Source organism: Camellia sinensis, chromosome 11, assembly GCF_055761805.1.
Source record: "Camellia sinensis isolate YWXY chromosome 11, ASM5576180v1, whole genome shotgun sequence".
NCBI classification, from domain to species: Eukaryota; Viridiplantae; Streptophyta; class Magnoliopsida; order Ericales; family Theaceae; genus Camellia; species Camellia sinensis.
Window position 1 is genome coordinate 166,228,561 of NC_138971.1, and position 72,089 is coordinate 166,300,649.

Genomic DNA, 72,089 nt, shown 5'->3' on the forward strand with positions numbered 1-72,089 from the left:
AGGACAACCTATAGCTCGTATGGACACGTGTGTGTGGTATAGCTCATGCTTTGATACCACTCTGTCACGACCCAAACCCGCCCCTATAGGTTTAGCATTGTAACCGGCCAGTAATTCTTGGATTACCGAAGGCCTCTGAATAGATTAACAAGATTAAGGGGCTAGCGGAAGCAAATACATAAATATAGTTGTCTAATGAGCTGTGCTGACTTATATGAAACAGAATATTTAAAACTTTATATACATAACCGGTAGTCAACCATACATTATACCCACACACATTACAGTATTTTAAGTACAGCCAGCGACATCAAGTCAAGTCTTATATAAACAGAAACCACAAAACTTAAACATAGGACGCTTCGGGAATCTCCACGTGAGGCACAAAGGTTGGCTGACAACGGAACACAGATCCAGACAAAAACCTTCAGGCTCAGGCTCCAGAATGCTCACCTATACATATATATACACACAATGAGCTAAAGCCCAATGAATAACATTAACATAAAGGGGTTAGTGAATGAAATCCGAACATATTATAAGCGGAAAACAGATCATAACATAATCATCCTTATATCAGAACATAATAATGATACATCCCATAAAACACAACACAGAACGTCTTCCTACTAGAGTAATCGGCTCCGGATACCGATTAAATACATATCACCACAATGAAGTGGCAAACGAGATCTCGTAATTACTTGTATGTCATGGACCCACATTTTCATGCCGCCCCCCATGACTTGGGACTATCTATGGATGCCATAATAGATTTCAAACTTGGGATGTTTGTTCACGTAAAACAGATATCATATCAGAAATCATAGCTTATCACATTTCATTTGGAACATAATTCATATGAACGTATCTTTACGATAACGTTACTCACAGTGGTTCTCGCAAACGGTTAATCAATCTTCCGACGTTGACCTATAAACACAAAGGTACATAACACAACATATCTCATTATTACACATTCACATGGCCAACACAGCTTAACTTTCTTATTACATAGGTTTCTTACTTAACACATTGCTCAAAACACACTCTTGAATCTCATAACTTAATACATTCCTCACTTAGTGTGTTTCTAATCCATAACCTCATTATCAAAGCTTAATTAGGTCTTACGAATGCCTAAGATGCAATAAGGATGCCAAAACATGAATTGGAACATTTAGTCAAATTTTCTGAAAATGAGGTCCACGCTCGAGCGGACATACAGACAATAAAGGCTCCGCTCGAGCGTGGCTCTCCCCGCTCGAGCAGATTGTAAACTCGAAAAGTACTGGATGCAAGGTTTTCACGCTCGACGGGCGCTCAACCCACGCTTGAGTGTGGTGCATGCATTCAGGGTTCACGCTCGAGCGTGAAAGTCCCCGCTCGAGCGTGGGCCAAATTTCTGGAAAATCCAAATGGACCTTCCAAATTCAAAACTCGAATTCCACCATCCAAAACACATCTCTTGGGCCCCAAAACTTGAGATAACAAAGTAAACTTGTAAAACATGAAGAATTTAGGATCATTTCATAAAATCATGGCCCAAGGGTTTGCCAAAAGTTCCCAATTTCAACTTAAACTTCAAGAATGTTTATGAACAAAACATGCATGGATTTTTCTTGTATCAAACTTCTCAAAACATGATCTAACACCACAAAACAATTTGAAACTTGAAGATTTCCCATAATTAAGATGAATTTCAAACATGTATGAGAGAATTCTTGGAGTTCATGCTCAATTTGTGAGAAAATGCACATGCATGCATGAGTTGCAACTCAAATCTTTATTCTAAGCTCAATGTACACATTCAAACTCTTAATCTTGAAGAAATTTCATGTTAAATGACTTAGTTACACAATCTAGAAGTTGTAATCTCACCTAGAGTCTTCAATAGCTAGATATTTGCACAATCTTTGATCAATTCAAGCTATAGCCTTCAATTTCTCTTTAATCTCTGCCTTTCTCTCTCTAGAATTGCACTCTTTCTCTCTCTAAAACAAACTCTCAGATTTTTGCACTAAGGGAAAATGAAAGAAATGAGCTCAAATGAGCTAAATGTGATGCATATATAGTTATGAGGCTAAAATACATTAATTAAAACATAAGGCTTGCCAAACGTAACTTAATGAATCGTTCTGAATCAATTTTTAATAAAACTTGCCAAAAGGTTCTAAAAATTCTAAATAACACATTAACGTAACTAATTCCGAATTCAGATGCTGACAAGGCTTTCAATTTACATATTAAAGCGAAATTCCAAACAGATATTTCTACAAGTAACAGATAGAAAGCTAAATATCAAGAAAAATACATAATAAACACATAATTTATTTTAATCCTCTCATTAACATCCTTAATTATCGATTAGTGGCTAAATGTGGATCGGGGTTATTACAATTACATTGCTTTGCATCCCTTCCGCATTGTTATGCGTCACACTGGTTGCATTGTCATGCATCCCTCCACTTGAGTTGTTACGCACTTTTCACTTGCATTGCTATGCATGTTTCTAACGATATTGTACTTGTTGAGTTTCTTTCTTATGCAGGCATGATATTGTATGTACGGTTCATTTGAAGCTGGCATGACCAGACGAACCAGATAGTATTGTATGTACTCCGTCTGAGACGTAGTGAGAATTGTATAATTCTCTTATATCCTTTCTGCATGTAATGTAGTTTGTTTTATATTCACCTGCTTAAACCGTTGCATTTATTGTGTATATTTGCTTCGTTACAGCTTTCTTTGCATGATCATAAGTTATGTTTGGCTTTATGCATGTCATTTGCATTTTGCCCCTGCCTGCGAGCACATTTCTGTGTTATCTCGCCTGTTTGTCTAAGTCTTCGGCCTTGTCAAAAATGGGTCATCTCTGGGCTTTGATATTCACTCCCGTCACTTATGACTTTCGAGTTCTATCAAAGAGGGGCAACTGTAGACACCCAATTTTTGACCGATCTTAAGACTCAGACGTCATCGATTGAGCGCTCGGTGATGGGGCATGTTGTGCTCGTTTAGAGATTTCGGAGTTTTGGCTGAGAGCCTTGCCTCCGGGCCTCTGAACTCTTTTGTGCTTCAGCTTGGTCTGAGGACCGAACTCTCTTTCTCTTCCCGGAGGGAGGGAGAGGTCTTGTAGACCATTTCTTTGTGGTCATAGACCACTTTTCGTGGTTGTAGACCGCTTTTCCTGTTTGGAGACTAGTTTTCGATTTTTGGAGCCTTCGGCCGTGCGCCTTGTCTCGGGACCGCTTAACGTTCTCCATTTGGCTTGGTTTTTGAACCACGCCTTGCTTCCTCTCCCTAGAGGCACACTGTGGTCCGGGAGACCACTTTTGTGGTCATGTACCACTTTTTAGTGCTCGACAGCTAGTTTTCGAGGCTTCCAGCTGCGCGCTTTGCCTCCTGAACTCTCGTCTTGCATCCGTTTTGGTTTGTTTTTGGTACAAATCTTGTATTCCTTGTTTGGAAGGAGGTACGAGGGTGGGAGACCAATTTTTTCCCTTAGAGATCGAAAAACTGGTTTTCTTGGTCTTTGGGCCACCTTTTCTGGTCTCCCACCCCACCATTGGCTTGCTTTGAGTGTGAAGACCACCAATTCCTCCTGCCGACCACTTTTTTTCTAGGAGACCACTTGAAGTGGTCGACCGACCACTTCAAGTAGCAGGCCGACCACTTACCTCTCCCCCTATTTTGACAGACTGTGTAGATGCCAGCTGTGCTAGCTAGAGGGCACAGACTGTATCCTCCATTCACGTGTATGGAGGGATTGCATCCAAGTTTTAGATTCTCTAAGAAGCTTTAAATTTGGTTTTTCTATAAGAGAGGGGCTCCCTCTCCACTCCACAGGTTCTGATTTTTAGTGGAGAGCATAGGCTTACACTCTCTCTATATTTCTCTCTTTCTCTCTCCATATTGGTGCATTGCTTCACATTTGTGCACACAACCTCCTAGCCAAACACTCTTACCTTGTTGCTGAGTTGCTGGAGGGTCTTGAGGGAGCTCAAGAGTTGGTTTTGGTTCAGAAAATTTGCTGGTATTGCAGTGCTTCAAGGGTAACCTTCTTTTCCTCCCTTTTTAGCTCTATTTTGATCACTCTTTTATCCATATTTGCATGCTTCTCTTGGCTTAACTTTAAACTACAAAAAGCTTTATTTTTTAGTACTTAACATGTTTGTTTAGGCTCCTTGGGTGTTGGGGGTGTTCTACCCCCTTTTGTGCCTTGTTTGGCCTTATTTTGTGCCATGCCTTGAGGCCTTTGAATTAGTCTTTGCTTGGCCTTTTAACCACTGAAATCCAGTGAATTTTCAATGGTAGGCATGTGGTTTTGAGGCCTCAAATCAGAGGGGGGTGATCCCCTCTCTTCTTGTTTTGTTTGCTTGCATTATTGGCCTATCAAAGGAGCATGTGTTTCTACCATTTTGAGGCTTAGTTCAGGCACTTTTTTGTGACTTCTAGAGCCTGCCTTGACTTTGTCCATGGCTGGTTTGGTCACCTTTTGCATGCTTCTTGTATGTGTAGTGTAATCCCATTTGTGGCTCATCAAAGTAGCATGTCTTTCTAGCATGTATTGACTCCATTTCAGTGGGTTTTTAGCCATAATTTGACATGTCATAACTCTGTTTTGGGTTGGTTTGATGGCCCCATGCATGTTCCATGCACTTGTAGTGCATTTCCATGAAATAGCCTAACATGCATCATGCTTCGACATGTCATTTTAGCATGCTTTTGGCTTAGCTTTAAGAAGACTTTGTTCATGTTTTAGCATGCTTAAGGTCTGATTTATGTTGTTTTGGTCATGCATCCCATGTTTTGTATAGCCATAGTGCATTTTAGCTCACTTGCCTTGAGTTTTCAAGCCACTAGCATGCATTGCTTGGGCTATTTGCATGATATAGCATCATTTGGAATGATATTTCAGAGCTTATTTCTCTTCCATATTCTCGTGTTTATCACTCCTTCAATGTGTTTGAGAGTTGCACCTTTATGCCTTGTTTGTGAACCATTGCATGAGCCTCATTTTCTTGCCTTTCAAGCCATCATCTCAGTCCATTTTGGCTACTGTCTTGGCCTGCATAAGGCCAGTTTGGGGCTGGTTTGGCCATTTGAGCATTGTCTGGCATGCCTCTAGTGTAATACACTCCACTAGTTTCGATGCTTGAGCCTTTCAACATGCATTACATGGGTTGTTTGCATGATTCTAAGTCATTTTGCATGCCATTTCAGTGCTGGAACATATGCCATTGTACTCCATTTTTCATCCTTTCAATGCCTTTGGAGAGTTGTATTTTGTGCCTTGAACTTGGGCCAATATGCATGCATGTTTGTATAGCATTTTGAGTTTCTATCTTAGCATGTATGGCCACTGATTTGGGCATGACTGAGGTCAGTCCATTTCGATTTAAGTCCATCGAGCATTGTGTATGCCATGTGGTTCGTTACGTTGTGTATGCCACGTCCATTTGCATTGCGTATGCTAGTTGTTGTTTACATTGATTGCATGCCTGTGTCGTCTTGCATTGAGTATGTATGTATGTGCATTGAGCATGCCATTAGCCTTGTTAGGTTGTTCATGTTGCGTTGCATGTTTTCATGCTTGTCCCTTGCATCTTGTTCACATGCTAGTTTCATTGCATTGTTTGCTTGTATGTTTGAGCCGCATTGTATATGCCACGCCATGTTATTTGTTGCATTGTGTTTGGAATAGGAGTTAGTCCAAACACGGAAAATGAGGGACGTTTCATACTCAAAGTGATGAAACGTGCCTCAATTCTCGGTCGCCGACACTCTTGACTATACATGATGGAGTTTTAGGCTTTATGTGTTCGTGTGTGCATTCATTTCATATTGAGTTGTGCAACTTGGGCTCCTCGGCCATCATGCATCGAGATGCGTGATTGGTGGCCCGAGGGTCGAAAACCATACTCCCTTGAGCTTATGTAATGATAGGGAGGGTGGTTGTGCATACATGTGTTGCGAATACTTTGCCATGCCCCTTTCTTGCTCTCTGTTGCAGCAAACCAGAAACCAGCAGCAAAAACTGGTCGGCCGACCAGATAAAGTGGCTGGCCGACTACTTTTTCTGGTTTTCAGCATAAAAAGTGGTCGGCAGGTGGTCTCCAATGCCAACAACTGGTCGGCAGCATCCCTACAGGTTCCCATGGTGGAATTTCAGCCTTTTGAAGCTTTGTGCAGTGTTTTGGGACCAGTTGCAAACAGAGGCAAATCGGGGCATCGCGATGGATTTCCGAGCGAGGCAATTTGAGCATGCATGCATCCCTCGTCATGAGGCCATTTCAGTACTTTTGTTAGCTTAGAATGTGTATTTGTTTCAATTTGGTTATGTAATAATTAATTAGTTAGAATAGTTAGTTAATTAGTCGGTTCTGTATTATTTATTCGAACCCTCCGTCGAGAGGGCACAACTGTTGTAAATAAGTGTGCGTGTGTGTGATGCATGTCTTCCAACCCCTATTTCTTTCTCCTTTTTATTTACCAGCTTACGATGGTTAGTCTTAGGGCATGTTTCAATCAGCATCCTTATGCTCGCATGTTTGCATCCATTCATCTGTCTTGCATGCATCAAGCTCGGCTCATCATACTAACTGCGTTGTATTTCAATTCCTGTCTGAATACATGTATCAAATTGCATTTCACATAACATTTTAGAATAGTTGAGCCTATCTTAGTTGCACTTTGTATATGTTGCATTAGGCATTCTTGACGTAGCTAGGATCATGCATTGATTTCTAACATAACTTTTGTTTTGGCTCGGAGTACTTGGTAAGTGTTTATGCTTTAGCATCCTTGCATGTGTGTGAGTGACTGTCATAATAGCGTGATTGCCATGAGGCTAACTGCTTATGTGATATAACTGCCTGAATACCTGTGGGTGAAAGTTGGATTACTTGAATTGGAGCAATTCATTGATTGCGAGTTTTAAGCCCACATGAGAGTGGCAAACCACCATGTTTTCTAAGCCCACTTGAAGGTGGCAAAATCCGCATTTTAGCCTACTTGCGAGTAGCAAACCGCTTTCAAAAACAAACATGAGATGTTTTGTTCCAATTTAGGCGATCTAGTCTATACTTGTATGCTGTGCGCATCACATAGTAATTCTAGGTTAATAATCGGAATAAGAGTACATGTGTTTTCAAAAATAAGATATCATGTTAGTAAAGGCTGATCTTTGATCGGGTGAGCGGGGGTGCTCATTACATGACCTTCCCCTCTCGTACCCAAGTTCCCGAGCCGAGGCAACTTTGGTAATGACGGACACGTGGCCTTAGGCACGAGTCAGGGTTTCTTAAATTTTCCAAAAATAAAATATTTAGGTGGCGACTCTGTATCTGGCAAAGCAGTCCATGTTTGGCACTTCTTTCTAAACATCAGTTTTTCAAAACGATTTGCCGGATTTGGACTCTTTAGTGATTTATCAATCTCGCATTGCACTTTGCAAGATCAGATTAAGAACCGTGGCATTTGAGTCCGAACTGTAGTGAGCCCAATGAACAAAACGGGATTTTTCCGGGACATTCGGGCTCGTCTACAGGTCCACAGAACAGCCTCAGGCCCAACACATGATATAAAATGGCCTCGAGCCCAATCATATATCAAAATGTCCTCGGGCCAACATATGACAAAATGACCTCAGGGTTCAATATATCAAAACGGCCTCGGGCCTAATCATATATCAAAACTGCCTCAGGCCCAACATATAACAAAACGACATCGGGTCCAATCATATATCAAAACGACCTCGGGCCCAACATATAACAAAACAACTTCGAGTCCAATCATATATCAAAATGACATCGAGCCCAATCATATATCAAAACGGCCTCAGGTCCAACATATAACAAAACGACCTAGGGGTCCAATCATATATCAAAACGGCCTCGGGCCCAAGCACATCATAACATAAACGGAACGACCTTAGGTCCATATTGCACATGTCGTATAACATTCATAAAACTCATTCATTTCGATTCAAACACAATTTCATAATAAAGTCACCGTACTTAGATCAAAATGATTATTTAAGAACGTATCTTTACATTACTATTACTTACCATGATTTAGGCCTTAATTAACTTGCTAAATTACTATACAAGACAATCTTCAAAGATTGACATCATACAGAACATTTATAGCAAATCATTAGCTTATAGAAAACGTCCAAGACGGATCATAGACCAATAACAGTTACTAAGGGTTAAAGTGTATTTTCTCAATTTATCGTAATCGTTGCTAAAAAGGAAACTCATTCATTCTTATCCAAACATTCTTTCAGAAACTTGCAACAGCATAATTACTCCGAAAAAATCAAGCATATTTTATCATTTCGGAAACACTCGTTAAGGCGCATAATTTATACAAAGCATAAGTTTCACAATTCCAAAGTATTTCATATAAAAATGCCGTTACAAAGAAATTACTCACGATGCTTGGTCGGATGATACTCCTTAACAACTCAACCTGCAGAAACATAACTAAGCATAACATTTCAAAACACATTGCCTTCAATTCACTCAATCGATTTATTTGTTACATATCCATTTAATCGTTCCTCATTCTTTAATTTCTCTCAAGTGTTTAATGTTAATCTTCTCTACATGTGAAACACGTACAAAGCATGTGCCAAAGATGTACTTTAAACGATCCTAAATGTTCGTGACTTAGATTAATGTTTCCTACCACAATTTCATATGTTTTGATTGAAAGTATCATGTTTACATATTTAAGGTTTAAGGAAATAACAAGAAGTGAAATGAAGACTAAGTTAGGATAGGAAATGGCATGAAACGGTTAAAAGAAAATAAACAGTCTTCACTAATTTGAACATATCTATTTGTATACTTATAATTTGGATGTGAGACCACCACCATTGGAAACTAGACTTCCAAGGCTTGAACTTAGGCTCAAGAATCACTTAAAATGAAGTCTGAATAAGAGAGATATACTTATTTGAAATTACCAGGTATAAGCTGAAACAGGGTTGGTCGCACGTGCACCCACTTTGATCGCTTGTGTGGTGACTGGGCCGCTTGAATGGTGGTTTAAGCAGAATGCAATTCATTGTTTTTGTTCATATTCTGCTCGTGTGGTCTGGGCAAAATCCGACAGTCCAAAAATGGCACAAAAATGCAAACTTCCCAAACTCATTTCCAACCCCAAAACCATGCAAAACTAACTCAAAAACATGATATACTAGCATGATACAAGTGTAATTCACTTTAAACATAACAATCTTGCTTTAACATCAAATTCATTGACTCATCTTTTTCATACAATCATGAATGTCATACCCAAGCTCAAAATACATACAAATATTGTGAATTTTCTAATAAATCTTGGTTGTTTAAACCATCTAGAGTTTGTTTCATGGATCAATCACAAGAATGAACTCAAATTAAATGAAAAAATGAAGAGATTTCATGATTTTATTCAAACCCTTACACAACTCAAAACCGTAACTCAAAACTCCCAATTTCTTCTTGATTCCATGACAAGGATAAGTTAGAGACAAATATTATAAGTAAATTCTCATACCTTAGCTTCAATCTAGGATTTGCCCTTTGAAACTCTAGCAAAATCCTAGCTTCCTCTCTCTCTAACCCACTCTCTAGCAAGCAAGTCTCAACAAGAATGAAGAAAACAAGAGAACTAGAGATATATAATTTAGGCTAATTAAATATTACAAATCGTAATTTTTCAAAATTTCATCGTAAGCTTTATAAATCATGCTAATCATAGATATGAAGTCAGTTTTGGCTTATCGCACCTCTAAGAATTTTAGTTTTCAGTTCAAAGTTCTAATTGCAATAGATTTTCTTACATTCAACAGATATTTTTCGAAATTCACATAATTCATATACTTAAATTTATAAATTCATATCAAACACATAATTACATGCATCATTAAGCATAATACGGGTTAGGTTATCACATTAATAGTAGAAGAACAATAGTGAAATGAATGTTGTTTTAAGCTGATTTAAAAAATTAGTTTTAGATTGTATAAATTAGTTGTCTTATTTGAATGTTGTTTTTAAGCTAATTTTTAATTTTAGATTGTAGCTTATTTGTCTCATTTGGATACTTTTTTTGTTTATTTATTTATGTTCATGTCACTATTGTTTTTCTACTAGTTCTTATTATCCTAAAATTCATACAATTTTAAAAATGAATCTTAATTGAAAATTACTTATAAAAATTAAAAGTTGATGCCTTTAGAATTGTACTAGATTTAAGTTTTGTGTTATGACAAAAGAGTAAAAAACTCACCCCAAAAGGTTTTAAAAATATGTTAGATAAAAATAATAATTACAATATCACAATTCAACAAAACAAGAAAAATAAAATTATATATTGTAAAAAAAATATAAAAAAAAAAACTACAAATTTCAATGTGACTTTTTCTTTGGACAAAATCTAGGGTCTTTCCAAATTTATCAATTAAAATAAAAGGTGGTGCTATTTGGACTTCCCTTTTTTAGCATTTTATATTTCGTAATATTTTTTAATCAAAATTTACATATGGCACTATTTTTAATAGTTCTTAAGAGTTGTTTTGGAAAGTGCCAAATAAAAGGGTTTTTTTTTTTTTTTTTTTTGTATGTGTGTGTTTAGTATGAAAAAGATGTATAAAAAATCGAGAGATAATGTGATTTAAATAAGTCAAAAAATCAATAAGCTGACTTAAAATACTTTTACCCGATACTTCAAATATAATGTAGCATTCAACCATCATATTTTAGCATCAAGTATTAATGTTATCTAGTGCGTTAAAAGTTGATGTGACATTTGGCCCTTCATGCCAATTTTGTCAAGTTCATTTTTTTTTTTTTTTTTTTTGAGATAAAAGAACTTTTATATAAAATAAAGGAAAATGATTGGTGGCCCTAAAAAAGTTGGCCCTAATACCCCTAATTTCCATTTTTGGAAACTGTTTTTTTTTTCTTTCTTTTTTCCTTTTTTTTTTTTTTTTTTTTTACCTAAAATGGCATTTCGGGGCATTCGAGCCCCGAAGTCTCGGGCCCTCAATCAGCGCTGTAAAATAAAAGAGTTCAATTTTTAAAATTAATAGAATGATAAATCTGACATATCAAGTAAAGAGTTTTTATGTTAAATTAATTTAACATCCAAGTCTTAAAAAAATTTACATATCAAATTTTAAACATTAAAAATTATAAACCACTCCCCCTCCAAAAAAAAAAAAAAAAAAAAAAAAAAAAAAAAAAAAAACTCAATAAATTATTTGTTTATAAAAATATCTCAATGGTACTGTCAATGACAACTTGACTTTATTTTTATATACTTCACGATTTCTAAAGTATGACAGGTGGCAGATTAGATTTTTTTGAACCATCCTTAAATTGATATGTTTTAAAAAATAATCCCATCCACTATTGTGCTGGAAAATGAGGTCATGGCAATGACTGTTATGCCCTAATTTAATGTGTATTATAAATTTATTTTTATAATTTAAACTATTTATTTTATAAGATTGAGTATTTTATGTTTATCAAAAATTATATTAATTGGATATTAATAATTATATAATCGATAACCAAAAAAATAAACAATAATTTTTTCTTTTGAGAAATAACATAAAAAATATACAATTCGATCATATAGTTGTTGATATCCGATTAATATGATTTTTAGTACGTATGAAGTACTCAACAAATCTTACAAAATGAATGGTTCAAATTATAAAAATAAGTCTATAACGCACTTCAAATTGAGGCACAACAGTACAACAGTTACAATTGTGCCTTTAACCCAACAGTGACCCCAATTCCCTTATGTGCTATAGCGAAGTCTTTTAAAGAGCGGTAGTTCTAAATTCAGAGCACTAAATCAATTTTAATAAGTTGAATTTTTTTATATAAAAAAAATACAAGGTCAAAACATCTTATCACGTGCAATTCACACTCATATTAGAACTATTAGTTTAAAAGTCTGAAATATTTTTGGAATTTTAAATTGTACCTTTTTTTTAAATTTAAAAATAATGCGTTTAGTGTTTTTTTTTATAGAAAAATAATCAATTTTTTTAATTTTAAATTATTTTTTAATTGAAAACAAATAAATATTTATTTTTAGTTTATTTAATTAAACGATGGTGTTACATATACTAATTAATAAATTAATTAATATATCAATACTAATTATGATATTACTATTAATTTCACTCATTATATAAATTATAGATATTAATTTTTTAAAAAAATTATATCACATCATTAATTAATACACTAATTAAACATATACTCCTTCCGTCCCAAAATAATGGTCCTTTTTAGAGAATTCAACTTTTTTTGGTAGTACAATTATTACATTTGAAAAAAATTAATTTTTCAAAATTGTCCTTTTGATAGTACATTTTTTTAGAATATCAATGCATGATTGTACTTTTTATATTGTTATTAATTTAAAAAAAGGGCAAAATAAGAAATTTATATTATTTTTATACTTAATTTTTGAAAAGAGACTAATATTTTGAGACGATAAAAAATAAAATAAGAGATTAATATTTTGAAACGGAAGAAATAATATTACTCTTAGCCTCCGTTTGGGAAGTGGGTTGGCTTTTTAACTTTTTGGCTTTTTTGGCTATTTTAGCCTGGGCTTAAAAGCTTGGTTTGGGAAGGGCTTTTTGGCTTTTTGGCTTTTTTGAGTTTTTTTGTGAGAGAAGAATGTAATGATTATAGGTTGAATGTGATGTTTTGTTTGTTATGGTTAAAATAGCCTATTTTGTTTTTTGTGGCTAAAATAGCCAAAAAAACCTGCAAACCCACTTGCCAAACACAGACTTAGTTAAAAACCAATTTGTTAGCTATAATCAAACAACACATTTATTCCACGTTTTTCTACTGGTTACGAAAAAGTAACTGAAATCCGTGGCTGATATGTGGTGGTTGCTTTTCGGTGCAAGCTCTTTCTTACACGTGTTACAAACCCAATCATTATTCAGAAACTTCCAACCGCCTTTCATTCTTTAAGTCTAAAAAAGGAAATGTCAGGTTGATTATTCCGTAATCAAAATATTAATCTCGGATTAGCAGTAAAGGATTGTAGGCCCGGTTTAGTGAAACTTTTTTAAAATTTACCTTAATTGTCAAATAATAATATTTTTTCAGCTTATTTAAATTATTTCTACCTAATAAGTTATAAGTAGAAGCTTCATCAAAAAGGTTGACACAGACTTTTAAATCAAAATAAGTTATAATCACTCTAAAAACTGTAACAAACAATCCTGTAGTGTGGCTGCTGTGCTCGTAATGAGGTTTAAGTTTTATTTTGGTATTCTAAATTATTTAACTTTTAAGATACAATAAATATAATATTTTTATAAAAAATTAAATATTGATAGTTATATGATTAAAATAATTTTGTATTTAGTTTTAAATTTAAAATCACATCTATTTTTCTTTTTTTTTATAAATATAAATTTGATCTAATCATAGAACTAGGGGTGTGCGCGGTGCGGGTCGGTGCGGTTTGAGAGAAAAATAGAAACCGTATGGCGGGTGGCGGATTGATAAAAGTGTCACTAGAATTTGCCATTTTTCTTATCAAAAACCGGCGGTTCGGTTGGCAAATAATGGCAGATTTGCCTTGGCGGTTCGGGCGGATTGGCGGTTTATAAAAAATATAATTCAAATTACAAAACTTAAATCAAAGAGTAAAAAAAAGACGAGAGACATCGTGATGTTAAGCATCTTGCGAAGTTTTCTTCTGATGCAGCAAGTGTAGCAACAACATGATAATATCAACGACTATGCCATCAGTTCATTAGAAGCATCTGTGGAAGCTGCAATGATCAAATACAATACATAAAATTCCCCTCGAGCAGTAATGTAATATTATATTCTAAGGTATAGAACAACAAGCAAACTTAAGTAAAAAAGAATTTTTAGAATCCTATAAAACATGATTTAATAGCGGTGCGGGTCGGTGCGGTTTGGAAGAAAAACAGAAACCGGCGGATTGATAAAAGTGTCACTAGAATTTGTCATTTTTCTTACCAAAAACCGGCGGTTCGATTGACAAATAATAACGAATTTGCCTTAACGGTGCGGTTCGGTGTGGTTTTGACGATTTCGACGATTTCGGCGGTATTATACACCCCCTACATAGAACTATCGATATTCGATTGACTTCACTTTTTATAAAGACATTCTACTTAATATATCTCGAAAAGTGTTCAATTTAAATCATTGAGGTGTGATCCAGGGTTGGCTCCGTTGCTTTCACAATAGTGAATGCTATGCAAAAGGTACGTTAGTCACCCTTCAGTTGAAAAATACTATGTACAAAAACTTTCACGTGAGATTTCCTATATATTTTGTGTATAGATTTTTTATGCGCGTAACATTGTTATTTTTATTATTATTATTATTATTGCACTATATGATAAGATGTTAAGGAATTAATAAATTATATTATAATGAAAACATCACAATCATTCTCTCCACGCAAACTCTAAGAGTGTGTTTGGTTTGTGTTTGTAGAGTAGTTTTTGAGATAAAAAGTACGAAAACTTATTTGATTTGTTTTTTTTCATAAATAATTTTGGAAAATTATTTTAAGAAGAGAGTTTAAAAAAAGTGATTGATTTAATATGTACGAGAGAGAGAGTGATTTTGAAAAGTAAGTAATCAAACAAAATTTTGAGATTTTTTTAAAAAAAAATTGTATTATTTCTGAAAATTTATTTATAAAGAATTTTTTTCAAATTTTTTTCTGAAAAACAAGCCAACCAATTCTTAAATCTTTGACTTTTTTACTTTCCCAAAAAGTAATTATATGAACCAGTGTAGCATCTGGCTCTCATTGTTGCCCTTCATCTGGAATAAAGTCCACTATTAATCGTGAGTTGTCTTAAATGGCCGGTAGATATGCTATTCATATAATTGTTCAGGATTTAACTTTTAAGATTAGCTCACAAGAAAAAATGTTATTATGAATTTTTTAATTTTGAAATAAATGACCTACTTTTGATCGGATTAGAAAAGAAATTAATTGATGTATATGCAAGTTGGTCTGGACATCATTTGGGTTGGCTTGGGATGTAAGTTTATTTTTTAACTTTTTGACTATTTTAATTTGGAATTAAAAAGCCTCATTTGAGATAAGTTTTTTTATTTTTTTGACTTTTATAAGAGAAAAAATAAAATAATTATGATTCGAATGTAATGTTTTATCTTATTAAATTAAAAAATTTATTTTATTTTTTTATGACTAAAATAGTCAAAAAGATAAAGGGGCTGTTTGGTGGGGCTTTTTTGAGCCAACTTAAGACTTCTGACTTTTAAAAAGTTATTTTGGACGGTTTGATTTAACTTATTTCAAACAGCTTCTCATTCTAACAACTTATTTCAAGTCAAAAAAGTTGATTCTGAGAAGCTGTTCACCCCTTACTTCTGATTATCAGCTTCTGCTGTGGATATGTTAATTCACGGTTATACTCTTAGATTTTTTTTATTTTTTTAAAAATAGAAAAAAATCCAAATGGACTATAAAATATTATTATTATTTTTTATGAGAAATGTAGACAAATAGTGAATAATAAAAATTAAAAATTATTTGAAAAAATTATTTTACAGCTTATTTAACAAACACAACTCAGTAACTTAAATCCATAATCCAACAGTTATACCAAACAAATTAACAGCTTCTGATTAAAGTCATAATCTATAATTTGTTAAGTTATAATGGGGCCGTTTGGTAAAACTTAAATTCAGCTTAAAGCAACTTTTAGCTTAAATTAAGTTAGATTGGTGTGTTTGATACAGATTATGGGAATAGATTATGGCTTATTTTAAGCCAAATTTCAGCTTAAATTCGAAGTTGCTCGGCAGGTGCTTACAAAAATAGATTATGCGCGCAGCTGTTTTGAGAGGGGCAGAATGACTTAAATGCCCCTCCAAAACTTAAGGAATATCAAAAATGCCACTATATAAGCATGCCTCTTCAGCTCAGACCTAACTATCCTCTTCTCCTCTCCTCTCAAACGGCGCTGCTCCTCTTCTCCTCTCCTCTCGCTGCTGACTGCTCCAGACATCAAAATCGCCGGCGATCGTCCATATTTTCCGTTGATCTCCACCAAAAAGTAAGATTTGAAACCCTAAACCCTATGTTTTGTTATATATAGATATACATATATTAGATATATACATCGATTTAGGGTTTTTTTTGGTTTTTTGTTACTCTGTGTTCAAATCCATGAAGATTTGTGTTTGTTTGTGGTCCTGGTTGCTCTCTCGCTCTCTCTCTCTCTCTCTCTCTCTCTCTCTCTCTCTCTCTCTCTCTCATCGATTTTGGTTTGTGGTTCAAAGTCTGCAGTTCTGTTCCCAAAAGTTGTGTTTACACTCTCAAAAGTAAATAATACAAACACTAAAAAATTTGTTGAAATGCTACCCGTGAATTATCACATTTCCTCTTAACTTGGCTTTGGGGCAAAAAAATAAAGGGGCAGATTTGTAGGGCAAATTATATGTTGGACCGTTTAAGTATGCAAATCCTTAATTTGTAATTGTTGACTTTTGTCAAGGTTGGAGTATTGCTTGCTCAGATTGGAGTATTTTCTTTTGTTCTCTTAAGCCGTGCCTCAAATCTTCATCTAGCACAGACACACATTCTTAAGGCATGCATGTTGATGTCTATAATGTGGATCCCACTTTCATTTACTTTATCTTTTATTGGTAATATGAATGGCATACTTATAATGTTGCTAGCACTGGGCCAATTATTTCTTGCACAAATTCCGGAGGGTAGTTGTGTGTAATGTTTGGTGGACAACATGGCAGGCAACCAGCCATGTTGATAAATTTTGAACTCAGAGACATTAATCTAATAGTTATGATCTTGATCTTGCTCTTGCTATTTTTCACAGATAATTTGTACTTTGTATGGCAACTAATTTGGTCATAGAGTTGTTCAACACTTGCAAATTAAATCGTTGATTTCAATATTAAAGCCTGGAATTATCATTTTTTATAACAGTGTATGAAAAATCATCTAAAATATGAATAATCACAAGTAACCACTTCCTCTGCAAAATAGAAATGGTTGGGGGGCCTTAACAGATTTGTTAGAGTTTTTTTTTTTATTTTTTAATACTGTTTTTAGGTTCACATTTTTAAAAATGTTTTTGGTCCTTTTTTGTTGCTTAATTGGCTAGTTTTGATTGTAATATCATACATTAGTCAAAGAAAAATGAAAACAATGAAAACAAATTTAGAGGGCATTTAGTTAGTCTGATCCTTTTGGATGAAAACAATGAAACTGCAGGGGAATATTGGATGAATATGGAATGCATAACTAATTCAAAGAAAACAATGAAACTGTAGTTTTGATTTATGGATGAATATGGAATGAAAACAATGAAAACAAATTTATGGGTTCACGTTTTATTCCAAACTTTTGTTTCTACCTGAAGCTGTTAAACTGCAGGGGTTACTTTAAACTAAAATACTATTAGTATAACTTATAAGTTTAACATTATTACTATTAGTTTAACATTATTCTGATTGATTTTTATTCTTAAATTAGGTTATAAATTATTTTTCAGTATTACTAAAATTATTTTTACCATTTTTACTACAAGGAGGTAACTGTTTTATATTTTATTGCTATAGTAGATGCACTACACTCACATCTTCATATTTATTTTTACATTTATAATTGCTTACTTTAATTTCATTTTGCAATTTTAAAATAGATGAGTTTTACTTGGTGGATGCTAGGTATCCAAACATGAAAGGATATCTTGCACCTTACAAAGGAGAGATATATTATCTAGCTCAATTTGAACATGGTCAACCCCCTCAAAAAGCACAAGAAAAATTCAACCAAGCACATTCATCACTTAGAAGTGTAATAGAAAGAACGTTTGGAGTTTGGAAAGCAAGATGGCCGATGATAAAGAATATCCCACCAAACTACAGTTGGGCGACCCAAGTCAAACTTGTTTGTGCAACAATGGTAATTCATAATTTCATCCGACGCAGTGAGTTCCGCGATATTGCATTTGACTCTTATGATAGATTCGCGGATTATGTGCCTAATGAAGAGGAAGGATCTTCATCTCAACAAGCAAGCCATGGAAATGATGTTGACTGTGATGACACTGAGATGGAAGTGAGGAGACATAATATTTGTATGTCAATTTGCCGACGAAATTAGGAGATCTTTAAATATGTATGAAGTTTTAATTTTATTGCTTTAATAGTAATTTCTTGTATTTTTATTGCAATAAACATTTTTTTGTTTCCTTTTCAACTCAATATTATTACAAAAAACATTTAAAAAATAAAAAAATAAAGTAAGAAAATAAATTTGAGGTCATGAAATGTACAAAATTAGGTACTAATTAATCAACTTCCATTAATGAAATAACTTTTTCACAATTTAAAGAAAAGAAAATGACAAAATTAAAATTTTTTTGTTCATAAGGGCAAAAAGGACAATTATACAGCAAAAAGCTATTTTACAGCTTATTTACCAAACACTACTCTGCTGCTTAAATCTATAATCCCACAGTTACACCAAACAGGTTACCAACTTATACTCACAGCTATAAGCTATAATCTGTTAAGCTATAATCTGTAATCACTTTCCAACAGCTCTACCAAACGGGGCCAATGTATAATCTATTTTAACAGTTACACCAAACATGACCAAAAAGTCCGACATGCTGAACGAAGGTTTATTATAGGGGTGCAACTCGGGCGGGCTCAACCCGAGCAACCCGAGCCCAGCTTGAGTTTTTTTAGGGCTTGGGCAACTATATCTTGTAATCTGGACGAGCCTGGGCAGATTTTTGATGCCCGAATTGTAATTCAGGTCGAGCTTTGGCAGAAACAATGGCCAACCTGAGCAACCCGAACCCGAATTGAATTTAATATATTATCTAAATTATATAATATATATAAATTAAATAAAAGAGGTTTAATAAATTAAATTAAATTAAATTAACCCAACTATATCTTATAATATATAACTGCCTCAGATTTGAAGTTTTTTTGCCCTTTTGATTATATTCTTTCTTATGTATTCTATCTATTCACTTTCATAAGCTTGTTAATTCTTTATTTTACCTTTGTATTTTAAATATTGAATTTAGGGACTGGACACCATGGTAGGTGAGCATGGGACTCAATTGTCTGGTGGACACAAGCAGAGAGTTTCATTTGGTCTACCTATAGGTTTCTGAACTTGTGAATTTCAGACAATTCGGGTAATTCGGACTAACACGAGTTCAAAATACAAAGCTTGGTCCTGGCTTGGACAGCAATACTTGGCTTCATGGTCGGGCTTGGGTGGGCTTGGACATTGCCAAATACAATTCGAACTGAGCTTGGGCAAATTCCCAACCCAACCGAATCCGCCTGAGGGCTATTTTGGGAAGTTGGCTAAAAGCCATTTTTTTTTGTTTGTAGCAAAAGCCAAAAGTTGGCTTTTTTGTCTTTTTTTTCATTTGGGAAGTTGGTTTTTAGCCAACGGTGAAATTACAATTTTACCCTCATGGGTCAAAATGTGTTACATAGGTGAAGTCGTAAATATTTTAAATAAATGGGGGTAGTTTGGTCATTTTATTATGATTTGACATTATAAACAAACATTAATAAAAAAAGTCAAAAGTTACTTTTTACCAACTTCCCAAATCATTTGTCTAAAAAATTCAAAAACTTAAAAAAGTCAAAAAATTACTTTTTACCATCTTCCCAAAATAAGCCTGAGTTGCTCCCTAGTTTATTATGGATGTTGAACTAAAGAAAAAAAAAAAAAAAAAAGTCTACTGTAATTCTGAGTGGGCCCCAAGTAACGGCATCACTCCACTCTACGCAATTCTAGTAAGCGCGTACACTCAAAAAAATATAAATAAATAAATAAATTAAATAAATAAATGCAAACGTAACTTTCCCTTAAACCAAACGCTCCCTATCATATTTCCCTTAAAAATAAAGTCTGTTGATATTTCACTGATACACATCTCTCTCTCTCTCTCTCTCTCTCTCTCCCCATCATCGATTTTGCTTTTGCGCACAATAATACATACGCAAACTTTCACACAAACATGTTACGTGCCTTTTGATCCACAATCCATCCCAAATTTCTCTGTCACAACAATAATCATCCCACATTGATTTAAAATTTCTTCCTTGGAATCTCTAGGGTTTCCATCGTCGATCGATTCTAGGGTTCTTTTCTGTTCGGCGGTGGAGATGACTTATCATGTGAACGACGACGAGGTCGATTGTGTGGTGCCGGAGTTGAAGCTTAGGGCTTTAGGCGACCATGGCGATTATGTCAAACTCAAGGATTCCGATGATTGCGTCTTGGATGGCTTCGATGGTGGTGGAACCCAACAACATCCACCACCATCTCCCAGATTCATTGGCAGATGGTGGTGCTTTTGGTGGTGGGCGAAGATGGTAGTTGTGTTGATCTTCGTTGGGGTTTTGGCCGCTGTTTTTCTCATCTGGGTTGGCCCCTTTTTAATGGATAAGGTATTCTATTCATTCTTTCAATCAAGCTACAAAATTTCTATATTTTTAATGTAATAGTGGTGTTGTAGCTCATAATATATTTGAGATCATGCATGAGGTTATGGATTCAATGTTCTCATCTCCAACAATGTCAATATGGTTTTTGTTAGGGCTTTTGGAAAGGAGTGGTGTCATGTTAGTGTACTGCCAATGTATAAAAAAATTCTACAAATTTTTGATGTAGGATTGAGTTTTAGGGCATCTCTAATCCTTGATTTAAACCTATGTCAGATTTAAATTTGGGTTAAAAAAATCTCAAAAACCCTCGTCTCCCTTGACCCAAACTTACACTAAATTGAATTTATTCAATTTTTTACCCAAATCAGGGGAGACTCAAATGTTTACTCAAAATTTTCATGGCTATTTTGTGGTGCTCAAATTTACCACTGTATCATTAGTGAAGCTTTTACTAAAATTTGTATGTTAATTTAAGTTTATCCATTGGAGTGGTTCAAATTAAATGAAGCTTTTATTCTAATTTGAGTAAAATTTTGAGTAAGGGCTGAAGATAGCCTTATATGTGTTTTTGTCCCTAAAAGCTTGGTTGGTTGTATACTATTTTCAGAATTTTGGCACTACTTGTGTTGCTTAGTGAATTGAGTGGTATGTTGTTGGGATTACAATGAATGGTAGTAGTATGTTCTAGTCTATGGAACACTGCCTTTGCTAGTGGTTCAATGCAAATGCAGTATCACAATGAAATATAGGAGTTTTACTTTTTTTGGGAGGAGATTCTTGGTTTAATTTTTTGAATATGGACCCCTATATGGGACTATATGTGCCTTATGCTATTAAACTTGAAATTGGAAATATAAATATGTAAGAACATTACTATTAAGAATTACTAGAATTACTAGCTATATGTTATATCAGGATAATGGCAATTGATATGGATTCCGTCCTTCATTACTGGCTCTAATACATTTTCCCTCACTTGAGGTGCTTCTTGATGTTTCTGCCAATAAATTGTCAATAGAAACCTAAAAAATGGTTTCGTATTTCTGAGCTAGAATTGCATGCTCTTTTTTTCTCTCTTTCGGCCACAACTAATGACTTGTTCTTTTACAGGAAATTATCCCTTTAATTAACTGGGAGAGACAAACATTCCGCACACCAGTGCTAGCAGTTTTACTCTTTGCTTCTGTGGCACTTTTCCCTACTTTACTGCTTCCATCTACACCCTCCATGTGGGTGATTGGTATGACATTTGGTTATGGGTTTGGATTTCTACTAATCATTGGTGGGGTGACTATCGGCATATCTCTTCCATATTTCATTGGTTCACTCTTCTATAATAAAATTCATGTGCGTACCTTGTGTTTCTTAATATTTTTCTTCCTATTCTCCACCCCCCCCCCCCCCCCCCCCCGCGGGTGTTTATTTAAAAGTAAATGGTTTTTTTGATTCATATGCAGGGTTGGTTAGAAAAATATCCGAAAAAAGCTTCCATTATAAGATTAGCTGGTCAAGGAAATTGGTTTAGTCAGTGTCGGGATGTCGCGTTAATCAGGATTTCTCCATTCCCATACATAATATACAATTACTGTGCTGTAGCAACAAATGTCAAGTATTGGCCTTACTTGCTGGGGTCATTGGTTGGGATGGTGCCAGAAATTTTTGTTGCAATTTACACGTACTCTCTCTCTCTCTCTCAAATGCATTTTTTCATGTATAATTTATGTTGCTGTAGATACATTTCTATTGAGATAAGGTCCTCCATAAGTTGTTTGAAGATGCTAATCCTATGCAGCCTTAGACATGCCAAAAATAATTTAATAAAATCATGGTTTGTTAAAATGATGTATTCCTATACACCTGCAAGAATCTACTGTCCACTATATTTCTAGGATTACCTGGTGTTTTATTTTTGGATATGCCAATTTGTATGTTGCATTGCCCATATTTGACTTCTTCATTGCCTAGCTAATATTTTTATTTACGACGATGGTGAGCATACCAGTAGACTATGAAGCCTTTCTTTCCAAATGATCGCATATGGAGTGTTTCTGCTTGAAACTTGATAATGAAGGTTATGAGTCTACCGTGACAATTCTTTTTCCCTCGAAAAATTATCTCAGTAATCTGCAGTTTGATTTTTTCAAAGGTAACTTCTTATATGGCTTGCTGAAAGATGTGCTGATAAATAAGGTCAAGACTGCTTCCAGAACCCTCTTATAGAACTTTAATTGCTTCCCTTGATGGAGGGTTCGTGGTTATTTCTTCCTCTATCTGCTGGTTTATTTCTACCCCAAATATCTCTATAATTTTTTTTTGCGCGCGCGCTTTTGCTCCATTTTGTTTTTCCCTTCACTTCAACCTTAAATAAGTTTCTATCTTCAAACCTATTTGAGTTTGAGGGGGGTATACCTATATCATGGTGAGCATGGTGATATATCATGCGAACCACCCAAACCGTCGTCACTGGCGCACCACCCAAGTCGCCCCTTGGCGCATCACCCAAGCCGCCCTCTCTTGCGCACAATGTCATCTGTTGCCATCATCGTTCAACACCACGTCATAAGTTATGTGTGTGCCACGTTTGCTGGTTCAACATCCAGTTCTCCTACAACGGTCTGGCATGATCTCTTAAATTGTCCCGGCATTGATTCCGGTCAGTTCCTACAATGGTCCTGCATGACCCTTAAACTATCCCAACATTGACGGCCAGTTCCTACAATGGTCTGGCATGACCTTAAACTATCCCGGTATTAGTTTCAGCCAGTTCTTACAACGGTCCGACACGACCATAAACTGTTTCCTGGTATTAGCTCCGGTCTCTAATCTATCTCAAGCGCCCTTGCGCTACCGTTCGGACTTTGCAATCTATTTGTCTTTTATTTTTATTTTTTTTAATTTTATTTCATATTTTAATTTCTCTCTCCAAACTTAAGTTGGTATCCTTACTTGAATTTGGGGGGTGTTAAATATAGTAACTATATATTCTGTTTATTATACATATCATATTATATTCATTGTCATAGTTAGGATTACCATACTTGGATTTCTCCCTTCCTATATAAAGGAGTTTTGTATACATGTTATAACATTCAATAGAATACAAATTTGTTTCTCTCTTAAATATTATAACAGTTAAATATAATAGCTATATATTCTGTTTATCATATATGTCATATTATATTCATTGCCATACTTAGGATTGCCATACTTAGGTTTCTCTCTTCCTATATAACGGAGTCTTGTATATACTGTTATAACATTCAATATAAGACAAATTTCTTTCTCTCTTAAGTATTATAACATGGTATCAAAGTTAGGTTAAGTACCTAGTAATTTCGTTTCCCCGACAGGCAGGAAAATTACCTTGGCCACCCATCGGACCTGAACCCATTCCACTGCTACATTTTCACTTCAGTATCGCTTTGGAGTGATCTCGTCCTCTGTCTGCTAGTTTATTCCTACCCAAAATATCTCTATTATTTTATTTTATTTTATTTTTTTTGAAATAGAATATAATATTATCAACAACACTAGAACATGACTCATAAGCGCAAAACATAACTATCCACGTTCCCAAATGAGTTGCTTATCATCCAATGCATGCCAAATCAAAGCTTGAGCCTTAGAGGCATCTCTTCCTCGTCTCTTGTACACCTTAAGAGGCTGCTGCCACTTGCCTCCATCATCTCTCCCTGCCTGAAAAAAACTCGACCCTAGTGAGTTAAAAGCATGGAATCGTTCATACAAGTCATGGTCTAGGTGCTGGAACTCCTCATGATTGATTCATGTACAATCTGACAGTGGACTCCCTTTCCATTTGATGAGGTACTTTTGATAGCCACCACCTTTAGTGAAAACAAGTTGACGATCAATAAAATCTTCAATGTCTTCCTTCAAACGTAGGGCTAGTGGAAGTCGAGTAGCAATACCATCATTAGGATCATCATCATCATGACCTCAGTATAATGTAATATCCTCAATGTTAAAGACATTACTTATGCCTACATTGTTCAGCAAATCAAGTACGTTGGCATTAGAACTAATTTTCTTGAAAACTTTATATGGACTAAAACTTCTTGAATGGAATTTCTTGTATGCACCCTTAGGATATCGCTCAGATCTGATGCGGACAATAATCATGTCCCCTTCTTCAAATTTTGCAAACTTTCTTCTCAAATCAACATGTGTTTTATAACTCATTGTTGAGTACAATCTTTCCTCATCATGTATCGCATAAATATGCTTAGCAAAAGCATCTGCTTCAACACTAGGACGTGCCTCAACGGGTAAAGGAGCCAAATCAATTGGTTTACAAGGAAGTAAACTTGTCACAGTCTGAAAGGGGCCGCGACTAGTGGTCTGATTAACTGAACTGTTATATGAGAATTCAGCCATAGAAAGACTTTGATCTCAACTACCAACATGATCGCCTACAAGGCAACGAAGGTCACCTAAATTTTGATTAACAACCTCAGTTTGACCATCAGTTTGGGAATGGAAAGAAGAAGAAAATTTTAGGTTGCATTTGGTAGAGCTTTCTAACTATGATTTGAGAGGAGTTATATTTTGAGTTTGTGAGTTTTGGAATTATGATTTGAGTGTGAAAAATTTGTTTGGTGAAAGAGTTTTGAATTGAGTGGAGAATTTTTGACATAACATATGATATTTGATACAAAAATTTACAACTCATAACCAAACATACAACTCAAAATTCTATTAAAACACATTTTTTATAAAAAATATTCGGAAAATATTTATTTCGAATATATAAAAATTAACATATGTCAATTGCAAAAAAAAAAAAAAAAAAAAATTTACGCTGTTCCGGTCAACCCGCTGGACGACTGGTGGGACGACCGGTTAGGCCAAATTTGAAGAAAAAAAAAATTAAAAATTGCGCCTCACACAGAGTTTTTTGCAGAGTTTTCTAAATATTGTGGAAATGTGATTTAAGAATACTATCCAAACATCATATTGGAATGTGGGGGTAGAATCATAGCTTGGAAATCATTCCAAACACAGCCTTAGTTTTGTATGCAGCATCTTCCACAAAGTATGCCAAAAATAACTCGTAAACTTCACATCGTGGTCTGAGACAATTATTTTTGGCAAACCAAGAAGTCGGACAACTTCTTTGAAGAATATTTTAACAATATGGACAGCATCGGAAGTCTTTGAACGAAGGGATAAAGTGAGCCATTTTTGAGTAGCGGTCCACCACCACAAAAATGGAATCATATCCCCTAAGGGTTTGTGGCAGCCCTAGGATGAAGTCCATGCTTAGGTCTTGTCATGGCTCATGTGGTACTGGTAATGGAGTGTATAAACCAGTATTTTTCTTTCATCCTTTAGAAAGTTGACAGGTACGACATCGAGAAACAACTTTAGCAACATCCCGCGTAAGACTTGGCCAATAATAATGGTCTTCAACCATTGCATTTGTCTTGTCTCTGCCAAAATGACCTGCTGCTCCTCCAGAATGCAATTCTCGAATCACCTCTTCTCGTAGAGATGTGCTAGGTAAACAAAGACAAGTTCCCTTAAAAAGATACCCATCATGTAAAAAGAATTCTGGATATACAGCATGCTGTCCAGCCACTAAATCGGTGTAGATTATGCTGAGATCTTTGCAAGACGAGTAGTCTTTCTTGAGCGAATCAAAGCCCATAACTTGGATGGACATAGAGTTGAGAGTTAGCATCACGCGACTGAGTGCATCAGCTGTCTTATTTTCTGTCCCAGCTTTATGTTTGATGACGAATGTGTATTCTTGCAAGCAGACCCACTTGATTCAACTTCTTTTGGGAGTTGATGTACTTAAGAGCTTCATGGTTAGAATACAATACAAACTCCTTGGATATGAGATGGTAACGTCAGTAATGGAGTGCTTGAATCATAGCACAAAATTCCTTGTCATAAGTAGAATACTTTTTGTTGTGCTGCATCAAGTTTCTCACTAAAATAAGCAGTTGGATGGCCTTCTTGATTGAGTATAACCCCAATTCCCACATTTGAGGCGTCACAAGTCACTTGAAACACCTCAGAGAAGTCCGGAAGGCTTACAGGAGCTTCAGTCATTTTTTTCTTTCTCTTCGAGTGCTTTAGTTGCTGCCCTGATCCAAATAAACTCTCCCTTCTTCATGCAATTAAAAATTTGTGCCATTATTGTGCTGAAATTTCAAATAAAGCGCCTATAGAATGTTGCCAATCTATGAAAACTACGAACTTCTTGCATGTTGGTAGGAATCGGCCACTCTATAATAGCTTTGACTTTGTTTGGATCAGCCGCTACACCCTTGAAAGAGATAACAAAGCCCAAAACCATGATGCTTGGACTCGTGAAGGAGCACTTCTTCAAATTTACTTAAAGTTTCTCTTGGCGAAGAACTCTCATAACTTGTTGGAGATGGAAGATGTGTTCCTCTTTGGTATTGCTATAGATTAGTATATCATCAAAATAGACCACAAGGAAACGACCAGTAAAAGGTTTAAGTACCTGCGTCATGAAACGCATGAATGTGCTAGGAGCATTGGTAGCATTGGAAAGATCACATGGCATAACTAGCCACTCATAGAGACCATCCTTTGTCTTGAAGGCAGTCTTCCACTCATCTCCAGGCCTTATTCGTATTTGATGGTAACCACTCAGCAAATCTTTGAAAAAATAGTAGAACCAGCTATCGTGTCCAACATATTATCAAGTCGAGGAATTGGAAACCGATATTTGATGGTTATTTTGTTGATAGCTCGACTATCGACACACATGCACCATGTGCCATCTTTCTTTGGTGTGAGCAAGGTAGGAACAACACAAGAACTCAAACTCTCGCGAATAAATCCTTTGGATCATCCACTTTGCCTTTTTAGCTCAGTATTTTCACTAGGATTCATCCGATAAGCTGAAGATTAGGCAATTGAGACCCGGGGATAAGATCTATTGCATGTTGGACATTACTCATGGGAGGAAGCTCATTAGATAGAAGATGTGTTCCTCTTTGGTATTGCTATAGATTAGTATATCATCAAAATAGACCACAAGGAAACGACCAGTAAAAGGTTTAAGTACCTGCGTCATGAAACACATGAATGTGCTAGGAGCATTGGTAGCATTGGAAAGACAACATGGCATAACTAGCCACTCATAGAGACCATCCTTTGTCTTGAAAGCAGTCTTCCAGTCATCTCTAGGTCTTATTCGTATTTGATGGTAACCACTCTACAAATCTTTGAAAAAATAGTAGAACCAGCTATCGTGTCCAACATATAATCAAGTCGAGGAATTGGAAACCGATATTTGATGGTTATTTTGTTGATAGCTCGACTATCGACACACATGCACCATGTGCCATCTTTCTTTGGTGTGAGCAAGGTAGGAACAACACAAGGACTCAAACTCTCGCGAATAAATCCTTTGGATCATCTACTTTGCCTTTTTAGCTCAGTATTTTCACTAGGATTCATCCGATAAGCTGAAGATTAGGCAATTGAGACCCGGGGATAAGATCTATTGCACGTTGGACATTACTCATGGGAGGAAGCTCATTAGGAAGCTCTTCTGGTGCTATATCAGAAAATTCAGACAACAACTTTTCAACCTCTAAAGGCCTTTTTGTCTCAGGACCAGCTGCTAGTTGCTTCACTTCTTTAACCACTACAGCATAGATAAGCTTTGATTCTTTGCTTTCCACTACAAATTGCCTTTTAAAGAGTACGTGGAGAGGTTTATTTTGACTTTTAGCAATACACTTTGGCTTTGGAGTTTCATATCTTCTCATCTCTGCTATAGTCATAGGATGTAGGACAATTGTTTTCTTTCCAAGTGAGAAAGTGTATGTATTTTTTCGTCCATTGTGTTGTATAGTGTGATCGTAAAGCCATGGTCGACCAAGAAGGATGTGAGTGACATTCATAGGAATTACATCACATAAAATAGAATCACTATAATTAGGCAAAGCAAATGAAACAAGGCATCATTGAGTTACCGGAATAGACGCGTTGTCAATCCAAGCTACCTTGTAAGGATGAGGATGTGGCTCAGTTGGAAGCTTAACTCTTTCAACTGTAGATACAGAGACAACATTCATGCAGCTTCCAAAGTTTTTTCTTCTTGCTCCACCTTAAGGGCTGCTAGAATACGCCTAACAACATTAAGAAATGAGGTTTTCAACTCATCTTCCCCTAAATCATCAAATCTGCACTCTCCATAATTGAATGCAACCTCATCCATCATTGACATATTCCTGTGATTGGCCATATTCTGGTAGTTGCTCTGCGTCCTCTTCGATTGCAATATGGAGGGTATTATTCTTTGGACATTGATAAGCTATGTGCCCAGACTCGCCACACTTAAAACAAGTAGTGCTTTTATCCCTCCCATTTGGCTTCACAGTCACAATACCTTTATTTCTATGATCAACAACACTAGAAGATGAGGAGAGATGTTGGAGGCAAGTGGCAGCAGCCTCTTAAGGTGTACAAGAGACAAGGAAGAGATGCCTCTTAGGCCCAAGCTTTGATTTGGCATGCATTGGATGATGAACAACTCATTTGGGACCGTTGATAGTTATGTTTTAGGCTTATGAGTCATGTTCTATTATTATTATTTTAGTTTAGGGTATTTTGGTAATTTCATAATTTTTAGACATGGGTTATATGCCCATGGGTCATCTTGTGGGTCAAGTTATTTAATTAGGTTTTATTTATGTTTCTTATTTGGTCTTAAATTAGTTTTTGAAGTCTAAAATATTATAGTAGTTTCCTTTTTTTATTCTAATTAGTTCAGGAAGTCTCTTAGTTCTATATAAAGTCATGTAATGCTATTAATTCAATGGACTTGATATTTTAGAGAATTTTAGAGCTTTTGAAAGCTTCTTTATGGATTGTGTGATGCTGTAACTAGCAGTTCTTTCAGCTATGTGGCTGTTTTCCAGCCCAGCTGTCATCTGGCAGAATTGCTGCCAATAAGAATATTTATTGAACTGGTGGAAAATGATCCATGTGGCCTACACCACTAGATTGGGACATGAAAATTAGTTTGGTTTGGTAATATATATTGAACTGGGCAACATCATTGTTTTGAAATTTCAAGGAACTGCTCCTTCGGATACCTCTTCTTTACACCAGCTAGCCTTCTTCTCATACAGAACTTGTGCAATATATGATTTTTGGACAGACACAGGTGTCATGTTTCATCACAGATATTGACCTGGGGGGGTTGGTAATAGCCAAAAATAAAAAAGAAGAAAAGAAGCTCGTCAGACATGATGAACTGAAAGAATTATAAAAATAAGGCATTGCTTTATTTGTGTTTATGAAGTTATGTTGCTTGACATGTATATGTATCCTTTCTATGCATGCCAATTAGGTTTACTATGTTAAGTAATATGAAATACCATAGTGTTGAGTTTCTTGAACAAAAGGCATGCTACCTTTCATGTTACCAGTACAATTAAATTATAGTTTTGCCTTTTCATGTGTCTGAACAAACATGGGTGTGCAAGGGTGTTGCATCTGCACGCTTTTCAGCAGAGTAATTATATATATAGCATCTCTATAAATCAATTTTGGTTACCGTTTACCGTTATTCTTCTATTGTAGCTTTATTGTTAATTTTCTGCTGTTCATGTATTTTATCTTGTTTACTTTTTCTTTGGAATTGGGTTGGGAAGGGTGGGCGGTTTGGTTTGTGAAGCTTACTTTTTTTGCATTTTCTTTACTTTGGGTTAATAGTTTTCTCTTTCTTTTCTAGTATGATATGGAAAGAAATAAACGTAACTCTTCTTCTGCGGTAGCTATCCATAAATTGACAGCGAAAATGATTCATTAGATTATTATTTTTTTTTTTGGTTTCATTCAATGTTGTCCAAACTAATAACCATTTTTCTGTCATTGCAGTGGTATATTAATACGTACTTTGGCTGATGCTTCACAAGATCAACACTCCCTTTCAGCGTCACAGATTATTTTTAATGTTCTTGGTTTCTGTGCAACCGTGGCTACAACAATAATAGTTACAATGTATGCAAAAAAACGTCTCAAGGAACTACACAAGGAGGAGGAGCTGCTACTGCAGTAAAGCTTTTGTTCTGGTTCTGATTGGAGAATCCTATGCCAGCCAAACCAGGTCAGGTTTGCAGATCTAAACATGATGAATGGATGGAGAGGGCTTTACTTAAATCCACTCAATGCTCAAGATGATTATATGTTTATATGGTGTCGCTGAACATGTTGTGGAAGGTAGAAAGATGAAGTGAAGACAAGGTTAGCATGATTGACATCTACACTAACCTACTTCATCTGATTTTAAAAGAAAAAAGAAAAGAAAATAAATCTTTATTATGTTCTCATTTCTCCCATTTTTTAAAATTATCATTGAGCTGTCACCTGTATATATTTTGAAATGCTTTATAGGTTTAATTGAACTCTTGTGAAATTCTTTAGGCTTGGAACTGTAAATCAACGTAACAATGTCTTGGTTTGTGGGTTTCTGGACTTGTAAATTTTGTCATCCTCATTGTTGAAGACTGCATTTTGCTACTCATATATATGTATATGATTAATTCCTTACCTAAATTTCAACCTTTTAGTGGTAGCCCTTTTCCTTAATTTTTTTTTTTTTTTTTTTTTTTGGGGGGGGGGGGGGGGGGGGGGGGGGGGAGAGATTTGCATGCTGATGAGGGGTATCACAGAATCTGTTTTTCTACAAATATATGTTTTTGAATTTTGCTTTAATAGATATTAGAAAAAATAATAATAATAAAAATTGTGAGCATGTAGGAGTGACATTTCCTTTTTGTAAATGTTAAGCAGAGTGGATATATGAGTATGAATATAATATGACACAACACAAGCAAAGCTCTGCACGGCTTTGTGCAATACCTCCCTGCCAAGTGTCATGGTTTTCTTTATAAGAAAAACCAAAATACAATTTATAAGAATACGGGATAGGAGAGTTGATGAATCTGCAACACGTGACAAAAGAGTATCGATTAAAACTTTTGAAAAAAAATTCACCCGACCTTCCATTAGACAAGATTTGAACGCTCAACTTTTGAGAGTGTTGGGATGGTGCTATACAGACCACGAGCCATTGGCGCAACAATTGTGTTAATCACACAGAAAATTTGCATGCTAAACTTTGCTGGAGTGGAAATAAGGGTGAAGTTTAAATGTAGATAAACTATTTGATTTATTATTGTTCACTCAACAATAGAGGAATGTCTCACTATCTTACCCAAATAAATGAGGGATAAGATAATTGTGTTTCCACGTGTGCTATAGGTTAAATTTAAATAAAATTTTCATTCTTCTCTAATGTGCAATTTTTTTTATTAGCACGAATTCTGAGCAAATGGATTTTAGGCCAAGTTTGGGAAGACTAAAAAAGTGCACTTTTTGTCTTTTTGGACTAAAAAATTGAGGTTGAAAATATGGATGTTTGGGTTAACTTTTTGACTTTTTATTGAAAAATGTGTAATAAAAAATTGTAAAAATTGATTTGTAGAGAAAAATTTGAATTGGGAGTTGTGCAGCCGTAATTGTTGACTTTTGGTGAATAGTGTTAACTTTTTAGCTTTTTGAGTAACTTTTTGACTTTTTAACTTATTTGGGACTTCCCAAACTTAGCCTTAATGTTTTTTTGGGAAAAGCTTTAGCTGGACGTTGTGGTCAGTGCCAGTGGTCGTAAAGAAAAAAGAGTAGGTATTGGGAGAGTCAGCCTTCTATTTTGTCCAAGAATTCAATGTGTGGTAGACGTTGTGGGGCTTTATTCTCAAACCCAGAAAAAAGAAAAAAAGAAAAAAAATAAAGTGAGACCCACAACGCCAACTGTCGCATATCCAACCCCACTACGGCACATCAAGTCATGTTGATACTTATTTGGCACAATTTACCTAAGTGTTTTTTTTTAAAAAAAAAAAATTATTTTTTTTATTTTTAACAAATTTAATTAAGTTGGTTATATACATATTTGTGCACAACTTGACATAAAGAAAAGTAAAGGTTTAAGACCATCTCTAATGCCTTATTAATTTTGTTATTAAATTTAAATTTGATGATTTTTTTTTTTCTTCTTCAATGATTTCTTCAGATAAGTATCAAATTGATGATATAAAAAATCTTTCATCAAATTGAGAGTGTTGGGAGTTTTTATCAAATCACTATTCATAGTCGTTGAATTTTCATCACTGGATGTCCTTTTGGATTCTAGGCAAAAATTTGTAAAAAAAAAAATACTAGATGGTCGACCGGCCAGACATCCATTCGGTCGACCAGTATTTTGATAAAAGCTCAAAATCTTCCGTTGGAGCACTTCGTATCAAATGAAATTTTTACTCAAATTTGATTTAAAAAAAAGAAAAGATGCACCGTTGGAGATGCTTTAAGGGTATCAATTTCACTCTTTGGTTTATATATATAGTATAGATTATATTTTAAGAGTTTGTGTTAAATTATTTGGTATATTTTTTTGTTTATAGTTTATTAGGTAAAAATAATTTAAATAAATTGAAAAAAAAATTGATTATTTGAGAGGTGGGGGAAGAATGTTTTTGGCTTCTATTTTTTTTAATCAATTTTTAGTTTACAATAGGTAATACAAAATAGATTATTATTATTATTATTATTATTATTATTATTTAGATATTAGATTCATTTTATCACGTGAAGATATTTTCTCTGTTTTTGGTTTTTTGTTTTTGTCTTTTTTGGAGATTAGATTCATATTATCGCATGATGATATTCAAGTGAATTGATCGATTCCTTGCTTTGCTGGATATGTGAGATTAAGCATATGGTCACATACATTCAAAAAAATTTAGGGTTCTTCGTTAAAAGTAAAATTTCAAAAAAAAAAAAAAAAAGAAGAAGAAAAAAGTAGTTGCATTTGTTTTATTACTTCCAATTTTATGACGTGCATGATTCAAGTTTTTGCTAAGATAATAATAATAATAATAAAAAATTATAAATTATAAATATACCTTCTGAACTATACTTAAAGTATAAATTACCTCAAATGATTTTAGATATTACATCCCATTCATTTAAATTTTTAATTACATAACAAATGATCAATTTTATTAATAAATCATTAAATCAATTAACAATTTTTAATGATGTCATAAATATGTTTCAATTAACAATTCTAGTAATTTTATTGTTACATAAGAGAACAGTTGAGAATTTTATTTTTTTTGTTAATTGTGTAAAATAAAATAAAAAAATTGACAATGAAATATTTATAATTTTCAAAACTAATATTTTAAACAAATCACATAAATGTATTTGTATTTTATTTTAAAAATATATTTAAAAAAAAAAAAAAAAAAACACCGATGAGCCAAGAGGTTAGGGGTTAGGTTGGAAAAATAAGTATAGCCAGCCGTTGTCAATAGTCAGCTGTAAAAATAGACTACTTTGAATTGAAATGGAAATGGAAATGGAAAGAAGAAACCTAACGGAAAAAGGAGACTTTGCACCCAAGGATGTTCCAAAGAGAAAGAACAATTCTTACCCGTTAAAACACTTTGCTTGTTTGTGGTATTTTATGGGTATTATTATTTAAGATTAAAAATTAATTTAATTTTTAAATTCAGTAATGCGGTAATTAATTAAGGTATTAAAGGTAATACTTTCTTTCTAATCAATAATATCATTTATACATCATTGGGTCTATAAAATAAATTTAAAAAGTGAACTTATATATCATTTTCTTAATTTTATATATATATTAAAAAAAATTAACGTGAAACTTTTTTATAAACTTATTTTTAGCTAAATAAATTAACTTTTTAACTAACTTTCAAATGAAGCTTAAGCCTAATTCACTGCAGAGGAATAATGATATATGAACTGATAATTTTTTACAAACTATTGCATTCATATGTTCAAATCATATTTTTCTAATAGATCTTGTTTGAGATTTCAAAATTTAATGAATGTTTATTACTTATGTAAATAAAAATATATATTTAAAAAAAAAAATTATATAGCATTTTGACATGATAGTGTAATATGCCATCTAAAAAATTCTCATTTGTTGGTCACCTTTTCATTTGAGTAAATTCTGTTGAGACTCAATTGTATGATGATGAAAGGGGAGTTTGTTACACCAGAACTTTGTATTCTCTTCTTTAATTTATGAAGTTCCAGTTTACTTTCAAAAAAAAAAAAAAAAAAAAAAAAATCTCTTGAGATTTTAAAATATATATAATAAATTTTATAAATTTGACATAATTATATTAATTTTTTAATAAAATTAAAGTGACAAAAAGTGATGCAAATAATGCTCGAATAAATAGATAAATATGATTAAAAAATAAATTTTAATATAAAAATGATGACAATATTATTTTTTTATTCATACGATTTACGAATTATTGATAAAAAAATTAAAAATTATTTAACATAATGTAGTTCCCATTTATTTTTATAATATATAACTCCCATTGTACATTCTTATTATTTTGGATAAATTATAAATGCACTTCCTGAGATTTGCTTAAAATGCTGATTGTCCATTGTGGTTTGAAAATTATAATACTCCCTTGTCAAAATTTTTTATTTAACAAAATTAATTAAAAAATGAAATTCTTAACTATTTTACTATACAATAATAAAATTATCTGAATTATTAATTAAAACAAATTTCTAAGATCATTAAAAATTATTAATTGACTTGATAATTTATTAACAAAAGAGATAATTTATTATAAAATTAAAAACTACAAAAAATAATTTATATTTTAAACAAATACTAGGGGTGTATTTATACTTTACCCTATCACAATGAGCTATTTTAAGAAGATGGTTAAAAGTCATCTTCTAATTTTTAACTTATTTTAAATCACATTATCTCTCACATTTTTTACATATTTTTTCAAAAAAAAATTAAAAAAATTAAAAAACTAATTTTTAATCATTTTCTCCTCAATATTTATTATATGATTTTGTCTTCTAATAGGAAAGTTACTTGTCAATGTTGACACATCTATGTTAAAAGATAGTTTATAGAAGACTCGATTCGATTTCTGTACAAAGTACCATTGCTCTCACTTCCATGCTTTGAGTTGATTATTTTGAAAGCAACAATGATTCATCCCACTAAAAATATCACTACTAATAGCACTAATGTATTAAAAAAGTTAAAAAAAAAAAAAAATATAACTCCAAGACCAAAACATCACATCATTAATGACGGGACCCACTGCCACCTAATTAGTGGAAGCACTAATTAGTGCTCCCAAGCATTTTTCTTTTGAAAGTTATGCTGGTAAATTGATCTAACAAGGGATAATTATACCAAAATCTCTTCAGTTATTTATTTATAAATTTGTATATTTTGACCATTTTAATTATAAATTATATCACTTTCACCCTTTTAAAAAGGTGTATTCGTATTTTTTTTATAATTAAGAAGGTTAATATGAACGAATTCATAAATTAAAAATAAAGTAATATTTGTTAATAATTAATAGGTGTTAGAGTAATTAACTTATTTAATAATTATAATAATTCAATTTTATCATATTTATTTTTTAAAAAATAATTTATTTAAAAATCATACTTGCCATTCATTTATTTATTAAATAAATTTAATAAAATCATATAATTATAATTATTAAATCAATCCATATTTTTTAAAATCAATCATATAAAGTACAAACTAAAAATTACTAATTACTCATTGTGCCACCACATCTATATATCGGTAGGTACAAAATCTACATCTAGTTATGCGTAATCATTAATTTTGTGTATAAACTATAATTTAATTAAGAATCCTCTAGTTGTATTTTTGTCATTAAAATAGAACTGAATAATAAATCACAGATTCCATCCAGATTGCACAAAACTAAACCTTTTCTTTTACATACAAAACTAAAGTAAACTTCTTTCCTTCTTTATGTTAAAAACACCATCCAGTGTCTTCCCAAAGTCGCTGTCAAACCTTCTATGCTAAAAAAAAACCAAGAAAGCTTCAATTGGTCTAACCGTTCCCTTGACTCATTCTCATATTTTGGGCAAATCACAAATAGATGAAATAATTATAAAATAACTTTAAGAATTTTTTATGATGTAACCTTAACAGACAAATGAAGTTTATATCAAACACATGAACCACCTTACGGTACCCACATAGGATATTTGTATCATCACAAAAATATAATTATTTTTTTACTATTTTGCTCTACAGCAATGTATTTTTCTGTATTTATAACTCTTTTGGTAACATAAGAAATAAGCTACTTATTAGTTTATTGACTTACTTTTTATCACATCATATTTTTATTTTTTACACATTTTTTTTTCATTATAAAAAAAACGAGTTTGCCATACCTAAAATAACTCTTAGGTCATGTTTGTTTGCACGGACTGGATAAAGGAGGATTAGAATCCAACAGACTGTTAGTTCTAGATAAATAGTCCCATGACTATTTGGCTAGAAATAATGTGTATTATATGTTTGTTATGTCATGAGATTAAATATCTGAAAATGACTATTTTAGTGAACCTTATATTCAATTAGAAAATTATAAAAAAAAAAAAATGATAACTTCTCAAAAGATCATTTTGCCTCTTTGAATTATTTACAATGGCAATACGAAATTTAGAGTATATTTCATTTCATTTTGTTTTAGTAAGACCACTATTAATTTTATTTAAATGGGACATTAGAAGTATGTTTTCATTTATAATTTTGTTAATACAAATGTGGGAACCGAATAAATAGAAGAGTCGGAAGGTGCGTACCCCAGAAATTAGATATTATTCGGCTCCATATTGCGTGACTAGGATGCCGAATACATTAGGAAGGCCGAATAGCCGGAGATCAATAGCTCCGAATGAATAAAAAGGGAATGGGATAAAAGTAGGCTCAGGCCCCGAGGCCCAAAAAGCAAGTATAAATACAAGAACCACAGATTTAGAAAGGTATGTAAGAATCACTTCACTTAACTTAGTAAACAAGCTATCCTGAGTATCTGAACTGACTTGTCCGTCGGAATGCTAATTCCGGCACCCCCGACTGGAGTGTTTGTATCTTTTCAAGTGACTAGCTGAGGATCACTAGCGACTCCCAGGATCTGAAGAGTATTTTCAAACCACTTCTCCACAATTGGCGCCGTCTATGGGAATACTCAAATACATCCATGGCAGGTGTGACTGAAGATCCTTCGATAGCCACTGACGAGACCACACAGAGAGATGACCTCACTCCAGCAAACTCGCTTGGACCAAAAACCATCGCAGCAAGACTTGCCTTGGACCTCTGCTCATCTTCAAACTCAACGCAAAACACAATACAAACAACCATGGCACAAGCTAGGTAAACCAAACAGAGATTGGACAACATCATCGCTGAGAACGAATGCCTTCGTCGCGATTTGGCCTCGGAAATAGCAAAATCCAAACACACAGTGCGCTAGGCTTCTGAGTGACCTCCGAGGGTAGATGATCGACGATCTCGAGCCCGACAGCAAGAAACTGACGGCCGCTATGCCTTAACAGATCATCTTGAGGAGTTGGCAAAGGACGAACGTCTCCAACAATGCTTCCGGAGGAGTGCGACCAAAACACTTGCCCTTCCGAATGATGCATTTCCGCTTGACACCGTCTACATGATAAACAGCCTGCCAGCAGCCCCGGCCATACATGCGATCCAATCACATCCAGGCCCCCAACAGCAACTCACGCCAGCAAAGCGGCTCCGAGAAACTCCAAGTATCACCTTTGACAACTCTGATTTGATCGGCATAACACTCCCTCACATCGATCCATTGGTTGTTGAGCTACGCGTAAACCGGTTCACCGTCGAACGCGTTCTTATCGACCAGGGCAGTGCTTCGGAGGTTATGTATTATAAAACCTTCATCAAACTCGGATTCAACAAGTCAGACCTGACTCCGGCTTCTTATCCACTATTCGGCTTCAATGAGAATCCAGAGTACCCATTGGGAAAGATCAGCTTACCCGTTCAAGCAAGTTCCAGAACGGTGGACGTGGAATTCTTGGTCGTCAGGCTATCATCGCCGTACAATCTCATCATGGAGCGATCGTGGTTGCATACCTTGCAGGCCGTCCCAAGCACCTATCATCAACTACTATGTTTCCCAACAGAACACGGCATTGAGCAAATCCGCGACTCCTAGAAATCGGCACAAGCATGTTATCTCCTTGCTGCCAAAACGCCAAAGGAACTGCAAGTAAACTCCATTGAGGTGCCGAATCGGGAGATCCTTGATGACATTGGGCGGCATCCAAACGAGAAATCCACGGAAGGTTTAGACCCAGTTGACATCGATGGAAGCCCAGAAAAGTTTTTTATGATCGGCGCTTATCTGAATCAGGCCGACAGGCAGCAGCTGATCTCTTTCTTGCTCAACAACCTCGAAGTCTTTGCGTGGACTCCGTACGAAATGCCGGGAATAGACCCGTCAGTTTCACAGCACCATCTGAATGTCGATCCCAAATGTAAGCCGATCATTCAGAAAGGCCGGCGGTCAGCCGTGGAGCACACTGCCGCCGTTGTTGAGGAGGTAAATAGACTGCTTGACGCCGGGGCAATTAGAGAAGTCACTTACCCTATGTGGCTCTCCAATACAGTGGTGGTGAAGAAGAAAAATGGGACTTGGCGAGTGTGCGTCGATTTCACGGATCTGAACAAAGCTTGCCCCAAAGACTATTTTCCTCTACCCAGAATCAACCAGCTTGTCGATGCGACGGCACGCCATCAACGCATGAGCTTCCTTGATGCTTACAGAGGCTACCATCAAATTGCCATGTATCCAGATGACCAGGACAAGAGGAACCTACTGCTACAAAGTTATGCCTTTTGGGCTGAAGAATGCAGGGGCAACCTACCAAAGACTGGTCACCACCATGTTCAAAGAGCAACTCGGCCACACTATGGAAGTATACATCGACGATATGGTGGTCAAGTCCAAAGAAGAACAGAATCATATAGCCGATCTAGAAAAGACATTCAGCATCTTACGCAAATACAGAATGAAACTGAACGCTTCCAAGTGTGCGTTCAGAATCAGCTCTAGCAAATTCTTGGGTTACATCGTCAATCACCGAGGAATCGAAGCCAACCCAAGGCAAGTCACAGCAATCTTAGAACTTGGCTCCCCCCATTCAGTAAAAGAAGTCCAAAAGTTGATAGGGATAGCCGCTGCACTCAACAGGTTCATCAGCCAATCTACAGATCGCTGCCGATAATTCTTTCAGACACTACGGCAGGGTAAGGCTTTTGAATGGTCCGTCGAATGTGAAACAGTTTTCAACGGACTCAAGACCTCCCTCCGCTCAGTACCTCTCTTGACAACACCCGCCGCTGGTGACCCGCTCATTCTATACCTGGCAGTTTCTGATAGGGCCGTTAGCGCCGTACTGCTAAAAGAAGAGGAGGGGGAGCAACAGCCACTGTATTATGTGAGCAAGGCAATGGTTGACGCCGAAACACGCTACCTTTTGCTGGAAAAACTCATCTTAGCCCTAGTCATGGTAGCAAGAAAACTGATGCATTACTTCCAGGGACATAGCATTGGGGTGCTAACAGATTATCCCCTCCGATCAGTACTACAGAGTGCAAAAGCATCAGGACGTGTTTCACAATGGGCTCTTGAACTCGGCCAATACGACATTCAGTTTTTACCTAAAACCGCAATCAAGGGGCAGGTGTTGGCCGACTTTGTTGCCGAATTCACCGGCGAGCTTGCCAACCTCAAACCTGACGAAGTTCGACCAAAGGCTGAAGTTCGACCAAAGCTGAACTGGAGAATTTATGTCGGGGATATTTGGCAATTATACTGTGATGGATCGTCTAACCAAAGGGGCAGCGGCACCGGAGTTGTAATCATGTCTCCAGACGGTGCAGTAATTGAGCAAGACGTCAAGCTTGGCTTCGAAGCATCAAATATCGAAGCCGAATACGAAGCCCTTCTAGCCGGTCTGCGGAATGCGCACATTCTCGGCGCTCGGCGTCTGCTTGTGTTTTGTGATTCAAAATTGGTAATCAGTAAGCTAAAGGGGGAGTACGCGGCAAGAAACGACCGTATGGCGGCCTACATGAAAACGGCCAATTCCTTGCTGGAAAAATTTGACCATCACGAACTGAACCAAATAACACGCGACCAGAACACACACGCGGGTGCCTTGGCGTGCCTAGCCCCCGCCATCAATTCTGAGATCAAACGGACCATCGAAGTAGGTTTCATCCCGGAGCCGAGTATTGGCCCTTCGAAGGAAATCCATGTCAACGTTATAGAATCCGCACCAAGTTGGATGGACCCCATTGCTGCATTCCTTCCTTCTGAATAACTCCCAGAGGACAAAAAAGAAGCACACAAGCTGCGAAATAAAACCCTACGATACTATCTGGATCCGCAAGGAGGGCTTTATAAAAAGTCCCTCTCGGGCCGATATTTGGAATGCGTGCACCCCGACAATGTGGAGGAGCTTCTGACAGAGATACATGAGGGCAGTTGTGGTGCCCATTCTGGCAGACGCTCCCTGGCCCATCGAGCTATAACACAGGGGTATCATTGGCCGACAATGAAAGCTGATGCGGAGAGTTATGTAAAAAAATGCGAATAGTGCCAAAAGTTCTCCCCATTAACCCATTTGCCTGCCGAAGGGTTGAACTCTATCACTAGCCCCTGGCCGTTTGCTCAATGGGGACTTGATATCGTAGGACCATTGCCGAGGGCCCCAGGGAACAAGCGATTCTTAATCGTCGCGACAGATTACTTTATAAAATGGGTCGAAGCGAAGGCTTTAACACATATACAAGATGCCGACATTAAACGCTTTGTATGGAGAAACATCATAACACGATTCAGCATTCCGAGAGCTCTCATCTCAGACAATGGCACCCAATTCGATTGTGGCGTATATCGAGAGTTATGCAGCAAATATGGCATTCGGCCTTACTTCTCTACACCGGCCTACCCCCAAAGCAATGGTCAAGCCAAAGCCTCTAACAAATCCATCTTGGACGGCATCAAAAAGAGGCTGGAAAAAGCTAAAGGCAAATGGGTCGAAGAATTGCCGAGTGTATTGTGGGATCATCGTACTACACCGAGGAGATCCACTGGAGAAACGCCGTTTGCTCTATACTTTGGAACCCAGGCAATCTTACCCCTGGAAATCAACCTCCCAACTCTGAAATCGCAAGTTTTTGATACGGGCCGAAATGACATGATGCTTGCCCTGGATCTGATTCTAATCGAAGAACGGAGAGACCGCGCCCTGGCATCCATGGCACGATATCAGCAACAACTCGCCAAGTCATATAATCAGCGAGTTCAGTTGCGCCGATACACAGCAGAAGAATTGGTCCTAAAGAAGGTACTTCCAGCCGACCGGAGACCGGCCGATGAAAAATTAGGTCCAAACTGGGACGGCCCCTATCAGAAAGAATCCATCGCAGGAACAGGGGCATACCGGCTCTCAGACATGTCAGGAAGAAGCTTGCCATGGCCTTAGAATTCAACACATTTACGTAAATTCTATCATTGACCCGACTTGTGGGCTTGATACTTGTACATATTCCACCGTTGCAATACAAAGCTTCTCGTTTTCTCAAGCTCGCTCCCAAGCCTTCTAAGGCCAAAATAAAGTCTCCGGATTCGGAGCCCCTTTTGGTGCATGACACCTTAGGGCCGATTAAGACTTCGAATTCGGAGCGCCCTTCGTGGATATCACGATTGGCCAAATTAAAGTCTCCGGATTCGGAGCCCCTTTTGGTGCATGACACCTTAGAGCCGATTAAGTCTCCGGATTCGGAGTGCCCTTCGTGGATATCACGATTGGCCAAAATAAAGTCTCCGAATTCGGAGCCCCCTTTTGGTGCATTACACCTTAGGGCCGATTAAGACTCTAGATTCGGAGCGCCCTTCGTGGATATCACGATTAGCCAAATTAAAGTCTCCGAATTTAGAGCCCCTTTTGATGCATGACACCTTAAGACCGATTAAGTCTCCGAATTTGGAGCGCCCTTCGTGGATATCACAATTGGCCAAAATCAAGTCTCCGGATTCGGAGCCCCCTTTTGGTGCATGACACCTTAGGGCCGATTAAGTCTCCGGATTCGCAGCGCCCTTCGTGGATATCACGATTGGCCAAATTAAAGTCTCCGGATTCGGAGCCCCTTTTGGCGCATGACACCTTAGGGCCGATTAAGTCTCTGGATTCGGAGCGCCCTTCGTGGATATCACAATTGGCCAAAATAAAGTCTCCGGATTCGGAGCCCCTTTTGGCGCATCACATCTTAGGGCCGATTAAGACTCTGGATTCAGAGCGCCCTTCGTGGATATCACGATTGGCCAAATTAAAGTCTCCGAATTCGAAACCCCTTTTGGTGCATGACACCTTAGGGCCGATTAAGTCTCCGGATTCGGAACGCCCTTCGTGGATATCACGATTGGCCAAAATAAAGTCTCCGGATTCGGAGCCCCTTTTGGCGCATAACATCTTAGGGCCGATTAAGCCTCTTAAGGCCGATTAAGACTCCGAATTCAGAGCGCCCTTGGTGGATATCACGATTGGCCAAAATAGTCTCTGGATTCGGAGCCTTTGTGAGAGATGCATTCGGACCACTTCACTGGCCGAATAAATATTCACTGAGAATTGTTCTTACTTCGAGCCGGTTAATGCATGTTAAACATTTGCACCACGCAACACAAAACTTGCCAGTAAGTTGAAATAATACGTTTAATTAAGCACATAACATTTCAAGACCAAATACGAACGTTGAAAATAAAAGAAATTCTATTTGTTCGGCGCAAAGTCTGTTCTCGCTTCCAAAGGCTATTTATTCGGCACCCTCATCGTCGCTCTTTTTAATTTCGAAATCGGAATAGGGTAAGTAGTAACGATGATACAGGGGCAAAGCCGAATCAATGCCCACGGCTTTGAGAGCTTTCTCGGTTTGAAGGGCCTTGATCCAGCCGTGTTTGAATCCACGATTTTCACATCGGCAGACCTCCTCGGCAAGGTCTCGTTTGGTCTTCTCTATCCCAACCCTCAGGCCGTCCTAAAACACTTTTTCATAACCCGAGGTCCGTTAGGTCACTCCCTCCTCAACGACCAATTTAGATTGACCGGCCGCCACCGATGCGCTCGTTTGAACATTCTTCAGCTCCCGAAGCTCACGCTCAGCCTTTTTCGCGCGAATCTCCAGACTGTGATTCCTTTTGTCCTTTTTCTCCCTCTCACGTCGCGCTTTCCACAGACGCATGCCGACTTCGTAAGCAGTATATAGTCCTTTCACAGCCTCATGTATGCCGTCTCGAAATACTTCGAAATCTTGACGTCCGACCATCGATTGTTGGACTTCCGGCGGGAAGATCTGTCGAGTGAACTCGACTGCCACACCTGGGTCTTTAATGATAGAATCTGCCTCTGTCATTGGTCTATTCCTCACAAAAACTGCAAAACTCAACGGTTGTGGCGTTGCATCGGGCTCGATTCTCGGTCGCGATTCTCGGTCGCGGGCACGGAGAATTTTCCCGTTGTTGCCTGTCCTTTCGGGGCGATCTGCTTCGACGACTAAGAGGCTGCTGTGTTTCCCGATCCTTGGACGTTCTTCTTCCCGTACGCATAGGCTCACTACTGCGACTCATTGCGGCGTCTAATTCAACCAATCTTCGTCCCTCCCAAGTTGCCTGAATCGAAATAAGTAGGGCCTCTGGTGTGCACCCGCCCTATTTATCCTTCAATGTATGCAACTTTCCCGAGGCAACGTCAGTTGTAACAACCCACATTTATGTCTTAGTCATGTTTACGAGCATTCGTATGATTATGACTCGTTGAGCTTGCATATGTGTGTTTGTGACTTGTTTTGCCTAAGTAAGGTCCATGCCTTGTTTTGTGTTCATGTGATTTGCTTAAGTGTTGTGTGCATGCTTTGATCCTCCCTTGGTGTCTTAAGCCTAAGTTATGTTAAGCCTAGGACATGCCAAGCCTAGGTTATGTTAAGCCTAGATCATTCCAAGCCGAGGTCATCTTCAGTCTAGAATTGTCTTGGAACCCCTTTGTTTGACCTCCACCTTCGCCTTGACATATTGGCCGAGATGTCATTATCTAGGCCGAGGTGTTCATCACCAAGGCTGAGATGTGTATTATCTAGGCCGAGATGTTACCTTTGAACCTAAGTGATCTTGTCCTGGAGTGGTATGACCTAGACCGAGGTGTGGCACATCTAGGCCAAGGTGTGGCACAGCTTAGTCAAGTGTTGTCCTTCCTAGCCGAGGTCATTGTCACCTTAGTTGCCAAAGCTTTGTCTTTAGCCGATGTCATCACTTGCCGGAGTGCCTTACCGAGTAGCTTGTTAGATACACTTTGTCATAGTCTTGTCTTGTCAATCTATCACCTTTTTTAGGAGAGCCAACCAGCTGTTGCCACGTGTTCGAGCTGAGTGTTAAGTCAGCCGATAGAGAGAGAAAACCTATCATTTCTATATCTTTGTTTTGAAGAGGAGAGAGAAGCTCTAGAAGAGGGAGAGGAGTTCTTGAGGGAGAGTAGATTTCCAAGCTTGATTCCTAGAGATCGAACCATTAGATCTGTGTTCTAAGGTTAGATTCTTAATTTGCTCATGTTGTTCTTTATGTTTATGTTATTGCATTGCATGATTGAATATGATTTGCAAGCCATGCATTGCTTTGAAGTTCGGTTTTAGAAGAGAAAATAGCATTCATGTGTTCTTCAAGAAAAGTCATGTTTTGATCCGAAACCTCATGCCTAGATTCATGTTTTTGTGTTTGTTTTCACATGATCTTCAAGTACGGGTACCCAAGTTCATGTTTTTGAACTCATAGCATGAAATCTCAGATTTTTGTAATAAAGAAGTTATGATTTTAGCATTCATGTTCTTCATGTTTATGTTCTTCCTGTTCTTCACGGGTGGAAACCCAAATCTCCAAACCTCACTTCCCGAGGTGTAGTCGCCGAGATCACTCTTACCTAGACCTCACACTTAGGCCAAGCATCGTATCTCACCTTGGCCTACCTTGCATGATCACTTACACCTTTAGTTTGTCTTGTGCGCACTTCGGCATGCAGTCGCATGCCGAAGCCTAGGTAGCCACACCTCGGCCAAGAGGTGTGGGACCTCGGCAAAGACCTGGTTGGTACCCAGCATGTCTTCCTGACACGTAAAACAGTGTTTTGACTTCCATCATGTTTTCCTGAGATCATTTGCATGCATGTAAGACTTGTTTTGAGAAGTGCATTCATTAGACTTTGCCATGTGTTTGTAGGACTTGGACCCTTGCCTTGATCCCGATGTCCCAAGAACTATGTGAGTGGTATTTTTAATAAAGCTATGTTATACGTTTTGATAAAAGCTTTGCTTTGCTTTGTTTTGAAAGTATTTGTTAAGCATGAATGATATCCCTATTTTATGTATTAAGTATAAGCTTTGTTTTGGATGACATTCTTGGAACCGTCCTTTCGTGTTAGGGGACGTTAAGCCTAAGTAACACCGTCCTTTCGTGTTAGGGGACGTTAAGCCTATGTAGCATAGTCCTCCCGTGCTAGGGGACTTTAAGCCTAGGTAGCACCGTTTTTTCGTGCTAGGGGACGTTAAGACTAAGTAGCACCCTTGTTAAGATATCGGCCACCGACGGACTATGAGCGGGTGCGCTCGATGCTGAGATTATGCTTTTGTTTTGCCCGGAATGTCATCACCCCACGTTTTAAGATTTGACGTATGTTAAGTAAGTAAGCAAGTTTTGAAAGACCAAGGTTCGACCGATGTTTTATTTCAAGTCAAGCTAAACTATGTTATGTATGGTTTTGACAAGGATATACAATGTATTGTTTTGAAAAGATCTCAGGTATCATTCATTTAACCCCTTTATTACTTATACCATTCACTGAGTATCCAAGCTCACCCTCCATATGTATATATGTAGGTAACAAGCAAGAAGTCGGCTACGCCGAGTTGTGTATTTTGCATGTATGTCATGTCGGCAACAGGGATGTCGGCAATCTTGAAGATTAAGCTTCTTAGTTGTATTTCATGTATTTTGTATATGTCGGCTTGAGAAGCCCTTTTTTTAAGATGTAATATGTATCTTTGTACTTCATTTTATTTATATTCAAGTTGTAAAGCTATGTAAAGATGTATGCCATTTCATTTGACTTATGCATTGCTCTTATGGACCACTTGTATTTTAGATTATTGCTTCTGCACTTGTGAGCCCCATATATTTATACTCTGATTGTGTATGAATTTTGAAAGCTGGCCTTTGGTAATCTCGGATTACTGGCCATCACGGCACCAAACTACTAGGGGCAGTTTGGGGTCGTGACATCAGTAATCCCAAACGTCAAAAGATGGATGACAATTGTCCAGCCCACGAGTTAGGCCCATTCGGCTTCCAAAGATTCGGCTTCCCAAGCTCGCGCCCTGGCTAAGGCAAGGGCAGATTTACTAATCTGGTCGGCCATGTTTTCAAGCGCAAGCACTGATTAATTTGTGCTTCAGCCAGCCCACGAGTTTGGCCCATTCGGCTTTCCAAGCTCGCGCCCTGGCTAAAGCAAGGGCAAATTTACTAATCTGGTCAGCCATGTTTTCAAGCGCAAGCGCCGATCAATTTGTGCCTCAGCTAGCCCATGAGTTACCCCCATTCGGCTTCCCAACGTGCCCTGGCTAAGGCAAAGGCAGATTTACTAATCTGGTCGGCCATGTTTTCAAGTGCAAGCGCCGATCAATCTGTGCCTCAGCCAGCCCACGAGTTAGGCCCATTCGACTTCCCAAGCTCACACCCTGGCTAAGGCAATGACAGATTTACTAATCTGGTCGACCATGTTTTCAAGCGCAAACACCGATCAATCTGTGCCTCAGCCAGCCCACGAGTTAGGCCCATTCGGCTTTCCAAGATTCGGCCTCCCAAGCTCGCGTCCTGGCTAAGGCAAGGACAGATTTACTAATCTGGTCGGCCATGTTTTCAAGCGCAAGTGCCGATCAATCTGTGCCTCAGCCAGCCCACGAGTTAGGCCCATTCGGCTTTCCAAGATTCGGCCTCCCAAGCTCGCGTCCTGGCTAAGGCAAGGGCAGATTTACTAATCTGGTCGGCCATGTTTTCAAGCGCAAGCGCCGATCAATCTATGCCTCAGCCAGCCTGCGAGCTAGGTCCATTCGGCTTCCTAAGCTCGCTCCCTGGCTAAGGTAATGATAGATTTACTAATCTGGTCGGCCATGTTTTCAAACGCAAGCGCTGATTAATCTGTGCCTCAACTAGCCCACGAGTTAGGCCCATTCGGCTTCGCAAGCTCGCGCCCTGGCTAAGGCAAGGGCAGATTTACTAATCTGGTCAGCCAAATACCTAAGCTAAGCAGCCGATCTAACCATAACCGAAAGCAATATCATTCATCAACAACATTTTCCTTAGCAAGTTGAGCACAACTCATGAAATTTTATATACGCAAATTACTAAATAAAAAGTTACAAGCCCGCATGAAAATGCCTAGCAAAAAACTATAACTGTAGCAACACATGAAAAATACCAAATTAAAAACTGTAAAAATACATTCGACATCCTAAAAACTATGTCAGTCGCCCAGATCAATCATCGAAATCAGACTCTAATGGCTCAACATCCACTTGCTCATATGATATTGGCATAATCAATGAAACTTTAGTAGCAGCAAGGGCTTTGTGCCAGCCATGTTTGAATCCCCGATTTTCAAACTTGGGGACTTGGTCTAAATACTCGGCGAGTCCAGCATTTTTCCCGGCCTCGAATACTTTGGAAACCTCCGAGTCGGCTGTTTCCTTCACCGCCTTCATCTCAGCCAACTCAGCCTTCAGTTTGGACCGCCTTCTGGGCCAATTTGAGCGCATCTTCGCTCGCGTCTACCTCATTCTCGGCATCCGATCTCAATTGATCCGCACTACAAGCCCTCTCCACCTCGGCATCGACCCTTGAGGCTTCCTTGTTCACCCTCAAAGCTTCGACCTCGGCCCTTCTCCTTTGGCCCTCAACTTTCTTTCGTAAACGACCAATCTGTTTGACGGCATCGCGATGGCGATGGCCCATATCGGCTATCCTTCCGACGGTCTGCAAAACAAGAATTTAAAACCATAACTTCAACAGTATTTGGATTAAGTGAAGCAAAGTCCAAAAACGTACCAAAAGTGCCGATTGGGCGGCTAGTGCTGTCGTATTCAGATCTGGTTCCATCCGGAAGGCCTCCCTGTCAGACAGCAACGACACGGACGTAGCCAAGCTAAATGCGACTTCTGGATCTTTAAGCGCCGAAGCATCAGAAGAAACCGGCATGTTTTTTTATCATCGACTGAATGACAAAAGGAACGATCACATTCGATCCCTCTAATGGAGGACGTTTGCCGCCTTGTTCTTCTAAATCGGCCTCAAACTCGGCAGGGCGTTTCTCTGCCTCTTCCTCAACTTCTTGGCCGGCCTGCACGATCAAAGTAGATTCGGCATTCCGATTTTTTGCCATCTCCACCTTAATAACGCACAAGGACTCTGATTCACTAACAGGCAGGAAGAGATGAGATTCGGTGGCAGGTGGTACTTCAGACGAAAGGGCCTCCGCTCTTCGCCGCGCGACCAACCTTTCCGCATTCGCCTTCCTAGCAAGTTTTGTCAGGCTTAACCCGGCCATGTCTTCGAGGCCTGCGGCGGGAAGATCCTCTAAGCCGTGAAAAACGCCGTCAAGTGAAAGATCCCCTCGGCCCGAAGTGGATGGAGGATCGGCCGAATTCAATACCTCGTCAGACTCGATTTCGTACTGATCTGATTTGGTAACATTAGCTACATCCCGCTCCGAATCAGACCCTTCAAAACCAACTTGCCTCAAGTTTTTGAAGTCGGACAAAATAAGAGCAATAAGAGAATCTTCACCCTCCGGAACAGGGATATTTTCCGCCGCCGAGAAGGTCGTATATGTCGGCTCGTAACGAAGCAGAACGTGTGCCGCCCTCCCTTGTTTCTGAAGACTTCGACGGCCGAAATACGTGAGCGCGACTTTGATATCCGAAAGAACGGCGTCGTCAGTCGAAGACAGGACTTTCTTCAAATCGTTCCCTGCACAAGCCAAGCCGTAACATTTCAAAGAAGAGGCTTTACAACAAAAATGAACAAATAATAAAAGCGAGAAGGCAATCGGCCACCTGGCTCGCCCCTCCGTCTAGGAATAGGGTTGACGTGATCCTCCCCTTCGCCAAATTCCCAGTTACCCTGGACAACGATCATAACATCATCAACTCGTTTCCCAGAACTGGAAAGCATAGTAATTAGCTGATGGTCGATATCCTTGGCCCTAAGGAAGAAACGCCCGTGCCGACTAGAAGACTTAGCCAAGGCATAGCAATGCCGGATGGCTGAAATGCCAAGGTTAATTCTAAGGCGACGATTGAGCGCTATAACCCCCATTATAATTCTAAAGAAATTCACATTGAATTGGGAAGGGATTAAACCCCAATGGCGAAGCATAGCCCTAAGAAACGGGTGAAGGGAAAAACGGACTCCACCCTCTGCAATTGACAGAAGAGAAAAGACAATCGTGGTTTTGTCCTCCCTCTCCATATCAAGAGTGTCGTCTGCCACAAACGACATACGAATATCATCAGGAATGGAGAAATGACGTTTAAAGCTAGCAATTCGATCTGACAAGAGAAGGTCTTTTAAATGTTTCGCCATACCCTACAGTTTATAAGAATATGCCAAGGAAGGAATAAACCAGAAAGAGTCTTCGAAGCAAGGAATAAGAGAACTTACAAAGGACGAAGAGGATATCGGAGAATAGAGTTGCAGGGACGATTCAAAAGGCAATCTAGCGACGAGCATCATAAAATACATACTCGAAAGGACGTCAAAATTTTAAATCGCAATAAATAGACACGTACGAGGGGGCGGGAAGTCGACACGACAACCGAAAGGGGTGCGCTAAGATATCCGCATGAGGATGAGGCCAACCGCCGAATTTTGGCTCTGACTTTTCAAAATTTGGAACCAAGCACTCCAGCCAAACTGTCGTTGGTAAAGTGCTTGGAGGGGCAATTGTGGGAGCTAAATAAATAGAAGAGTCGGAAGGTGCGTACCCCAGAAATCAGATATTATTCGGCTCCATATTGCGTGACTAGGATGTTGAATACGTTAGGAAGACCGAATAGCCGGAGATCAGTAGCTCCGAATGAATAAAAAGGGAATGGGATAAAAGTAGGCTCAGGCCACGAGGTCCAAAAAGCAAGTATAAATACAAGAACCACATATTTAGAAAGGTATGTAAGAATCACTTCACTTAACTTAGTAAACAAGTTATCTTGAGTATCTGAACTGACTTGTCCGTCGGAGTGCTAATTCCGGTACCCCCGACCGGAGTGTTTGTATCTTTTCAGGTGACTAGCTGAGAATCACTAGCGACTCCCAAGATCTGAAGAGTATTTTCAAATCACTTCTCCACAACAAATAATAATAAAAAAAAAAAGAAAGTAAAGAGAACACTATTATATATCACAAGATTAATTTATATAAATGTTTAAAAAAAATCAACATATTTAAAAAATAAAGAAAAAATATGTTATATATATCTTTCCTTTTAAATATTAAAAGTATATTTCCTCTTATTATTTTGTAAATACCAAAAAAATTAAAAAAAATAATATATCACGGAATTAATTTATACATATTTAAAAAAAGGAAAAAAGAAAAAAAAAAGATGTTAAAGATTTAAGAGGTCAATTTCATCGTTTAATTAGTTAATTCGAAGGTTGAGTCAATCCATCCATTTTTATCTCACACCCCAATGGGATAGAATTATCCCACATATAGGCCCCGTTTGCTTGGAGTTATAGGGAGGGGATTGGGATTACCAATCTCTTGGTATTACTAATGAGGGTGTTTGTTTTGAGAGATGTGGAGGTGACTATTAGTCCCTTAGTATTAACAGTCCCCTTGGAATGGAGATTAGTAAGAAGGAGGTAGAGATGGTATTAGAAAAATAGTGAGGGAATTAGAAATTTTTTTATTTTTTTATTTTTTATATATTGAGAATTTTTTTTAAATATAATGTTTAATCTTTTATATTTTTTTATTTGTTTTATTATTTTATATAAAAATAATTTAACAATTCCTCACTATCAATCTCTTCCATTCTATCTGCAAAAACAAACGGAGCCATAGAGGACTATTAGTCCGACCTTGGTTTTTCTATCTAAACTTGTATTAATGAATGAAGCTATATACACTAATTGGTACACTAATTAGTGTACTAATAAATGATGTGACATAATTTTATTAATTTTGAATCTATATAATTTATATAATGAGTGGAATCCATAATTTTAAAATTATAATACTATAACATATGTCTGGTATACTAATTGATATATCAATTGATGTATGTAGCATCGCTAATTAATTATTCCATACATTCATATATATGGAATAATTTTTTTAATCATCCAGACACCGCCTAATATTGATGAGTCTGGATGGTGGTGGTGATGGGGTGGTTGATAGAAGAATGAAAACTGTGCTTACCCTACAACATATGGTGGTGGTGAACAGAGAGACAGACAGAGACAAATGGAATTGCCTTTTGTTTTTTGTTTTCTTTCTTAATGCCTTGTTAGTGACTTCTCTCTGTGTTTTGTTATTGTTTATACAGATTGAGAAAGTAGTAGCATACATACTTACATACATACACATATATATATATATAGAGAGAGAGAGAGAGAGAGAGCACATGGTGGCAACCGTCGACATTTAGAGAGACTGAAAAAGCAGTTATTAAATTGCCCCTCAACAACTCATCTCCTCCAGGCCTTTTCCTTTCTCTCTCTAAAACCCACTTTCTCTCTCTACATTTTGGACTTTCTTCTTCTTCTTCTTCTTCTTCTTCTTCCACTCTGAATCATACATTTTAGGGTTTTATATCTCTACAGTTACATACCCTTTTCCACCAATGCATTTGAATCTCTACAACTCTCAAATGTCACTCCACATTATCGAATTCGAACCCCATTCAATCCCAATTACAAACAACTTTCTCAATCCGATTCGGCAATGATAATGCTGGGTTTCGAGAATGAAAAGCTCTGCACATTCTCTCCCTTTTGTTCTCTTCTCGCTCTTCATGTTCCTTTTTCTCGATTTTCCGGCCGTTTCTCAGGTCACCGAGAAGGAAATCTTGCTCCAATTCAAATCCAACATTTCGATTGATCCATCCAACATTTTGAGCTCCTGGGATTCAAGCAAAAATCAATGTAGAGACTTCAATGGTGTTTCATGTAATTCACAAGGAAATGTAGTGAAGATTGTGCTATGGAACACTAGCCTCGCCGGAGTTTTATCGCCGGTGTTATCTGGGCTCAAATCTCTCCGGAATCTTAATCTGTTTGGAAACCGATTCACCGGCAACATTCCATCGGAGTATAGACAGATTGAAACTCTCTGGAAGATCAATTTGAGTTCCAATGCTCTATCTGGTTCAATCCCGGGTTTTCTCGGCGATTTATCCAACATTCGGCTTCTAGATTTGTCAAAAAATAGGTATGGTGGAGAGATTCCATCTTCTCTGTTCAAGAATTGTAGCAAAACTAAGTTTGTTTCGCTTTCTCATAACAATCTCTCGGGTTCGATTCCATTGTCACTAACCAATTGCCTCAATCTTCTCGGGATCGATTTGTCTTTCAACAATCTCAGTGGTGGATTTCCTTCACAACTCTGTGAAATTCCAAGCTTAGCATACTTGTCATTGAGGAGCAATGTCCTAACAGGAAGTGTTCAAAACCCGATTTCTTCGTGCCGGAGCTTAGAGCTCTTGGATCTTGGCACCAATTTGTTCACTGGGTTAGCTCCATTTAGTGTTCTTGGATTCACAAATCTCACCTTTTTTAACATTTCAAGTAATGGGTTTGAAGGAGAGATTGTAGAGACTGAGATTTGCAGTAAGAAATTGCAAGTTTTTGATGTTTCGATGAATAGATTGAACGGGGAGATACCATTGAGCATATCAAATTGCAATGCCGTTAAATTCTTGGATTTGGGGTTTAACAGTCTGAATGGGAGTATTCCAATTGAGGTTGTGGGTTTGAAGAGGCTTTTGGTTTTTCGATTGGGGAATAATTCGGTTGATGGAACTGTTCCAGCAGGGTTTGGGAGCATTGAATTGCTTGAGGTTCTGGATTTGCATAATCTCAAACTGGTTGGCAACATTCCCGAAGAAATCAGCAATTGCAAGTTTCTTCTTCAGTTGTGAGTCCAATTTATTGCCTTTTCAATGTTCTATATCTACATTTCTATTTTAAGTTTTAATTTTATTTTTTATCCCTAAATTATTATCTTTTTTATTTTTATTTTTTATCTATATCATTTTTAAACTATTAATTTCATCTATTTAGTTCTTAAAGTTTATAGTTTCAGCTAATGTGATTTAGTTGGAGATATTTGTCCAAATCAATAACAACTAAAGCATAATTTGATAACAAAAAGCCATTTCAAAGTTTGAACATCTTAAATTATGCAACCGAACATTCATTTTTTTAAATTAATTGTTTTGAAATGAGAGTAGAAAACAATATGAGTGTTTGGTTGAAGAGTGTAAGTTTTCTAATTCAGTGTGATTAAAAAGATGGGTGTTTGGTTTGATAATTTAGATTGTCTAAATTGTAAAATTACTTTTTTGCCTGTTAGGTTGAATTTTACCATAATTGATTTAGCCAGACTGTTTTTGATTGGATTATATGAACTGAAATCAGAAATTTAAAAAATAAAAAATAAAAAGACGAAGAAAAAATTGATAATATTTGGAATCAAACTTGAACACAATTTTAAAATGTTTCTGCAGGGATCTTTCTGGTAATGAATTACAAGGAGAAATACCACAAACACTTTACAACATGACATATCTTGAAATTCTTGATTTACATCGAAATCAACTCAATGGAAGCATCCCCTCAAGTCTTGGGAATTTGTCTCGAATCCAATTTCTTGATCTATCAGAAAATTCCTTATCTGGGTCAATCCCAAATTCACTCGAAAATTTGACAAATTTGACTCATTTTAATCTCTCCTACAACAACCTGTCTGGCCCTATTCCTTCCTCCATCCAGCATTTTGGTTTCTTCGCATTTTTTCATAATCCGGGCCTCTGTGGTGCCCCTTTGGACACACCGTGCTCCGGCAATGGCACAATTCCAGTGTTAAGAAAACCTAAGTTTAGCGTTTCGGCTATTGTTGCAATCGTTGCTGCTTCATTGATCCTCGTTGGTGTTTGTGTGATAACCATTGTGAATATAAAGGTTCGCCGGAGGAGAAGAGACACGGATGAGACAATGGTTGTCGAGAGCACTCCACTGGGCTCAACAGATTCAAATGTCATCATTGGAAAGTTGGTTCTCTTCAGCAAAACTCTGCCCACGAAGTATGAAGATTGGGAGGCTGGCACGAAAGCTTTGCTTGACAAGGAGTGTTTGATCGGTGGTGGGTCGATTGGAACAGTCTACAGAGCTAATTTCGAAGGTGGGGTTTCGATTGCAGTGAAAAAGCTCGAGACTCTAGGAAGAATGAGAAACCAAGATGAATTTGAGCATGAAATCGGGCGGTTAGGAAACCTTCGACACCCTAATCTTGTTGGTTTTGAAGGCTACTACTGGTCCTCTAGTATGCAGCTAATTCTATCCGAATTTGTTCCAAATGGAAATCTCTACGATAATCTACACCGCCTTGACTATCCTGGCACGAGCACTGCAGTTGGCAATAGTGAGTTAAATTGGTCTAGAAGGTTCCGGATTGCTCTAGGCACAGCTCGAGCCCTAGCATACCTTCACCATGATTGTAATCCTCCGGTGCTTCACCTCAACATTAAGTCGACAAACATACTCTTGGATGAAAATTATGACCCTAAATTGTCTGATTATGGGTTGGGGAAGTTACTTCCCCTATTAGATAACTATGGCTTGACCAACTTTCACAATGCAGTTGGATACGTTGCACCGGAGTTGGCTCAAAGTTTGAGACAGAGCGACAAGTGTGATGTTTATAGTTTCGGGGTCATTTTGTTGGAGCTGGTTACTGGAAGGAAACCAGTAGAGAGTCCGGTGGCAAACGAGGTGGTGGTTTTGTGTGAATATGTTAGGGGGCTGATAGAAAGTGGCACCGCGTCGGATTGCTTCGACAGAAGCTTGAGGGGTTTTGTAGAAAATGAACTGATTCAGGTCATGAAGTTGGGATTGATCTGTACTTCTGAGATGCCTTCAAGGAGGCCTAGCATGGCTGAGGTAGTTCAGATTCTCGAGTCCATCAGATCTGGATTGGATTGATAGTGATTTTTTGTAGTCTGGCTCTGGCAAATGGGATTTGGAGTTAGCAGTGGATAGCATAGGAATAGGGCTGCAAACAAGACGAGTCGAATTGAGTGGTAAATTCTTCATGATTGATTTATTTACATAACGAGTCAGTTTGAATGAGATTTTAATGAATTAAGTACGAGTGAAGCCCTACTAGTTCAGTTCATTCTGCAGCCCTGAATAGGAGACAAAAATATTCACTTGAAAGAGCAAGAGAACAGCAGAAATATTCTTTTGTATTCATTTTTTAGATTATTTTCACCAATTCTTCATTGTAATTTCTGCAATAAAATTCATTACGTTCTGTATCCCATTTAGAAGCAGAATTTTTTTAATTTATCAATAATTAGGAATCAAATATTTTTCCAGAATAAATCACCTTTCTTTCATGAAATAATGCTCTGCAGTAGTGTCAATTAATTTGCAAAGTAAGCAACAACAGGACTAGGGCTAAGGCTATAAACAAGGCTGAGCCGAACTGAGTTTTGGGATGGATGTTAGGAGCTCGGCCCATTCAAACTTAGTCGAGCTCAAGCTCAAACTTTTTCATTTAGCAAACAAGCCGAGCTCAAATTAAAATTGAATGAGCTGAGCTTGTGTGGTTCATGAATAGCTCAATTCACTTGCAGTCCTAAACACAACCAAAAACACCTGCATTTTGAGGGTTTTCCAAGACATCAAGAATTCACATTACACACCTGGAGGTTGATGGCGTGGGTGAAGAAGCCAGAGAGTTATACTTGCCAAAGGTCCAGCAGAATCAGTTATGACAGAGAATCCATATAAAATTTCAACTATCTGTGAATCAATAATATTAATAATTCTGCACAAGAAATTTTGAAATGAATTTCACTAGACATTGTTTCTACTTTCTCGACTGCTTTTGCATTATGACAAATACCTATCTACAATTTCAGAGCCTGAGGTTGGATAGGATTGACATGTTGCAGAACTGAGGAAGAATTCACATACCCATATCATGAATGGTGAAGGAGAACAAATGGCATAAAACCTGAGCCAAACTGCGAGACCAGAACTTCCATCTCCATCTCAGATCTCCTTGTGATGTATATGAGAACTATTTCATGAAGCCATCAAACTTTAAATGCCATAATAAAATCCGGGCTAACTTAATCCACTGCATTAGCAGTATCTGTTACTTCGGATTAAAAGCCAAGGGCCTGCTTCTAACCTACAACTGCAATTTACAGGTTTCAGAAACTTTCCGAATACGTTCCATAACTACAGGAATGTCCTTTTCAGTCAACACGGTAAAACAACACCGGAACCACCCAGGTTCAATACAGTGACATGAAGATCCGGGAGTTATATTAATCTTAGCTACATTCAGCAACTTATCCCAGAGCTCAAGCTCGCCTTTCTCACTGTATGAGCGGATCAGCCCGCTCATGTCAGCCCAACAATAGAAACCACCACTGCTTTTCGTGCATTCTATACCCAGTTGCTTCAACCCAACCACAAACTCAGTATACATCTTTTGAAGCCTTTCTTGATTTGTCTTGATAAATTTCTTGATGAACTTTCTATCGGACAACATCGAGGTAAGTAAAAGTTGGGTTGGAGCTGAGATCGATGAGAATCTCACTAGTCTTTTAGCAGCAGTGAGAACATTCTCATTAAAGGAATAGATAACCCCAACTTGAAAACCCGGAAGAGATAGGTCTTTTGAAAGACCGTAAACTATATGAACTCTGTTTCGATCAAAGACTTCTGAATCAATGATCTCTGCCAAGCTAACAAACTCTTTGCTTCCATGAGTGGACCCTGCCAAAATCTCGTTTGAAATAATGTGGATGTTCTTTTCTGTAGCAAAGTCCATAAGGCTGTAAAGTGTTTCCCGATTGAGCACATTGCCCACGGGATTTGATGGGTTGGAAATGATAATCCCACGAACTTTTAGACCACGTTTCTTAGACTGGGTAAATGCTCGATCAAGTGCGGTTGTACTTAAATTGAAATTGTCTGTGCTGCGGCAAGGAACAGGTATGATCTCCACCCCAGTTCGCCATTTGACATCCCTGTCAAGACTGGATATTGTGTTTTTAAGATTCAGTTTCGCGACAGAGTAAAATTACTGAAAAGGACTAGTTTTGAAACATGGGTAGGAATTTACTCGGGGTAATATGGCGAGGGAACAAGAAATGCATTTCCTGTATCTGCCAGGCAGAAACTGAGCATCTCAATTGCAGAGGTTGCACCGGCTGTTAATATTATTTGGGACGGGTTGAAGGACACCGATCTTTCTGTGACTTGGGACATGAATCCAGCCACAGCCTGCAAGACTAGTGAAGTTAGTGTCGGGGCAAAAAGACTCGAAACAATTCAAATAAATAAAAACAACTCCATGTTTACATACAAGAAAACACAATCCACAGGGCAGAGAATGGAAGGGATAGGGGCTTAGCATACAAGAACACAAGGTAACAATCACAACAACAATTCATTGTTTGTACCAACTAAAAAGCAAACACTAAAACAACACACAAACGAAAAAATGAACTCTTGAGTCAAAACGAAAAAATGAACTCTTGAGTCTCTGAACATGAACATAAACAGTCAGCATACCACTATATTCCGAAATAAATGAGAGGATAGTAAATTTGAGTATTTATCCATCTTGAATGAGCCTTTAATATTTTGCAAGTGCCAATGCTTTGATCGCATACCCAACTTTGAAAAAATTTCTACCAAAAGTTGACCATAATACAAGTGCTTTCAGACAGATTAACCCAACAAATGAAACATCAAGCAACAAATAAGTGCACTTTTGAAGTCAACCAATACACCCATAACAAAAATTTTCAAATCAATTTTCCATCCTCAGATTTGAATGTTATGTCTGGTAGAGATTTTCAAATCATGATTTCAAATCAATTTCAAAACACATTTTGAAAACATGTTTGGTAAATCAAGAAGTTTTTGAATTTTTGGTCTACCCGGATGTCCAATCGGTTGACCGGAACAGTACTTTTTGATTTTTTTTTTTTTTTTGCAATCGCTAATTGCCTCCCGTTATTTGAAAAAAAAAATAAATTTATATTTGTTTTTGATATTTTTTAAATATAGAAATTAGTTTTTTAAACCAAAATAACAAATTATTTTTTTGAATTAAATTTTTTTTAAAAAAAATTAGTTATAAGTTTTGAATATAATTTTTAATAGAGTTTTGAGTTGTATGTTTGATTTAAGTTTTAAAAACTCATAACCAAACAACTTTTTTTCATTTTACATGTCACATCAAAAATTTAAAATTCTTATCAAAAGTCATTGTTGCTAATTATTTTTCAGAAATTAGCTTGCAATGGTCTGAAAAATGACATGGGTGATAAGACAAATGGAATAGTAACAATCTATCTTATCCAAGTATCACCAATCTTTAAATACATTGGCTACTTAACTTTGCATCATGATCCACTTTATGAATTCAAATTCGAATAAAGCATAATTTACACTTAGTAGGTGTTTGACATACAAAAAAAAAAAAAAAAAAAAAAAAAAAAAAAAAAAAAGAAGAAGAAGAAGAAGAAGAAGAAGAAGAAGAAGAAGTATATATATATATATATATTTTGGTATGTATGTAGTTATTTGGATCGCATCAATCAACATCTATTAATATTTCCTCTCTACTTTTTTACATATTTTTTTATCTATAAAAAGTCAAAAAATTCAATTATTTAGAACATCCTAAACCACCTCTAAGTTTAATATTAATCGAGTTGGCTTATTTAATATTTTTTTATTTTTTTTATAAAAAAATGTGTAAAAAAATAAAAGAGCTGATATATCAACTTGTAGCAAATAAGCTGCTTATTTAGCAACCTCCCAAACTCAACCTTAAGTTGTACACAAACTAACTACAATCTTTAATTCATTGATTAATAATTCTAGAAATCTAACATCTAAGCCGAGAAAGAGACCGACTTTCTCTTGGTAAACATATAAAAATGAATATCATATACCAAGCAAGTTAAAGCAATTAAGTTGCAAATGAATTCTAATAATGAAAGACTAGGATTAGATACAAAAACAGAGAAAATTTATGTGAAAATTACCACTTTCAGCTCCATCAATCCATCAAATGGCTGATAAGTTGCAACCCCACTTATATTCAAATCCCCGCCAATAATTGAATCCTTTGCATTCTCTGCTAACCAGTCTTGAACCAAATCCAATGACAACTACAATCACAACAAAAATGAAAACCCATCAATTATTCACACCCAAATCATTCAAAAACAAACCAAACATTTCTAAATAGAGAACGAGAACTACAATAAAATAATAAGAACCCGAACAAACCCATCAATTACTCACACCCAAATCATTCAAAAACTAACCAAACATTTCAAAATAGAGATTTTTATATATACCCACCAAATTTTCAGCCAATCCAAGCTGAATAACACCATCTGGGTTAGTCGAAGAATCATAAGGGTCCTCCGAAACCTTGTCTAATCCGACATAGTACGGACCGTCGATTTGTTTAGCAATAGAATTGGCTCTAGAAGAAACATAAGCTCCTCTCGGGGAGATAATAGACCGAGAGTGAACCCTATTCAACGCATGAGAAACCTCCGCCGCAGACGGAGGAGGAGTGGGTGGCGGAGTGGTGGGTGGGTCAGAGCGGTTTTTGCGCTTGAGGTAGAGTTGGAAGAAGTAGAAGAGAGCGCAAGGTATGATTGAGCCTAAAACTAGGCCACCCCTGCCTTGAACTACCCCTTGTAAGGGCACTATGACCCTCATGGCCGTGGTGGCTCCGCCGCCACTGGTGGTGGTGGATTCTTCGTCGGATTGGGGGGTTCGGGTCAGGGTCATCGTTGGGTCATGGTTGATCCGCCGGACTTTGTGCTGGTCGACGACGGAGAGTACGAAGGAGCGTTGGAGAAGAGAGTTTTTGAGATGTTGAGTGAGAAGGTGACCAACTCTCTCTCTCTCTCTCTATCTGAGACTTTTGTCTCTATATCTTCTTTTTTTCTCTTTTTGTTCCCTCAAAATTTTTGGATTTTTGAAGAGAATTTGATGATTTAGCGCCGTTCCTTCTTTTGCGGTAGAGAGATGGGGTTGTGAACTTGTGAGTTTACTATAATACCCTCGGGTTGGTTCTGTTTTTTGTTTTTTTTTGTTTTTTTTTAAAGGAAAATTTGGCTATAAACTCCCTTTACCGTCCTTTCATTATTAGTAGGATTAAGAAAAAAATTATACATTCTAAACCCCCTCATAATTATAAAATGTTGCATAAAGGACAAAATTTATTATTTAAATATTTTATCAGACTATTATACCCTCACATATACACAATCCAGATACAAAATTTATCTTCTCTCTCGTCTCTCACTTCTAACCCTAGCTTCCTCCATGGCCGGAGCTGTGTCATTCCTAAGCTCCAACGATCTCTCTCTGCATCTTCTCAACTCTCCTCCTTCAACTCTTCTTCAACTGTTCATCTTCTATCTCGTTTCTCTCTTCTAATTCTAGCTTCCTCCATGGCCGGAGCTGTGGAGAACTTGCAAATCGCGCTGATATATATATATATATATATATCTATATATACGTGTGTGTTTGTGTGTTTTGAGATTTGAATTCAAATATATATATATATATATACGTGTGTGTTTGTGTGTTTTGAGATTTGAATTCGAATATATATATATATCTACATATTCCGATCTGTAATATATATATATATGTGTGTGTGTGTGTGTGTGTGTGTGTGTGTGTGTTTGTGTGTTTTGAAATTTGAATTCGAATATATAGATTTTTGAAAGCTCAAAGTTTTAAAAATCTGAAAAATCTGTAAAATTTGAAGAATCGGGATATGAAAAATTGAGATTTCTCTAAAATTTTCAGATTATAGGCCTGATTCAAGAATTATAGGCATGATTCAATGTTTTTCAAAGTAAACATCGATTGATTCAAGGATTATAGGCTTGATTCAAAGTTCAAAACTCAAAGTTCCATCGATTTTTCAGAGTAAACATCAAATTTCATTTGATAGAACCAGAGTAAAATTTTACTCTGGTTCTATTGCTCTGTTTTTTTCATTTGACAGAACCAGAGTAAAATTTTACTTTTAGCTTCAGAGTCTTACAGTTTACTTATTTTTCAGAGTAAAATTTTACTTTTATACAGAGTAAAATTTTACTTTTAATTTCAGAGTGTAAAATTTTACTCTCATTCATAGTAAAATTTTACTTTTATACAGAGTAAAATTTTACTTTCATACAGAGTAAAATTTAACTCTGAAATACATAGTGAAAATGTCTTAATAGGAGAGCTGATAGATATGAGGGTAATATAATAAAAGAAACAAGTTTTAAAATATCAGGGGATTTTGAAAGTACTTATATAATTCTTATCCTTTTGAAAGAGAAATTAGATAGTAAGGGGGCTATGACCAAATCCCCCTTTTTTTTTTTTTTTGCATTAATTGTGGTAATTATGTCTAGGCGGGGTATAATACCGTCAAATCTGTTAAAATTATATCGATTTACATTAATTCACATTGCTCTATCCGTTAATCGCAGTTTAAATTTTAAAATTTATAATATAACTTCAAAACTGCTCCACTTCGTTATAACATACATATATATTTTTTTAACTTATAATGAAATATCAAAGTAAAAATGAATGTGAGAGAGATTTAATATGTGAAATTTATTACAAATTAATAGTTATATATATGAAAAATATTATGTAAATTAGTATTACATATTATACATAGGCTTGATAATGAGAAATGCTAGAGATCCTAAATATTTTACCAACATTTCTATCAAATGTCTCACATGAGTATAGTCTCACAGCTATATGAGACATTTGACCACATTCATGTGACATTTGATAGAAATGTTAGTAAAACATTTGGGTTCCCTAGTATTACTCCTTGATAATTTGTTAGAATATTCTTCAATCAGCCCAAAACTGCTCAAACAGTAATTTGCTAATCCGCCATTCGGTTTATAATTTTACTCTCAAATCTCCTTAACCATACCGCACACACCTTTAATTATGTTAAGGGGTAGGCTTATTTGTAGTTCGATATGGACTAGAGTGTTGTTGGACCCATCACGGAACTCACACGGATGATTTGATCCGTTTAATGTATAAGACTCGTCAATTACTTCATTTTTGCAAAAATTCATGTTGATCAGATCATATGTATCAACAATGATTAATATCTGATCAACGTGAACTTTTCCAATGATAAAATACTCGACAAATGTTATATGCTAATGGTTTAGATTACTGATGTGGGTTCCGTGGTAGACCCACATTGACCTAACAACATCTCTGGTTGGAAAACCCAACTGGAAAAAGGCCTCCCCTTATGTTAATACTTTTCGAATTAATTTTACAAGTAAAATGTCTTGTCTTGATGACTCCCATTTGAATTTATTATGCTAGGTTGTCATGAACTGATGTTGAGTGATACTTCCTAATCCATGATCAGACTAAAGAGATCTAGTTCATTATAGACTTATTGGACCTATCTGTACGAGCTGAATTGTTCATCTTGAGTAGTTCGATTTTTCTTCTTCTTTTTAGACAGATATGATTCAATCAAGCAATTATCGATATCTAATCAAATTGATTTTTTGTATAAATAATGTGATTAATGAACCGTATAACACAAATTATTCGAACTGTCGAGTTGAGCTCGATGTATGCCCACAATGGCCCAAATTAGACCTCTCCAGTCTAATCATAGATTGGATGATCAGATTGGAGAAATGGAATTCTCTTGCTTTTGTGTGATTTACGAATTTCACAAGGGATAAATAATGAAACAAAAAGAAGAAGAAAATTTTACATAAAGACATTTGTTAACTATATTAAAAAAACATAGGTGGACAAGCAACTTACTATACATATTGACCTTAGGGCCCATTGTGGCCAAGTTAGTATCATCATGAATTCAACGTTGAATGTTCTTTTAAATTCATGCTTACTATAGGAGATGATTTATGTTCGGCTACACCATCTGATCAACTTCACTAAAACAAGACATGATTGAATGACTTTAGATGATTGAAATTTGAGTGAGGGGTTGCGGCAACTAAAAAGAGGTCTAACAAATTATCCGTGTAGCATGTAAGATTGCCTATATGATACTTATCATCACTAGATATTCACCGCATCAATAGACATGCCATCTCCTAGTAATTGCCAGCTTAAGGATCACAATCCTGCCAAAAACACTCTTGATAGGTCAAATACAGAATACTTTGCACTCGCAACTGTGCTCTACTAGATTACAGCAAATATATTGACTTAAACATCAAAATATCTTTTCAAAATACCCAGACCGATTAGCACTTACTGTTATTGTGAATTTGTGATTGCAAACAATCAAAGTCATTTGACTCCATCCTTCCCAATTTTGTTAAAGCTACACAGAATGTGGCCAGATCTGTCCCCACACATATACTACCAATTTCATATAATTGGCAGTTAAGTATTCAGTAGGCATAAGAATACAAAAGGGGTATAATAGGAAATTAGAGACGTGTTTTTAGAAAGAAGTACTTCCACTCAAAATGATTTATCCTTAAAATATAATATAGTCAAGAAACATTGTAGTAATCTAAACTATGCTTTGTATTATTACAAATTCATTTGAAATTCCCAAAGGAATCTTCATATAGGAAACGCAAGAATCTGGCTATCGTTTGGTTATCAAAGTTCTCAGTTGCTTCAAGACAAAATTCCACCCATGTTCCTTGCTTTGTCCACCGCAACCAATGCAACCATTGCCCCCAAGTGCCAAGCAACATTACCACATAAAAAACTAAACAAACAAAATGGGACCTCCCTTGTACTATTGTTGTATATAGCTCAACAACCTCAAACAAACATTTGCTTCTCATTTGTCTAAACCTTTTACCTAGGACCATAAGAAATATATATATATATATATATAAACATTTTCTCCCCTAAAAAAGTGCATCATTGCATTCATTTTGAATGGATTCACACTTCATCAGAATGAATACAATACTGTACATTCTATTTTATGAATTATTTTTTTGTCTATAGCATTACTATTTAATCGTGTTTGTGTTCTCAAAAACCCCATGAAAACAATCTTTTTCACCTATTTGTTTGAGCAACTTGCCTCCGGTCCTTAATCGGATTGGACGGTGCTGTTCGACCTGTGGGGGCCATCATGGGTCCTATTTTAATAATCCGACCCGTCAATGTGTAGAACTCGTCGAGTATTACATATTTGTAAAAAAATCATGCTGATTAGATATTGATAGCTATGTGATTAGTTTTGTAAAAAAAAATGGACAGTGAACAAAATTAACGGTTGACAAAAAATTGAAAAAATGAGATAGCTATCGATATCCGATCGACATGATTTTTTACAAGTATATATTAGTCGACGAGTTCTACATATTGAACGGTTCAGATTATCAAAACAAGACCCGTGATGAGCCCCCACGGGTGCCAGTCCAATTAAGGATCGGAGGCAAGCTGCTTAAAGAAAGTGAAACAATTCAAGTTAATTATGTAGTTGAAATTTGTGCTATGAAATTTTGGCAGTTGAACCTCAAGCCCTCTTTTCATTTTCTTCTATTTTATTTTAAGATTATGTTTGAATTTTAATTTGTACAATAAAAAAATAAAATAAAAATAACTTTACAAATGTAAAACTTGAATCTGAATGATGGACACAACAAGAGCTCAAGCATAACAAAAGGTAAAATTAGTGGTATGTTGACAATAAATTTTAGGACAATTTTCAATCCACAAGCACTACAATAAAAATTCACTTACATGTTTTTTTTTTTTTTATAATTTTTTTTTATTACCATATCTAGGGATAAGAGTGTCAAGAACGTGGCTATGTTAAGCAAAGGTGATGGATGTGAATGTTTGAGGCTTGAATTTTATTGTTTGGTTGCGTGTGTTAAAACAATGATCCAATTACGAAGACAGCATGTTCTGGCCATTAGCCCACAAACAAAAAGCTTCCATTAATTTCCTTTGGCCTATTATTTTATTTTATTTTTGTATGAATTTTGTTAAGGTGAAATTTAAGCTCATTTAGTTATCGAGAAGACTCAAACTCGTGAACACAGCGAATATAAATTAATGGGTACTCTGGTTAAAAATCTAAAATTGAATTTTTTAAGTCTAAAGGTCCAGGTATTTATTTTCCTTGTCCAAAAGGACAAGCTCATACAAAAAGACCAAACTATCCATGTACAGTAGACAAAGCAAAACAACAAAATCCTCTCTCTCTCTCTCTATTCTGTTTTGATTTATTTGGAAGAGCAAAATAGGTTGAAATCTTATAATTCATTCTATTATAGTTTCATCTATGTTTCTGAGAGGGTAATTTTTGTGAAAGTTGGGCCGAGCTATGAGATGGTCATTATGGCCCAAAGTACGAAGGGCTGGGTAAAAAGGTCGTAAAGTTACTCCGGCCCAAGAGAGGTAAAAAAAAATTACTCCGGCTCGAGAGAAATGTAAAGTTACTCCGGTCCGGAAGCGACTTGGAGTTAGGCCGGTCTCAGAGTTAGTCCGGTCATGGCGTATTATGGTTAGAACCGTCAGAACCTTGCTACTCGGTAGCTCGGTGTAAACACACCATGGTTTGTGCATGAGAACACCGAGATAAGGAGGAGTAAAAGGAAGAACCGAACTAAGGATAGTTCAGCCTACTCTGCGGCTCAGCATAGCCATGATTACTTCGGTCATGTTGGAGTTCGGCCATGGTAAAAACCATCTCACTTGGTTTAAGCAGTGAGGGGGGTGTTAAAGGATAAGCATTATCTCTCAGGAGTATGAATCTTAGGAGGACTCTACATGGAGGAGTAGAAGTCCTACTAGGATTGTGCCACACGAAACCTATAAAAGCTCACAAATATCACCTTTGGAGAGGTAACACACAACTTTGCTTTCTGAATATATGGAGCTTTTGTCTACTTGTCAAGCTTACTGACTTAGGCATCGGAGAGGTTTCCGGCACACACCCGCCGGCTAGCTCACGTTTGAGTTTTCAGGTGATAAAGCGACGACGTACAGAGGAGCGTAGACTTGATCAACAGGATTATGCGAGAAGAATTATTTCTTTCCCGTACAATTGGTGCCGTCTGTGGGAATAACAGACAGGACAAAACCTCTTGATCAAGCTTTGCCTCTTGAAGAACAATGGCGTACAATGAAGAATTACCACAGTCCGCCATCGACGGGCAAACATCAGATGGGGGGGCCAGGCGTGAAGGATTACCTTATATCCCTCCCATGGCGGACTTGGAGTCCCAACGACATAACCCCAGGAGAAATACTAGGGGAAGACGGACTCACAGCCCCCGTCACTTTCGTTCACAAAGTCCTGACAGGCAAAGGCGGAGGATTGATCCTCAAGTTCTGGAGGACTGCGTGAAGGAGCAAGACGAATTGATAAGGAAGATGGTGGCGGACATGGAGGCCTTGAAGCGCCAGATAAAGAACAAAGAAGTGACGACAGGAGAGGGGCGCAAAAATAAGACACCCCCTCGCCACTCAGAAAATCGTAGTAGAAATACCACACCCTCGCAAGGAGAAAGTAGAAGCCTCAGGACAGGCGATACTCAATCCAGGTCTTCCAGAACTCGTCACTCCAGGTCAGCGAGGACGAGATCTGAAAGATCATACATTGAAGGAAGCACGTATTGGCCCTCACATACGCACCAAACCAGATCTAGACAGACGGAGTTACCCAGATCATCTGACTTACGAACCGTGCTCAAAGAAAAAGCACGATGCAAGGAGGATGCCAGGGCACGGGATCCACACGGAGTTTCTGCCTTACAGCGGTTGGCTCCTCGGACGCATGGAAGCGTCGAGGTTGGAATGCCAATACCGCGCCCTGCCTACGAACCAACGGACAAAGCATTAGCAAGACTGCAGACTTCACCGTTTGTTCCGGCGATTGAAAACGCGCCCCTACCATCAGGCTTCCTTCAGCCCAAATTCACTACATATGAAGGGAAGACGGACCCCTACTCACACTTAAGCCACTTTTGCCAAGTCATGGCTGTATACAGGCGAAACGAGGCCTTAATGTGCATACTCTTCCCATCTAGCCTTGGCGACCTAGGCTTGACTTGGTTCGAGAAACTTCTAGAGGGCAGCATAGCCTCTTGGGCACAATTGGCAGAGGCCTTCGTAACAAGGTTCCGAACGAACACTAAAACCCCGGTGGAGATTGACCAATTGCTCTCCATCGACATGGGTCATAAAGAAACCCTAAGATCCTACAATAGTCACTACTGGGAGACATTCAATCAGATTGGGGACTGCCCCACCAATCTCGCCATTGCACAGTATAAAAGAGGCCTTCCAGTCGAGAACAGGCTAAGGGACTCAATCACCATGACGCCACCCCTCACCATGGAAGCCTTGATAGAAAGAGTGCATCAGCACATCAGGGTAGAAGAAGATAGCGCACGTGCCAAAGCAAAATCTGGGGCGACCACAGTACCAGAAAAGAAGACCTCAGCGAAGGTCAATGCAGTAGACCGACAGAACAGAAACGGACGTGGCAGGCGAGACAACGGAGAGGACCTAGATAAAAGAAGGTTGAGGGTCCGCACAGCCATAACCACGGTATTCAAGAAACCGATCTACCGAATTCTAAGTGAAATAAGAGATGAGCCTTTCGTCAGATGGCCAGCCAAACTAGGGGAAGCGCAGAAGGACTATGACGAAAGATCACGGTGCACCTTCCATAAAGAAAAGGGACACCGCACTGAAAATTGCACACCATTGAGACAACACCTGGAGGAGTTGGTGGCAGCAGGACACTTGGATAAGTACATTGAAGGAGGGACCAACTAGCCCCCCAAGATCAAAATAACCCCAACGGGATGCCAGTCGACGCCCCACCTCAAGGCGTTATCAATGTGATACATGGAGTCTTTGAACCTGAGCGTGTATTCGAGCTCAGAGGATCAATCAAAAAGGCTGAACACTTAAGAGAGGTGCTAAGTGCCCAACCTGCCACCAAGAAGGGGAAGACAGAGGCAACAAATGTCATGTCTTTTTCGGATAAAGACTTAGAACGGATATACTGCCCTCACAATGATGCCCTGGTCGTCACTCTCCGAGTCAAGGATTTTGACGTCAAGCGGATTCTGATTGACCAGGGTAGTTCATGTGAAATCATGTACTACGAAACATTTAAACAACTAAAGCTACAAGACAAAAACTTGGCGCCTGCTGTATCACCCCTAATTGGATTCAACTCTATGCTAGAATGGCCCATCGGCAAAATAATTCTTCCAGTTAGAGCAGGAAGCGTGACGAAACAAGTAGAGTTCTGGGTATTGAAGGTCCCCTCCATTTACAACGTCATCTTGGGCAGAACATGGCTACATGCCATGCGATCGGTGGCGTTATCCTACCACCAAGTAATGCGGTTCCCCAACGACACCGGTGTAATTGAAGAAGTCTATGGAGATCAGATCATGTCGAAGCAATGCTTCGTCACGGTGAATGGCAGCCGCGCTGCCAAAGGATACGTTCATTCGGTGGAAGAACCTGAGAGTAATGAGCTATTCGCAGATGTCGGCAAAGCGGCGGATCAGAAAGCAGTGGAGGACTTGGTAGAGGTAAAAATAGATGAAAAGAACCCGGATAAGTTCTTTTTGCTCGGTTCGTCGTTGTCCAGCACTGAGAGATTAGAGGTCTTGGAATTCTTAACCTCTAACATCGAAGTGTTCACCTGGACACCCTACGACATGCCAGACATTGATCCAAACTTCATCTGTCACCAACTCAATATCCACCCATCCGTCAGACCAGTCATTCAGCGCACTCGCAGATCGGCACTTCACCATGCCGAAATAGTGGCGGAAGAAGTAGGTAACCTGCTGGAGGCAGGAGCAATTAGAGAGGTGCACTACCCAAAATGGATCTCCAACATGGTCGTAGTGCCAAAGAAGAATGGCAAATGGCGTGTCTGCGTCGACTACAAAACAGTCAACAAGGCGTGCCCAAAAGACAGATTTTCTCTACCACGAATAGATCAACTGGTAGACCTAACGGCATGGCACAACCGACTTAGCTTTCTGGATGCATACAGAGGCTACCACCAAATCGCCATGCATGAACCAGACTAGGAGGTCACATCCTTTACAACTCCGAGAGGACTATACTGTTACAAGGTCATGCCCTTTGGCCTGAAAAACGCAGGGGCAACATTCCAACGAATGGTCAGCAAGATGTTTGAACCATTATTAGGAAGAACGATAGAAGCTTACATCGACGACATGGTGGTCAAAAGCAAGGATGAAAATAATCATCTCAAGGACCTAGGAGAGATGTTTGAAATCCTAAAAAAGCACAAGTTGCGCCTCAATGCATCCAAGTGTGCATTCGGAGTAGGATCTGGCAAATTCCTAGGCTTCCTTGTGACCAACCGGGGTATAGAAGCAGACCCCTTCCAGATCAAAGCAATCCAGGATTTGAAGAGACCAAACTCAGTAAAAGAAGTGCAGCATCTCACCGGCATGGCAGCTGCACTCAATCGGTTCATAAGCCGATCGTCAGACAGACTACGACCATTCTTTCAAGCTTTAAAAGCCAAGTTCGAATAGGACGAAGAATGCGACCAAGCACTGGAAAGCCTGAAAGAATACATGTCCTCTCCACCATTGCTGGTCACCCCAATACCAGGAGAAGAACTCTTCCTATACCTTGTAGTCTCTCAGCACGCAATTAGCGCAGTGTTGGTCCGTGCGGAAGGAATTCAACATCTGCCCATCTATTATGTCAGCAAGACATTGCTGGGAGCCGAAACAAGGTATTTGCCACTGGAAAAACTGGCATTAGCCTTGATGATGGCCTCCAGGAAATTGGCACACTACTTTCACGCCCACACCATAGTCGTCCTCACAGCTTTCCCACTAAAAGCTTTGTTTGAGAGGGCGAACTTTTCTGGGCGAATTTTGAAGTGGGCAGTAGAGCTGGGACAATTCGACGTCAAGTTCCAACCTAGAACCGCAGTAAAAGCCTAATCTTTGGTAGACTTCGTCGCAGAGTTTACTCCTGGAAATTATCATATTTGCCGAGTCGACCTAACTGACATAACCGAACTAGGGATGGAAGTTGACGCCGAAATAGCGCAACCCCTAGCAGAAGGTACTCAGTCAGACTCCAAGGCAGACCAGACTATAGACAGCAAGGAAGAAGCAAACCAAGCTACAACAAACCAAGACTCACCAACAAATAAAGACTTGGTTCAATCAGATAGCAAGGGGCAAACAGCAAGCATGGACCTTGAAGAAAACCCCAGCAACATTCTTGACCCCACGACATCATTCGACCCCTCCACTTGCTGGAAGTTGTTCATTGGTGAGATGTGGAAGCTCTTTGTAGATGGAGCATCCAACCGGCATGGTGCAGGACTTGGCATAGTCCTCATCTCACCAGACGACCTGGTTGTGGAGCAAGCAATCAACCTTGGCTTCCCAGCATCAAACAACGAAGCGGAATATGAAGCACTTCTAGCAGGACTCAAATCAGCATACCATATGAAGACCACCGAATTAATGGTCTACAACGACTCACAGTTGGTGGTAAACCAAATTTCTGACGACTATGAGGCAAAGGATGATAGGATGGCCAAGTACCAAGAATTGGTAAGAACAGAAATCAAGAAATTTGAAGTAGTGAGGATAGAACAGATAGGCAGGGAGGAGAATAGCAGAGTAGACGAACTAGCAGGCTTCGCCTCAATGGCAGACACCTCCATCCCTTATCCACTACTGATCGACTACCTACCTAGACCAAGCATTGAGAACCCCGAAGCAGAAGAGGTATGTTGCGCAGAACTAGGCCCCTCATAGATGGATCCCACCATACTATTCTTGAATGACGGCATCCTACCGGAAGAAAAGAAAGAAGCCAACAAAATTAGAGCAAAGTCACAGCGATTTTGGCTCTCCCCATCTTTGGCATTATACAAAAAGTCGTTCTCAAGACCCTATCTAAAGTGTGTCCATCCCAGCAAAGTGGAAGCATTCTTGTACGAGATACACGAAGGGGTGTGTGGAAGCCATCAAGGAGGAAGATCGCTAGCTTACAGGGCCATTTCACAAGGATACTGGTGGCCATACATGCAGGCAGACTCAGAGAAATATGTGAAGAAGTGCGAGAAATGCCAAAAATTTGCACACCAAATACATCAACCAGCTAGAGAACTCCTACCATTAACTAGCCCATGG

At 37.5% G+C, this 72,089-nt stretch overlaps 3 protein-coding genes across 3 annotated transcripts; 2 read left to right on the forward strand and 1 right to left on the reverse strand.

Annotated features, from left to right (window-relative positions):
- The first annotated feature begins 19,942 nt into the window (after positions 1-19,942).
- On the forward strand, positions 19,943-31,094 carry LOC114268861 (uncharacterized). The gene is made up of 4 exons (XM_028210092.2): positions 19,943-20,525; positions 21,633-21,869; positions 21,980-22,197; positions 30,417-31,094. The coding sequence occupies exons 1-4, from the start codon at positions 20,241-20,243 to the stop codon at positions 30,595-30,597; spliced, it is 921 nt and encodes a 306-aa protein (XP_028065893.1). The 5' UTR covers positions 19,943-20,240; the 3' UTR covers positions 30,598-31,094.
- Positions 31,095-52,231: 21,137 nt separating this feature from the next.
- LOC114268859 (putative LRR receptor-like serine/threonine-protein kinase At1g12460) lies at positions 52,232-56,161 on the forward strand. The gene is made up of 2 exons (XM_028210090.2): positions 52,232-53,755; positions 54,348-56,161. The coding sequence occupies exons 1-2, from the start codon at positions 52,587-52,589 to the stop codon at positions 55,819-55,821; spliced, it is 2,643 nt and encodes an 880-aa protein (XP_028065891.2). The 5' UTR covers positions 52,232-52,586; the 3' UTR covers positions 55,822-56,161.
- Positions 56,162-56,629: 468 nt separating this feature from the next.
- On the reverse strand, positions 56,630-60,890 carry LOC114268860 (1-aminocyclopropane-1-carboxylate synthase 6). The gene is made up of 4 exons (XM_028210091.2): positions 60,244-60,890; positions 59,922-60,047; positions 57,983-58,143; positions 56,630-57,896 (listed from the first exon to the last, which is right to left on the reverse strand). Exons 1-4 carry the CDS (start codon positions 60,682-60,684, stop codon positions 57,041-57,043), a joined length of 1,584 nt encoding a protein of 527 aa, XP_028065892.2. The 5' UTR covers positions 60,685-60,890; the 3' UTR covers positions 56,630-57,040.
- Between the last annotated feature and the right edge of the window lie 11,199 nt (positions 60,891-72,089).

Coding starts and splice junctions, on each gene's coding strand:
- LOC114268861 (XM_028210092.2), top strand. CDS start 20,241: ATGACTTATCATGTGAACGACGACGAGGTCGATTGTGTGGTGCCGGAG. Junction 20,526..21,632: donor GCCCCTTTTTAATGGATAAG/GTATTCTATTCA, acceptor GTTCTTTTACAG/GAAATTATCCCTTTAATTAA. Junction 21,870..21,979: donor TCTTCTATAATAAAATTCAT/GTGCGTACCTTG, acceptor ATTCATATGCAG/GGTTGGTTAGAAAAATATCC.
- LOC114268859 (XM_028210090.2), top strand. CDS start 52,587: ATGAAAAGCTCTGCACATTCTCTCCCTTTTGTTCTCTTCTCGCTCTTC. Junction 53,756..54,347: donor TGCAAGTTTCTTCTTCAGTT/GTGAGTCCAATT, acceptor ATGTTTCTGCAG/GGATCTTTCTGGTAATGAAT.
- LOC114268860 (XM_028210091.2), bottom strand. CDS start 60,684: ATGACCCTGACCCGAACCCCCCAATCCGACGAAGAATCCACCACCACC. Junction 60,048..60,243: donor TTGGATTGGCTGAAAATTTG/GTGGGTATATAT, acceptor TTGTGATTGTAG/TTGTCATTGGATTTGGTTCA. Junction 57,897..57,982: donor CCCTCGCCATATTACCCCGA/GTAAATTCCTAC, acceptor CACAATATCCAG/TCTTGACAGGGATGTCAAAT.